The sequence below is a fragment of the Thamnophis elegans genome, chromosome 10 (assembly GCF_009769535.1).
Source record: "Thamnophis elegans isolate rThaEle1 chromosome 10, rThaEle1.pri, whole genome shotgun sequence".
Lineage (NCBI taxonomy): Eukaryota > Metazoa > Chordata > Lepidosauria > Squamata > Colubridae > Thamnophis > Thamnophis elegans.
Genome location: NC_045550.1, coordinates 345,771 through 410,256, shown reverse-complemented (window position 1 = coordinate 410,256; position 64,486 = coordinate 345,771). Strand labels below are relative to the sequence as shown.

At 40.8% G+C, this 64,486-nt stretch overlaps 1 protein-coding gene across 1 annotated transcript; it reads right to left on the bottom strand.

Annotated features, from left to right (window-relative positions):
- Positions 1-14,660: 14,660 nt before the first annotated feature.
- Positions 14,661-44,898, bottom strand: STK32C (serine/threonine kinase 32C). The gene is made up of 10 exons (XM_032225799.1): positions 44,765-44,898; positions 41,508-41,681; positions 36,092-36,129; positions 28,398-28,487; positions 26,178-26,281; positions 24,787-24,903; positions 20,928-21,053; positions 20,580-20,711; positions 15,897-15,964; positions 14,661-14,890 (listed from the first exon to the last, which is right to left on the bottom strand). The coding sequence occupies exons 1-10, from the start codon at positions 44,881-44,883 to the stop codon at positions 14,752-14,754; spliced, it is 1,107 nt and encodes a 368-aa protein (XP_032081690.1). The 5' UTR covers positions 44,884-44,898; the 3' UTR covers positions 14,661-14,751.
- Between the last annotated feature and the right edge of the window lie 19,588 nt (positions 44,899-64,486).

Genomic DNA, 64,486 nt, shown 5'->3' with positions numbered 1-64,486 from the left:
GAAATATGAAAATGATTTGCCTTGTAACTCAGGATAAAATTTCCCATGTTTTCTTTTCTAAGTCAAAACAATAAATATACCCTTTCCTAATGTATAGATTTCATTACACATAGTAAATGCATTCCCAGAATGCCCCTAAATTTTCATTAATATGCCTGCAATTGTACAGATTTCTAATGAAAAACTTTCTGACATGCTAGCTGTAGATTAGGTTATATCCAAGAAATATCTGAATACGTGTTTTTTTTTAATTTTCTACCAATAATTTCTGCCTTTTGTCTGGGAATGACACTTGTACTATTTTGATACAAACAACTTGTTTCTATTCCCCCCTTTTTTACTGAAAAAAACCTACGCACACAAGGCCAAATGCTTACCTGTCTTGTTCCTCTGTGCGCATAATGGTAAGCCTTAAATTGTTTCCTTTTACCATGGTGAAGTGTTACACCTGATTACCTAAAGAAGTAGAGTACATGATTTTTTTCAGAATGACATGTCAGGGACCACAGCCCCCCAAAATTGTGATGCTATGGCAAACACTATAACTGATTTAATTTCATTTGCACTTACATTTAATTGATTATAATTGCAGACATTATGATTGCTGGTAACTGATAAATTCTCCGATAACTGCCCTAAAACACATTTGTGGAGTGTTGTATCAATGGAAGCCATAGACATTTTCTGGGGAAGGAGGCAAGTGGTGAAACATGCATCCAATGTTGCAGTACAATTGCAAAAGTGCAGACTTTGTGTTGTGACGTCATGCTGCACACATTGTCATTGACATTGCATGTGGGTGTGGAAACTATGTGTAGGCTGAACGTCCGACCTAGATCATGGCTATTGATTGACGTCAAATTGAGGATAGCATAATTGGAAATAGATTTCCAAGCTTAGTTCAAAATTTACTATAAGCAGGTAATAATTTAATCCCAAATAAACCATGAATAAAGCATTCTTCCCCTCCTACCACTCTTGCTTATAATGTGACAGGTAGATTTCATTCAGTTACGTCTCTACTTTCGACTTGGGTGTGCTTAGGACAGCTATGGTTTTGTTATATCTTTGGAATCTTCATCATGATTAAAACAATGAACTATGGCTGGAACTAGCCGTGGTTAGATGTAAGGTCTCAAAATCATTCCCAATATTTTTTTGATCCTGCCAGATGATGAAGAGCTACTTCACCAAATAGATTGTATCAAAATTATTGCCCTAAAGTTGATCCTTGCAACTGACCGTTGCAAGCGTTTATCAAGCCAGAAGGGGCTTATGATTTAGTATATCTATAACAGTAGGAGATTCTTGAACATATTGTTAGGAAACATTGTCCCTCAGTATTGTGACAGCATGGATATATTAAATACAAGTGTGCTCTGAATATTGATGGAAGTAGGTGTCATAGTGTCACTTTAGAGCTGGTATACAAATGCATCTAGTCTTTAAAGATAGCAGAATTTTTTTAACAGAATTGTGGAGGTGCCAGTGTGTTTTTAGTTTTGGTTAGTCTTGAATTTTTAAAGCAAATTATTTATATACCTTGTTTTGCCAAGTATCAAGTGTAGACCTTATAAACAAATGAAAAAACCGTGTTTATGGAGATCAGCTGCATACAGTTAACTTTTTATAAGACGTAAAGACAGGTTTATTATATTTAAAACACTATAGCAAATATGATCTTATATATTCCATATTATCCCATAAAATGATGGCCGTGACTCATTTTGCCTCTGTTATTTACATTCAATAAAATTCTTGAAAATTAGCAAAATTTCAAAGTCAATTCTTGTTCTCTGTTTTAACATGTGTGACACCAATTTGATGGTTACTGTTTACAAAGAGTTTGGCTATGCTGTATTTTATTCTCTGAAATGTATTTAAGACAAAAAAGCAGTGGATTAAGCAACCATTACCTCTGAGGCACCCCGTATCCATTCTGCCTATGCCCCCAAAACACAATATTAGACAGTGAACACAATGAAAGAGAAATGCCTGTGAGGGGTCATTCGAATAAATCTGATGGGCGTTATAGGCCAATGGCAGCCCCAAAGCTTTCCTCTTCCGCCTGTCCAGTGCTTGCAAGGCTGAATAAAAAGAGAGGCAAGACTATTTTGGTGCTTTTTATTCCCGATGGGCCTCCATTCACAGAACGTGGCCCATGTGGCAAGCGATGGCATTGTAAAAAGTATCATCGATTTTATTACGGTCACACACCAGCAAATAAAAGCATTAAAACAATAATAGTGAAAGATAAAAAAACGAAAGACAGCAATATATTGCAATTGGTGGTGGATTAACAGTGGGCAGTTAAAGTTTGCCTAATTTTACATACAGCATAGCAGAATTTGGCCACATTCGGAGAAACTACAGGTTGTTCTTGTCTTAATAACAGCAGTGAAAAGCCGTGACTTCTGCACTAGGTTCTTGGTCTACAAATAGCTATGAGAAGAAGGGAACAAAGATAAAATGAGAAGAAAATGAAACATTTCCTCAGACTTCTATCGCTGCACATGAATAATTTAGCTGTGCAAGGTTGAAAGCTGGAGGGTTCAGATCAGGACTTCTGATTGGCTTGGGGAGGGATTTACTTCAGCTCTATTGGCCCATGAGAAATGGGGTACATTTCTGCTCTTTATAAAGAGAAATCGATTAATATAAGTTTGGGAATCCTAGTTCTATTCCTGTCTCCTTTGGGAGTTTATAGGTCATTCTCTCAAATGGATTTTCTTCCATCTAATGGTGAGAGATGCTATACTCCAGCAAAATAGCAGAATACCGATGTTAAGCCTTTTATTGATTCAAGGGTACATTAAATATGTATGTAATTGAATTATTTTCCATTCTTTTACTCAAACATGTGACCCGTCTAGATAGCAAAAATGCAAATGCCAGAAAGAGTTCAAATGAACTATAAACAGTTAAAGAATTAAATTAAAAATGCTACTAGCATTAATTAAATAAAAGAAGGGATGTCTCATACAGCTTTTTGAAATATGAAAAGCATGGAACATAACTTCTGAGGAAATAAATCCCACTGCTTGGGAATGACCTAAATATGAAAAGTTTTATGCAAATACAATATAAATGTGACATGAGAACAAAGAAACTTGTCTTCTAAACTTTCCTGAAGCACAAAGCCAGCTGGATGACCAGGGCCAGCTGCTTTCCCAGCCCCAGGAAGGATGCGATGGAAAACCACTTCTGGAAAACTGGCCAAGAAAACTGCAGGGATCACCCAGGCAATAACATGGATAAAATTTTACTTCAGCACAAGAAAACCCACAATAGCTGTGTGAAAAACTACTACTGCTACAATAATTATTATTGTCAAAAATAATCTCCAACCATTTGGTCCTTGGAATGTTGTTTGCTAAGCACTTATATTAAGAGATGCCAGATAAAAATAAATTTAGTTTTTGTTTTGTTCTGTATGTTTATGGTGAGCCACCCAGAATCAATTTGGAGTCAGGTAACACCTACATTTTTTTTTAAAAGCCATTTATAGCTCTTTCGGAACAGCAGTTAATATAATAAAAGGTTATCCAAAAGTGCCTTTTCCAAAACGCAACTGGACTTTCTTGATTTTTTCACATTTCACTTCTCATCCAAGAAGCTCCTTCGATTCATCCTTTTGGAAAAAGCACTTTTGGGACAACCATGATCCATATGATTGAGATATCCATAGACAATTAAAAGTTATCACTAACAAAATTAATGCTGCTGGTAGAATCCATTTTTCATCTCCCAATGGTTCCCTTGCATTCTTCCAACTCTGAATTGGGAAATGGTAAGATCTAGATCTGGGGTTTACTTTTGGGAAACATGGTGAGGACCCAGGTGGAAGGTCTGTGACTAATGCATCTCTGTGATACTAGATCAAACTAATTTTTTTCAAAGTTTCCATCTTGATTTGGTTCTATACAATCCTTTGTCTTTCATCCTTAACTGTAAAATCCAACAAATATCTTAATTTGTGAAGATAACTGCTTCAAATAGTACGATCTTTGGCCCAGGATATACATACCACAGAGCTATTTCCAGCATATATAAGCATGTGCTGTATTTATAAAGACTGCAGCAATCACTTTTAAATGAATTGCCCCAATTAACTGCAGAATTTGAATAAATTGGAAGTTAATTAATCCAACCATCTCATCACGTAGAAAAATAACACCAAAAGGCTAGCAAATAATAAAATAGAAATTAGGTCATCTTTACCATCTGAGGAAGCTGATATGGAGAATTAATTTCACTCATAGTCAGTACTCAAAGGAACATTCTGATTCTGCTTTTGTGTGTGTGGCATTTACTGACTTGTTCATATAGTACATGTAGGATCCCAAAAATATTCAGGTAAAAAAATTACATTAAAAGAAATGCACAGAGCTCTAGCATTAATGTTCAAAGACAAGACTACTTCCTCTCCACCCTCCAAGTACTTCTGTTTTGATACATATTTCAATCTTGATTCTTTATACAATGATCTTGACAGATTAATAGTCCATGTGATTTAGATTTCCTGCACCAGCTATATATTCAGCCTACAAATGGCCTCAGTGCCAAATAATATGAAGTAATTCTTGTGTTTAAAAAAATGAGAAAATGTTTTTTATTCTCACCACTTGTATCATCTAATATTGTAAATCGCATAATAGTAGAGCATGAATTAATACTCTAAAGACTATCAATAATGAATAATATAAGATGGAATTTTGTAAGGCTGCAAATGCTGCCAATTATTTGCGCATTCTCTCAACCTGTGGTTCCATCACTACATCTCACCATTGCTATAATTCAGAGCAAGTTGCTACTTAAATGAGACAGAAGTGTGGCTCGTAGGCATTCTCTCAAAACAGATTCATTTTCTGATTGTTAAAAGAATTTGAAATGGCATCTAGAACTGAAGTCTAAAAATAGGTCAAATGATGCACGCATGAGGGTTTCCTGTTTGTACAGTCTGATTCAAAAGAGAGATTAACAGCAACAGCAACCAGCCTCCACCTGTTCTCACGTGTTTTCGAAGGCTAATAATTTACAGATGGAAGCAGCTAAAGTCCTCCGTGACTAAAACATTACAGGCTCTGGATGAGTGAACCCTGTTGTGTTTCACTGTTATCACTTCAGAGAATAAAGAGTTACTTTATTCCTGGTTGTATAATAAATCAAATGTTAATTTTTAAAATGTTATTATTTTTAATGATGAACATCATAATGATGGTAATCAAAGATGAGCACCATTCATAGCTGGTACTCAAAAGGAACATTCTAATTCTACATTGTGTGTTTGTCTGTGATTCACCTACATAGTTTGTCAAGTTGTCTACAATTTTTGGTGTCATGAAATACTTGAAGACTGTTTCATAACAACAGGTAACTTTACTGCATCTAGAAATAAGGCTCCTGCGCTGGGCCTGCTTGTCATATATGCGAGAAAAAGGCGTTGATTGATTTTGACACACATTTTTGAATGTTTATGGCAATACATACTTTGACTTGTAGACTATACGGCAAACTTGAACTTCACAAGCAGAAATACTGCTTTGCATTTCAATGTTTGCATATCCCTTGAGACTGAAAGTGATTTGTTGTTCCCATTTCAAAACAAGCCCAACTCGAGATACTTCGTTAGCCTTAGGCGAATTTTTTTTTAAAAGCTTTCCCCATTTTTTTTTCTTGATGCTAAACAACATGACACTGATACGGAAACATAATAATTTTCTTCCATTTTTAATATTCTAGTGCAGCTCTTACTGTCTCCATGATTCCTTATTGTAGTAGAAACCTAATCACCATAATCACTTATGACCACCAAAAGGACTGGAAAATTCATTGTTAAGTGGTGTGGTCATCGTGCGAGATCACGTGACTGCACCCAATTTCATGGCCTTTTCGCCGCATCCGTTAATCAAACCACCCGTGAGTGTTAAGTGAGGCAGGGTGTGACTGTGACTGGGACCTTGGTTTCCCCATTAACTTTGCTTTTTATAAGCCAGCTGGGACGTTGCAAAGGGTGATAAGGTCCCCACAGGGATGCTACAATAGTCATAAGTGGGAAGATCAGCCATAAGCCACTTTTTTTCAATACCATCTCATACCTTTTCTGCTAAACAAATGCTTGTTAAGTAAGGGCTACTACCTGTGGTACTGTTTGCTACTACATGGAATCATAGAATGTAAGGGCTGGAAAGGATCTTGGGGTTCATCTAGTCCAACCTTCCACTCAGTGCTGGAATCCATTGCTACACCATCCCCAACAAATGCCACCCAGGCTTTGATTGAACATATCCAACAGAGTCCCAGTTTCCAAGGAAATCTTTTTGTTGAACCATTTTTACCATTAGGAAACTCTTCTTGAGGTCCAATTGAAACCTGATTTCTTGCAATTTAAGCCCATTCTTCCTTGTCCTAAGCTCTGGAACAACTCAACACCTCTGTTCCCTCTTCTTCAGGACAACCCTTCAGAATATTTGGAAGACAATCCACACGCAGTCGAGACTTTTCTCCAGACTAAACATACTGAAACCGTCCAGCCATACTCTGAGACATGTTTTTTTCCATGCCCTTCACCTGGGTGGCATTTGTTGGGGACGTCTATGGAGATTCTTAGTCATCCAGGTCATGGTTGTCCCAAAGGTGCTTTTTCAAGAGACAACTGGGCTTTCCGGTTTTTCTTTGAAGAGGTTTCGCTTCTCATCCAAGAAGCTTCTTCAGCTCTGGCTGGAGGATGGTGGGGAATAGAAGGATTTACATTCCTTGCAGACAGCTGGTCACTCGCATCTTTTTAGTGAGTTGTTGAGGCCAAAAGAAGGCAAATGACCAGCCATCTGCAAGGAGTATAAATCCTTCCATTCCCCACCTTCCATCAGAGCTGAAGAAGCTTCTTGGATGAGAAGCAAAAAAATCTTCAAAGAAAAAGTCCAGTTGCCTCTTGAAAAAGCACCTTCGGGACTTCCTACAGTGTGGGATCCAAAACTGGACGCAATATGAGGAAACAATGACTCCTTGCTCTGCCATTTAGGGATGCATTTGTATGTCTAGTATCCTACTGAAGAATTCCTAACCCTCTTTAGCTTTAACTTATGCCCACCTCCCAGGTACATTTCTAAATTTGTTGAATCTGGACATTCTGTAATCAAGTACGCCTGCAGCCCAGATTGTCTTTTGGTAGCACCTTGAACTGCAAAATGGCACGGTCGGTTTCTCCCAGTGCTTTAATGTCTTCATCCACATCTTCCCTATTGGTTAGGGTCCAATCAGGAGGACCCTGGCAACCTTACGGAAAATTAAAATCAGCGAAACTGCTAAGGAATTTTGGGGTCTATGCAGAGTGAATTAATTTTTCAGTAGATATCTAGATGGTTATTACAATGACTTTCCTCCCTGAAAATAATATGGCCCAAAAGAGCAATGTCCATTTTGCTTGACTTAATGATTTATAGTCTATACAACCCAAAAGAATATCTCTGTTGCTTCCCTTATTGGACTCCTACATTCAGATTCATTTCTTAATTCAGAAAATGAATGTAAACATCTCACGGTCTTCTTAACACCCTGTAGTTTCTTTTCCTGCTTCAAATTCTCATCAAGGCTGGAGAGGAACATTTCCCTCCTTCCCTTCCACAATAGCAGCATGAACTCAGCAGAGAGTTGGATCTGTTTGCCTCTCATTAATAGAATTGCTCATCGCTAACTTTGAAGCCAGGCACCAAAGTAGAATATTAGAAAAGCAATATATTATTTACCTTGGGTACTGCAGCTTTTCAGCAGGAAAGAAGAAATCATTCACAAAATTAAGGTGCTTTTTCACCACCTGACTTAGTATTTGTTGCAATATAAAATTTATAGTGTTAGTAACTAAGATAAGAATATGAAGGTTTTGGAATCCTGGCCAAGATGGTTGTGCTTTTCTCTTTGAAACCACCTAACAAAGCTCTTTATTTTTTAGCATCTGCCTTCATTTGTCAACCATATCTTTATTTTCTGATGTGCATCTGCCGTGCCTTTGGCTCCTATGCCAGTTCCCCCTCCGGTCCCTTTCTCCCACTCCACAAAGGGATCCCACTCCATAATCTTCAGCAGCCATCGCAGCCCAGCCCATTTTCCAGCCAGCCAGCTTCACTGCCTTCTAAACATCCCTCCTCCTTTTTTTCACTGGAACTGTATCACAAATAGAATTAAAATAAACCATTTTTAACTTTTGAAAATGATATAAATCTCATAAACCTGCCAAAGCTCCGGGATGAATTGCTGGGGTTTTATAAGCTTTGATAATTTTGCAAGATTCGAGACAGACCATCGCATCGGGTTGCATGGCTGCTGACTGCGGTAGCTTAAGAGCCAGAAACATTTGTCTTTCCAAGGTGACAGACGGAGGCTTTCCGGCACTAACAATTGATAGCCTAAGCCATTGTTGTAGGAATATATCACTGTGTTGCAGGCAAGTTGTATATATCATCATGAGGATGGCAGGGTGATGGTCATAGTGGGAAAAAATAATCTCAAAAACTACCAGTCCCAGAGTTCCTTGTGTCTAGGCAAGAGGACCAGGGATAGCTGCTAGGAACAAAACATTATAAGTAAAGATGTAACAGTGAGAAAACATGCTGGTGGTGAGGTTTAAGCTCTACAATATATTGGGCAATCATCTAGCCGGTGTTTTCCAGCAGAGAATCAATCCAGAATCTTTGCATAGGGAAGCAAGGTCCAACACACCCACACACCCACACACACACACACACGGCCCAAGTGCAAACTGCCAGTCTGAGAAGATTCCTGTGGAATAGGCATGAGCAATAAAGTAGCTAATTGACCTCTTCATGTGTGTATACTGTATAGTTGTTCATGTATGACACATAGTTCTTGGCTAACTCATTTGGGTAGAATCTCAACTTGCAGCAGACGCCATGGTGCATTGATCCTGTTTATGCATACATCCTAGCAGTGGAATTGAATTTTTTTTACTACCGGTTCTGTGGGCGTGGCTTGGTGGGCGTGGCGAGGGAAGGATACTGCAAAGTCTCCATTCCCATCCCACTCGGGGGCCAGTCCAAATTACTCAGAATTTCTGCTTTTGGTTCTCCAGACCCTGTCAGAACCTGCTGGATTTCGCCCCTGATACACTCCTCTTTGGAACATTGCAGAGCGTCCCAAATAATTTGGGAGGAGCTCTACCCTATGTACTCTGTTTAGGTGCAGCTTTCACTAGTTTATTTTAGTTTCTAAGGCAGAAGAAATCAGAAGAAACAATGAAATCATCTTAGATCCAACAAGAAAGGTGAACAATATACCGCATCCGTATTCACAGATTTTGCCGATATCTAGAAATTCCTGGTGATATCTTGATTTCAACCATCCCACTGAATAAGAGGGTCGTCCAGATCCCAAAGTAATCTATTTTAAATGTCCCTTTCCAAGATCAGGTTTAATGCCTGAAAAGAACATGAGGATTGGACAGTATTAATTGGAGAGCATATACTGGCAGAAAATTTTAAGGATTTCTTGGATTTACACCTATGCCCCTTTCATATGCATGATTCTGGGCAGCTCTGGGAATTCTCAAATTTGCCAGGGTTGGACACCCCTGCGAGGTTTCAGATTGGGCTGGGCTAAATACACAAACTTTATGAGTCATCATCACACAGGCTTCTTTGAAGAACGCATAGAAAGGAGATTAAAATACATTTGCATGAATTTGCCGTACTCAGCCCTTCTGGTACAACTTCACATAACAAGTGGACCACCCCAGTTTAACTCCTGGAGACCAGACCAAGTGGGCAGAAACAGCATAGACCAAGTAGGTGATACAAGATATAATTTATCGCTAGGCATATAAATGTGATAGAAGATGTGAATGATAATTGGGGCAAGAGCTGCCGATGGAATTGCTGGGGGACATAAAGGACACTTCTGGGATTAGTTTTCCATGAAAAACGTTGTAAATTCTCAAATAATTCCCTCCACCCACCAGAGCAAGTCAGATGGAAGCAAGTAAAAATGAGGGACTCTTTCTCTGGTGACCCAGTTTTTCTCTGTTTGATATCTCCTTGTCCTCAGAAACAGCAACATTAATTGTGATTGTCATTATGTATTAGTATCCCTATCTTAGAATTTGCTTGGGCCTGCACAGATGCCCAGTCTTACATCAGGCTGATGTTTTTAATCTTTAAATTCTTGATCTGTGGAATCTGAAAGCCAGCTTGTCCTACTGATATGAAATACTTCGTTCAGACGGTTGGTCTGCCTTCTGATGTTAACTTGAAAACCTTGGTATTACTGTACTATTCAAATTCTGGAACTGACTTTGTAAAATAATTATGTTTTACTAATGCCTTCACTGCTTTTAGATATTAGACTAAGCCCATCATGTTCACTTTGACTTAACTTTATCAGGTCTTACATTTAAATTACTTAAAAGGTTGGTTTTTAAGCCTCCACCCCCCCCCCCAACTCCCCCAGTTTGTTATTCTTCTTCTCTTGGCGTTTTGTCTTTATTGTGCTGTGGCCGTAGATTTTCGTTTTGTTGGCTTTTGGGAGACGCCTTGAGACAGCACCAAAATGATAGGATATAAATCTCTAAAAATGTCATCCATGATTGAGAATTTCTCTTGCAATACATCCTAATACACCAAGGATACCGTAGTTCTCAAATGAAATAATGTTAGCAACTGCAGTGCCCTAGAAAGCTACATTTCTTCATCTTTTTTATGGCAACGTTGTGTTCCTCCTAAAGCTCAAAATCTTCTGGATACATTGATCCAAGAATCCACAGCCGGCACAGTATTAAGTTAGAAGGCAGGTGGCCCTATTCGAAGCAGGCACACTTGAACTGACCTGAAGGTTACATACTGGCTATGTGCGTCCCATCTTCTTTTGCTTATTAGGAAATGTTGTGGCATCGTTTCATTTTAAGCTGTTGAATTTGAGTAGCCCAATTGCTGATAAAAGAAGAGCAGAAATTGACGGTAATTATCAGTTGTGCTTTTCAAACATGTTTCATCTTTCAAACTCTACAGCAAACATGGCATCTGGCTCCCTCTAGTGGGGAAAGAGTTTAGAACAGATTGAAATCCTGCCTTTTTCACGTGCAATGCAGGTAATTCCCCGAGTTCCCCTTAGGGAACGCTCGAAGTTAGACATTAAGCGCCCCCAATAAGTGTTTATGAAGCCCTGAAACTATGAGTCTTGCAGCACTACGGCAGCTGTTCGTCCTTATGAACAACCGCAGAGGCTCTGCAATGTCTGTCCTGAATATTGCCAGTCGAAATGCAGCTTCTGAGGGGCGGATCCATCCCTCTGACCCTCCATCCGGGACAACTTGGCAGAAGACTGACGGCACGTCATTTGTGCTCAATGTAAGTATTTATTCTAGAATTGTGGCTTAGAAACCATACAGCTCTCAGATTATTTCCCACAAATTTCATACATTGAAGTGAAATTAAAATACAAATTTTATTATATGTAATGTATAAAGCAGATGCTTTAAATAGAAGTAAATTGTCAAAATCGTGTCTCTTAAATCCTTCAATATCTCTGTGCTAATAAACAGCAGTAGTGCAATCCTTGAAAAATAGATATGAAGGGGAGGCGATATTTTGCATATAACTGAAATGCCCCAGGCACTAGTCCAGTTATCACCTAATCCACTCTTCCCCCCCCCAATTTTGGCCACTTGAAAAGGTGTGTGGACTGCAATTCCCAATATACCCAAACCAGAAGTATAATGTTATGTTTGCCTGGTTTCTGAAGAGAAAGAAAGGGAGAGGCAGAGGCTTCTTCCCCCTCTTACGCGACCAGCCGGTCACACGGGGCGCGCGCGCACACACTGCCCAGCGAAGGGGCCTTTCCCAGCGGCGCGGAGCACAGCAGAGGAGAGGTGAGGAACAAACGAAGCTCTGAAAGTAATCCTTTGTTGCTGAAGTAAACGCTGCCAAGAAATCCTTGTAAGAAAAGCTCCTAAGTCTACGAAGAGAAGGGAGAGCCAGAGTGACGGTCCTTTCAGGCCGGAGACTGAGGTTAATCTGGGGAAGTCAGAGGAGGACCATAGGTGTGGCCTCTAAAGACTACCCCAGTCTCCTAGGCAACAGGGCTGCGTTAATACCACCCATTGGTTACTCCTCCCACGGCTTCTCTTCGGAAACAAATAAGGGACAGTTTTGAGTATAATTCAGCCGAGTTTAACCATTGATCGGTCTTATTGGTCTCCTTACACAGAAGCACAACTCCTCATAACAAATCAATGCAACGAATTTTGCTGGCTCTGCATTTTATTAAACCGTGATTGTAAATCTTTATTTTGTATCTTAAAAAAACAACAATGGACTTCCCATGAATTCATTAGCCAATAACCACACTTACTGGCTTATATCAATGCAAACATTTTAACAAGAAAGCCATTTCTTCTTAGATTTACATAGAACATTCAACACAAGGCTAATTAGACTAAACACTTTCTAAACAAACTAGTTAGAGGCAAGTATTTGTTTTAAAAATGCAACATTTTAAGTCTATGATTGATTACTAGAACATGCACACGTCACCCACACTTAGGTCTTGAATTCAATTTGGAGTTTTAACTCTGTAGAATCTATTGTGCTGTGATGCAACTGAAGAGGCTCCAGTTGGCGAACCATATTGGCACTTTAGCTTTCTTGAGGCATTAGGAAAAACGATGTGTGGATGGTCTGAAAAAAGACTGGATCCAGGCTTATCTGAACATGGTTATAATCCTGTATGAATTTATAATCCTCAGTGTTAGGATTCCATATCCCATGGGGACAATAACTACATTGGGCTGAATGTGGTTCTGTACTCACTATAGACCTTACTCATGAGTGCAGGGAAGTGGTGGTGGTGTTCTTGTTCCCAACACCTAAAAGGCTTTTGACTTTGAACATCCCCTTGGGATGCTTGCAGCTCTGCTTGTAACCTCAGAGGTTGTGACTCTATGATAAAACAGCTGGTGGAATAGCCTAATCTAAATATCTGGACTATAAACCTCTTTGAGAGTTTCTGCCTTTGAAATCAAGTGAAGTTTTAATCATAGTACTAACACAATAACATTTACCATTCAACTGTAAATTGGATGTGCCATTTACCTGGCTATAAACTACAAACAGTGGCACTGAGAATAAAGCTTTGGTTTCTTTGTATATCTACACCAGCAAACTTCATTTTTCTTCCCTCTCTAATGATTCTTAGGAATGTCGGTTGTGGACAATCTTTGTTTCTTACGAACTTCCACATAAAACTGTGGAAAATTAAGCATGTGTTCACTGAAGTCCATATATAAAAGGGATTCTACCTCTGTTGTGTCCTTTATTGAATTGACTGGATATTCATCCTAATGGCAGAGAAATTTTAAAAAAAACCTTGTTGGCGAGAAGATTGTAGCTTCAGAAGTAAGGCTGTAAGGATTCCTGTTTCCAAAAGACTCTCGTCCAATGCTAGCAAATCACTTTCAGTAAGACAAGGCAGGTGGGTGGGAAATGTATCAACATTAAAAGCATGCAAAGTTCACTTTCTTTCAAGAAAACACAACTGAGATACGAACAGGACAATCTATTTGAGCCTTGAACAAAACTGGAGTGAAAAGAGTTACAAGATTTATGTACAACATATACCCCAATGTCAAGGATTCCTAGAGTTTTAAGAATAAAGCCACAATATAGTAAGAAAAAGCCTCAAGGCAATCCTACTATTTTTATCTGGGGTAAATCCACTACATTCAGTGGATGTTATTCCCGATAAATAGGTGTAAGATAGCAGCCTTGGTATAAGAAAGAGGGAGAAGTGACTTTTGGAACAGTGAAAAAGGCAGCATCCACAGCTGGAACCAGCATCAAAATTTTTCCAGTTTGTGTAAGAAGTTAAGACGGTTGCCAATGATTGGTATATTTAAATCACGCTTTGAGCAGCATAAAGAAGTGCGTTAAATGTTACTTCCTGCATCATTAGGGCATCTCAATCAAACCACAGTAATATCCTGCTCCTTTACAGGAGTCAAGAAAATGTGAACGTCAGTTCAGGTGCTTGTAAGCATACAACATCCCTTGAAAGTCAAGGATGGCTTGGTGAAAAGATGCAGCGGTTTGACAAAAATAACATTACCTTCCACTGCACTGTTTTAAGAAAACCAGCTGTAAAATCAGGGTAGTTGGCCCTAGTTGGGTGGATTCCAAAGCACTTCTTACACCAGAGATGAAATGTATTAAAAACCACATGAAGCCAAGGGCATCTGTTGAGCCCGGGCCCAGCGGGGTAACTGTAACCGCTCTGCTCCGTAAGAATCCTCAAATGCTCTGGAAATCTCAAGGGACAATTTTGCAGCTCTGGCTGTAGGGACAATAGTGATGGAGCCTTTTCAATTGCCTTGGCCATCTCTTCTAGCCCTGCCACCTTGCCCGCTTTCATTCTGCATGTTCTTGGATATGTGTTACATTCTTCTCCCTGGAATATGCTTCGGATTGCAGTCTGTCACCTATCAAAAGAAACGGACAAAGAAAGAAATGGAACAGTTGTGTGGAGGTCTTGCATAGTAGCAAAGTCTCTGGTCTCTTTTTTCAGTCCATGAGTTCTGTGAGAACTATTTGCTTTTTCTGTGGCTCTACAGTGTTGCTTTGTGTGACTCTTCTTCTTCTTCTTCTTCTTTTTCCCCCCATCCACAAAAGTGCCCGCTGTACTGATGTCTGCAACCTGAGAATGTTTTACGTGAGAGGCACAGCAGCTTCCGGCCCCTTTGCCCCACCGTCCCTAGCTGCTTCCTGTAGAGGAACATACGGAGCTGCACATGTTCACGTTGGAATGTTCAGATTCTGTTTCAGTCTCTGTGTCATCGGTGGTTTCAGGAGGAGAGAGAGGCTCGTTCATCTGATCCGGGTTCTTCTTCAACCTGTACAGAAGGCAAAGCTAGTTATGCATATGGCAAAGTAAGTAAAAACATTGTTCTGGGAAGGAATAGTTGACGGAGTTTAGGATTCAGGTAGGCTTGTAGAACTGTGTCTAAGGGGCCTTGTCACTTCAGTCTCCCTGGATATGCATTTCTGTCAGAATATTCATGAAGTGGCAGAGACATGGCAACAAGGTCAGCCAATGTATAAGCATGGCAGCTGGGTCAGCCAATGGGGACTATTTGGTGACTGAGAGCCATGCCAGACAGTAAGGAGCCTGGGCGTGATGTAGGCTTAGCTTAACTGCCCTGTACAGAGGAGGTTCTCTTTGTCTGCATTAAGCTCTGAACTCTGAAACAATCTCTCCTCTGTACCACGTTGGAAGAATCTGCTATTGGTATTGTACATTTATTCATGTGTTGTTATGTATATAAATACGTTAATGAATCCTGCTGAATCAGTTATCTGTGTCTGCTTTCTGGATTTGGTTTTCCAACAAACTGACAATTTCTGTCCCCTGCATATCCTTCCTTTGAAAGGTTCCCTAGAAGACTGAATCCTCCATATTTACTTGCCTGAGGAGTCCTAATACTAGTCTGAGCAGTCTCATCATAGGGCAAGTGAATGTTAAGAGCAGGAACATCTAAATAATAGCATTCCTGTTATTGTACAAAAACACCTAGGTTCATCTGGTGCCATCTTTATTATTCTTTTGTTGACAACTTATATGTTATCTTCTAATTAATCTATATCTTATATGCAGTATTTTTGGCAGCTTGAAGTCCACATATCTTCTGCTTAAATGTGCCAGATGTCTCAGATTATAACCTACAATCTCCATCACTCGATGATCAGAAGGCTCTCTCCAACTTTAGATATACAGTAGGATTTTGGTGAGATATAAAAGAACTGAAAATAGGAGACTTTTTCTCCAAAAATTGCAATCATAATTATCTAGCCAAACTTACCATCTTTCCACCCTCACCTCCCTTTTAAAAACAGACTCACTTTTCTCTGTTAAAAATGACAAAATCTTGCTGAATTGCTTCAAGGCATTCCTGCAAGTAATCATTTTCCTATAAAAAGAGAAAGATTACATTATACTTTCTTGTATAATTGCCGTGAATTAAAAACAGACCTAAAATCAATAACAATACCCATCTTTATGTCACTCAGAATTGTGACACTGTATGCTTTTCTTTTTCCCTATTAGCCAGTTATTCCGGAACCTTATTTTGCTTAATAAAGTCTGATATGATACAATCATTAACATGTCAGGCAATAAATTAGGAGACGAATTAAAAGCCATGTTCAGTCATAGCTCGTTAGGTAGAAGTAAGCCAGTAGCCATCCATCCACCTACCCTGTTTGTCAGGTGGAAACAACCAGAAAAACTCTGAGATTTTGTCAAATAGGTTTCTTTATTGCTGATCTCCAGTTTACAAAAATCTCACCAAACTGTCCGTTTTCCCTTAAAAACAACAGATACAGACCTACAAGGTTGACCTCAAATGCTTCCTCCCCCAAATGGTCTCTAAGCCAGAATGTCTTTTCACCCCCCCCCCTAAAATTGGGGCTTCCAAGAGGAGATGACCAGCATGAGCCTAAGGGAGGAGCTAAGAATATCCACAAGAGACCAAAGTCCACCTTGAATTACATTGATTCTTATCTACCACCAATTTTCTTTGACTGTTAGTAGTTCAGATTCTTGTAGAGAGTTTTAGCATGCAATAAACCTATTTGAACCCCCACCTGACTTTTGATTTCCTGCATTTGACACTTTCTCTATATCAGCTTGTGGTTTCTATGATTTCTACTCTGAGCTTCATGGATTTAGAATGAGGCCATTCAAATATAATAATGTGCAAAGTTTATATGTCACACATAAAAAAGATGGAGATGCAGATGATCTACAAAGAAGTGACATTTTAGGCGCCATCTCCTTCAAAAGGTGTTTGGCCATCTTGTGAACTCCAACATAGAGAGGATTCTTCATGCACTCCACTCCAAGAGATGGAGGAGTTGAAAAGTAGGCTCAGGCCTTTTTACGAATGGCTCTTCCCCGTCTGAGTTTTGGGCAATCCGCACGTTGTGTTGTTTAAACAAGGTGTCTAAAATAGTATTATTTTGCTGGGCTGCTGGAGCTTTAGTGATGTACATTGCACAATTTCCTTCATTGTTATGGTTGTATGGTTTATTTTATGGTATATTTAACTGTTGTTCTATGGGACTGATTATGAGGGAAGACTGATATGAAAGTTGTCTAACTGTGATTGAACATGAATACTGTAACCAACCAACCGATCCCTGGCAATAAGAGAGAAGCTAAAAACAACAATGAGAGTAGGCCGACTAGGACTGTGTGTGGCATTTCAGATCTACTCTACAAAAGATCTTTCAGAACCCGAAGAAACTGAACTGCACTATCGTTCTACTCTGCCTTGAAGGAACTCCTCAGCCTGTGGCCTGTGGGAACGGAAGGTGGCAAAAACTGGTAGAATCCAGGTGTCAAGACCTGCCCCAGCTGGTCCCTCAAGAAAGTAAGACTCTTGAATTTAATAAGTTGAATCACAAGGACTTTTACTGAGAGAGAGTGATTGAAGGGAAGCAAGGCAAAATCTGATTTCCTTCCGTTTCCCCAAGCCCAACTCCCCTGACCAGCCCACCAGCATCCAATGTGATGTTACAAGGTTGTTTTGAGAACAGTGAGGTGCTAGGCAGATAACAATTCAATCTCAGGCCATGATGGCCTTGAAACCAGGCCGGAATCGGCTGGGAGGGAGTCCACTCGTCTCCAAAGATGATCCCCCCTTCCCTAATTCCCAAGCAGTTATAGCAAAAGCAAAAGCGTGTGAAAATGCCAGGAAGCCCCCCCCCCCCCTTCCAACAGAATGGCAGGACACAATGGTGGGCCTGACACCAGGCAAAAGAAACAAGGATCCCAGGATACATTACAGCTATTTTATGAAGTTGCAAACAGGCTACAAATGTGCTCCTGAACATTATGAAGCACTTTTTGAAATTAAATCCACTGTGCCGCATAGCCTTAGTACTGAATAGGGACATCAGAACCGGTACAGCTATTATCTGCTTTATTTTTTTGCTTCACAAAATGGATTTCCAGTTTAGCTGATTTGAGACTTTTTTTTAATGGAACAGCTGGACATAAATTTGCTAATTTGTTTAGAAATACAGCAGGAGGGATTATTTACTTTCAAAAAGTGAATTATTGCCATGGAAAGAGAAAAAGCTCTACGTTCTTAAAAGCCAGTCAGATTTAACTGAAGCTAGATGGCTGACAATCTAACATCATTTTTGTTTGCTAGCTTTCAGCCCGTAATGAATTTACTGGGATTAAAAGACTGAATACACTCTTGGCAACATCCACGGAAGGTTCTTTTACACCTCTTAATACTAAGAACAGGTGTTTCTGAAAAGCATTTGAAAGTGAGAATTCTGATTAGTTTTGACCTAATTCCAATTAGAATACGCTGCCTGGCAAACCGGATCATTACAACAGGATGCTATCCATATGCCACGGCTTATATACACTCTTCCTTCCTACCAACATCTGCTAGATTTTGTCTACCTCTGACGTCAAAAAAAATAGCATCTCTTTCATTTTATTTAGCATTGTTTCCTCTAATCAACCATCACGAACAAAAAGTGATGGGCAGATCAGTCAGTTTCTAGAAATGGTTGGTCTGCACAGCTGCCCTCATTTCTGCTTTTGATCCGTTTTCATTCTTAAGAAGTACAGATAAAATTTGCACCCATTATTCCAATATTTTCAGTCAGAATGATTGCTTCGTTACATGGCTCTGAGTTCTTTCATTAAATGGTATGCGTGCTGTCGGTGTTCAAGAAAAATAACAAGAAAAGCAACAGTGGTGTCACTTAGGAGCAGCAATTGGTAAGAGCTTGGTCCTTTTCCATAATAAAACTGTGTTAGCTTGACGGACCAACATGATAGAATAAAATAACAGCCCTTCAAAGTAGCCCAGATAAGAAGGATAACAATGAAGATTAGCTCCGTCTTTATCGTAAGGTTACCTTAAGAGAATCTTGCAAGCCTGAAAGCATTTCTCCCCTCCTTTCTGTTAGTCTCCAAAAAACTAGGGAGACTCTCCTTTGAATCAGCGTTTTTCCAGTGAAACGGGCCTATCAGGGCAACCTGGTTTACGCAAATATGGGATGGAGCATACAGCTTCCTTCCTTCCAGTCCCAATCCAGGAGCCTTCGCAGGCAGTCGCTTTCACAACAAACTATTTTTGTGTCCAATTTATATTTACCAACAAAGAAATAAAGGAAGACCCGTATAGATCTATTTCAAGCTATCTAGCTCTCGTCAGCTATCCATATCCTTTCTGGGATTTAAACCCAGGCTACTTGCATATTAGGTAGATGTATTAACCTCTAAGCCATGGGCTCTTCTTGCTTTGTCAGCTATACCAGGGGAAAGATTAAGTGTTTTTCTGGAAGCAATATGCTCCATTACATATTTGGGTAGACCAGGTTGCCCTGATAGAAAGGTTTCACCCAAAAAAACACTTAATTTCTCCCCCTGGTGTAGTTGACAAAGTGAGGAGAGCCCGTGGCTTAGAGGTTAATACATCTACCCAGGGGTGGACTTCAACAATTTTAGCAAGGGGAGAGGGCGGAGCCAATGTCGCGACGGAACATCGTGCAGACTCGACAGTCCGAGTCCGCCGATGACACTTTTGCCCTTGGACGGTCCGGCAGGACCTAAACCATCCCGAAGACACGGTGACTGGGAAGACAAAACCTTGCTGGTCGCAGGGACACCGCAAAGTCCCTGATCGACCCAAGGGTAGCGCTTCTAACTGGCGGCAAACAGGCAGCCCCCAGGCTGACATAGTCGGAGTTGAGATTCTAGCAGCTTCAGCCTCACCTAACTGGAGGAGCATAATGTAGGCGAGTGTGAGGAGGAGGAGGAGGAGGAGACTTAGATTGGTGCTGAAGAGGCAACCTCTTCCTGAGACAACTTTGCTTTAAGGGAGATCCCCCGTGTCTCTTTCTCTGCTGGTTAAGCAGCACTAGAGAAGAACAAAATAAGAAGAGACTTCTGTGCTGGTACAGGTAGTCCTCGACTTACAACAGTTCACTTAGTGACCTTTGAAGTTACAACCTCACTGACCGTTTTCCACACTTATGACCATTGCAGCAGCCTCATGGTCATGTGAGACCAAGATACGGATGCTTGGCAACAGGTTCATATTTATGATGTTTTCAGTGTGTCCCGTGGTCACGTGATCTCCTCCTGACAAGCAAAGGCAATGGGGAAGCCAGACTCACTTCGCAGCTGCAATGATTCACTTAACAACCGTGGCAAGAAAAGCAGTAAAATGGGGCAAAACTCACTTAGCAGATGTCTCACTTAGCAACGTAAACTTAGGGCTCCATTATGGTCATAAATCGAGGACTACCTGTATTGTAGTGACTCCCCCCCCCTGCACTGAGAAGTGAAGGATCCCTGTTGTTGCTTTGTGGAGCAACTCAAGGAAGGAGACTTCAGCAAGGGTTGAAATGATGCCTCCCAATTTGGCCAAGAGCCCAGCAGGGTTACTGCAGAGCCCCATCAGAGGCACTTGAAAGCGAAGCGCCTGCGACCGGAGGACACTCCAAAAGGTCTCCGGGTTCTGTCTGGTGGCTGCCAAAGGGGACACTTACGGACTGCGATCCGTCCTTGCTGTTGTCCCTGGATTTGTTCTTGGCCAGCCTCTTCTTCTTCTTGTGCAGCGGCCGCGACTCCAGAATCATCTCCTCCAGCTCAAAAGTGGGGTCACAGTGCAGGCGGCCTTTCTGTGGAAGACCAGACAGAGAGGAGGAGGCTGCCGTGGGAATAGCAAACGGGAAAGGAAAGCAATGTTCTCGGCCCAAATTCCTTAGCTATGGGTGTCTGTGTGTGTGTGTGTGTGTGTGTGGGATGGAATACAACCCTTGGCTTTATATTACTGCCTCCTTCATGAGTCGCAGAGACCCACAATTCAAACCAACATACTCATCACTTCGACTCACGTTGGGAACGAAGCCAGGCTCTACTTTCTTCTCCCAAATTTCTTCCCAGTCCACGTTAGAGAAGTAGGAGGAAGTCCGGATGTTGGCTAGACTGGAAAAACGATGCTCAGGATTGACTGTCAAAAGCTGAGAATGGAAATCAGAAGGGCAACATTTATTCAGGGCAAAACCGGGCAGCTGCGGGAAACAAAATCGGAGCTGTTTTACAGATACTGTGTCTCCCCGAAAATAAGACAGGGTCTCATTTTCTTTTGACACCCCCCCCCTCAAAATAAGCACTTGGCCTTCTTTTCGGGGAGGTCTTATTATTTTTGAGGTGCAGGAGGCGTCAAGCGTGGTCACCTCGTGGCTGCTGCTGTGTTGCAATATTTTGGGGGGAGGGCTTCTTTCAGCAAAAACCCGATTGGGCTTAATTTCCAGGGAGGTCTTATTTTCAGGATAACGGGGTAGTTCTTGACTTACAACCACTCGTTTTGGGAACATTTGAAGTTACAATAGCACTGAAAAAATGACTTATGAGCATCTTCATGCTTAAGACTGTTGCACCATCTCCACGGCCATATGGGCAGAATTTGGGCACCTGGCAACCAGCAGGCATTTCCCACAATGGTCCCAGTATCCCTGGGGTCACGTGATCACCATTTCTGATCTTCCCTTTGCTCAGCTAAGCAAAATCAATGGGGAAAGATAGATCCACTTAACAACTGCAGTGATTTGCTTACAACCATAAAATAATAAAAAAGGGTGATAAAATCAGGTGCAACTCACTTAACAACCGCCTCGCTTAGTAACATACATTCTGGTTCCAATTGGGGTTGAAGGTTGAAGACTACCTTCTCCACGTAAGCAGTGAAGTGTAGAAAGAGAAATCCTCTTCTTTTTCTCAATAGTTATATCATACGACCTCTCATTTATTTGCTTTTCAATCCACAAAATAGCTAAACCTGATTTAGTTTTATCCCCCATTTTCAAACGAAAGACCCATTCAGTTTTCTGCAGTCTAGCATTAACAAACGTATTTATTTCATTTTAGATGCCCGGGGGTATTATGATGCGAAGGCAGTAGTTGTAGTATTACTACTTGAGTAGTAAAAAGCAGCCCCTCTGACTGAGCTACTACAATCATGGGTCCTACAGTACTTGAGTCTCTATTTGACAAAGAACGTAAGGGAAGCACCAATTCTTCACTGCGGTAGTTGATATCCCTTCCATCAATAGCCATAGCACTTATATACCGCTTTATAGCCCTCTCTAAGCGATTTACAGAGTCAGCCTCTTGCCCCCAACAATTTGATCCCTCATTTTGCTAACCTCGGAAGGATGGGAGGCTGAGTCAACCTTGAGATCTGAAGTGCCAAATTGCAGGCAGCCGGCAGGCAGCAGAAGTAGCCTGCAGTACTGCACTCTCACCACTGCTGGTTAGAGATGGTGAAATGGCTGCGCACAATCAAATGACCTTTCTTAAATCTACATTTGGGGAAAAGGACGAGAAGACAGTCTCCAGCTGCATCAGTTCAGAGGCTCTATTTTTGTCTGTGACTGGGAATAAGATCCCATTCCTTCCGTAGTGATGCTCATCTCACTCAAATATGAACTAAACTTCTCGCCTCCACAATTCCTTCTTCATGTTGGTTTCCCACAAATGCTCATCTTCAGGATGTTTCGTGCCTTCCACTGCTTATTACTTCCCATAGACAATGTTTGCTTGGAGGCTATTTTCCTACATTAATCCAGCAGAGGGAGTATTCTTGTTGAGTAAATTGTCCATAACACAATCCTACTTTAAAACTACACACGCTGCTCATTTGAGACAGATTTATATTAGAACCCTTGATTCTCGTACACTGTTGTACATATGCATTCCCCCCCTCCTTTTTTTAAAAAAGATACTCGTCTTTTAAAAACATTCAACCATCACAGGCATCAATGGCACTTTATATTTTATTCCCCCCCCCCCCTACAGATATTGAAGAGGGCTGGCAAAGAATTTGAAGGAACATTTTGTAATGGATTTGAAGGGTGCTTTGCACAGCACGTTGGCACGAGGGAATCTCTCCTCACTGAAAATGGTCAGGCTGTTGTGTCCTCCAGAAAGCTCATCATAAACATTTTTGGGCCTTCCGAGGCACAAGCATCTTTCCACTGGGCTGTGGGTGAATTGGGGACTCTGCAGGCAGGAAAAATCTGGGAACCCCCCCCCCCAAACCAACTGGAATAGAGATAGGAGCTTTGCTCGGGGCAATATATTCTACAAATCATCCCACTGCCCACATCTAGCATTCAATATCCCACGGCCTCAATATATACGGAGTTCCCAGTGGTCTGAATCTGGATGCGCTGAGTTCTCTTGTTTCTCCCTTCTATCTTTTAAAGATTAGTTGTCCTTTTGTTAGCCTCCCCTCAAGCACGCCGATCGCTTCCTCTTTGCTTCTAAAAAGTCCTATGTTGGAGTCAGTCCTGACAGAAATCACCTAAATTGGCTGTCAGTGGAAATGATAAATGTATCCACACTATCAGGATTCCAGAACTTGACACTTCAGTCTCAAGTGATACCAATCATTAGCACAATTAGCTAATGTTTCATACACAGGAGACACTTGCTTTTATCAAGAAGTCTGGCACTTCCAGTCTGACACACAGACGACCCTCCGTTATTAAACAGTTTGAACTTCCATGGAGGGTTGTTATCACCCAAACACAATTTCAGCCTCCTACAGACATTTCCCTTCGACACGGGGATCGCCAGAGGAAGGAGAAATTGGATTGTGAGACACATCCCAACCGTTTCACACATTTTGTCGTCTTTTGAATGCCTATAGGGGGTATCACAATCTGAAAAATATTAATCAAGCCAGCAGAAAGCCCTATAACTGCATGTAAAGGCATTTACTGGAAATTAAAGATAAAGCCCAGTGATGGTTAACCCTTTTCTAAAGGTCTGCCAAAATTGCGTGTGTGAGACCACCGGCCTGCACATGCGTGAGCAACCCCCCGCCACACATGCACACGTAACCCACCACACGTGTGTGTGGGTGGGGGGTGTTTCACCCTCCCCGGGCTTTCCTGAAGCTTGGAGAGGGCGGAAAACGGCTCAACGGCCCAACTGGAAGTTCAGGAAGGACCTTGGGCTTGTTTTTCACCCTCTGAAGCCTTCATAGGTTTTCCTAAAGTCTGGGGAGGATGAAAACGGCCTCCCCGACCCCTCCGGAAGGCTGAAAATCAGCTGGCCAGTGTGCACATGCACACTGGAGCTGAGAGCTGCCATGCCGGCAAACATGGCTCAACGTGCCATAGGTTCGCAATCACTGGTATAGCCATTGCATAGCTTTATCAATAAAATTACACACTGCGTTACATGTAAAGAAAACATGTTTTCCTCTCTGACGATGCACTTACATCTGCCCAATGAAAATGGCAATAGCGCATAGTCTTACACACCGATTCCCAGTGCTTTAGAGCCCTCTTTAAACGGTTTACGGATATCAGCACGTTGCCTCCAGCAATCTGGGTCCTCATTTTACAGAGCTCAGAATGAGGGAAGGCTGGCAGTTGGCAGAGTTGACCTGCAGCCACCATGGCAGGGACGCACATACAGGGCTGGAAAGCACCTGAAGGAGAGGAGACGGCATCTCTGGTGCCAAACACTCTCCGTCCCCGACTTCGTTGCTTAGGGCTGCAGGCAGGTTTCCCTGGCTCTGTTCTAGGAACAACGAAGTGATGTGCTGAAGGCAACTGTTGCTACACAGACATATGCGGCATGTTGGCAAGTCAGAGGGACCACATATTTTTGGATCAAAGCCTGTATTTGTGCAGTGATACTGAATCATTGCAATCCTTACCAAAGAAACAACGATTTTACCTTTCTTAATAATGCCACCATGTCTTTTGACCAAGCTGTTGTATACTGGACGCTCACGGTGCTGAACAGCTGAACTAGCGATTCCACAGGACTATTGGAATGGATGTCATAAGGCCTCTGGGGGGTGGGGGGGGGAGATGAATAAATGGAAATAGATGAAAACTCCACATTGATTTATCATAACATCAAGCATTTAATTAATACAGTTATTTAGACTGCTGTAATACTATTATTACTCTATTACTATCATCATGATGCTTTGGTCCCCTTGCATTTCAACTCCTACAAGAAGGTATAAGGGGCTCCCTTGAGACCCTTTCGAAGCTGCAGCTGGTTCTGAATGCTGTGGAACAGGCATTGAAGGGCATGCACAGACACATGTGATGGCATCTTTCTTAAGCTCCACTGGCTGCCAGTGGTCTTCTGGATGTGATTCAAGATCCAAAAGACCATCTGTCTCCCATAGCTACTCTCTGTACCGGACAGTTGGACAGAATCCACATGCTCCAGATCCCACTCCTTTAACAATGGAACCTGAACAGACCCACAAAGTTGTCTTGCAGCCATTTGAAGTGCGTAGAACCCCCCACCTTAGCTTTATTTAAAGGAGTCCTTAGGCTCTGGAGGGTGGGGCCCTTTGTGGGATGACTGGTTGGTTATGAGACTCCATCCCTTTTCTCAGATGTTTTGTTTTATTTTGTTCCATATTGTTTTGCCTCAAATTGCTTAATATTGTACCATGAAGGAGTTGAGCAGCAGATAGGTGATAGATAGATAGATAGATAGATAGATAGATAGATAGATAGATGGATGGATGGATGGATGGATGGATGGATGGATGGATGGATGGACGGACAGACGGACGGACGATGGATGGACAATGGGTGGATGGACAATAGAGAGACCGAGAAACAGAGACACACAGATGCAGACTAGTTTAAGAGAGCAAATCCAAGGTGGGCCATTTATGGCAGAGAGAACTTGATGTTAAGGACTGGTACTGCCTCACATAAATTGTTGGTATCTGACAAACAAGAAGTGTGTTTAATTAGAAATATGGATAACTGGTAGAAAAAATGAACTCTGAAATACTAGGGATCAGCTTCAATATGGCTCAATTTAGGAATGTCACTATACGTTAAATGAAATTGTGTGAAGCTTCCAACAGCTGAGAAACATTAAATTCTCTTCTGAATTTACATTCATCTGTAGAAAGTTGGAATTTCCTATTTAGCTGTCTTGTTTCTGTTACATTTTTCTTCAATAAGACTTTTTAACTTCCACTGATTTGTATGTTCATTGTCTTGGAATCAATGAACCTATTCCCCACACTTTAATGGGGAAAAGCAACCTCCAAGTATTTTTTAAAAAATAAAAGATATGCCAGGCACCCATCCACGCAGAAGCTCATATGCGATCACTCCTAGAGACCACCAATCAACTTCAAAGGAGTAGCCTGATCCTCCATTCAGAAAGGAATGAAAGATCTCCGGAGCTGAAAAGAAAAACAAGGACATCATTTAATACCTCCATCATTGTTAGTTTCAGTCAAACTGCTGTTGCGGTTTTTGCATATTCCCATAGTTATAAAACCAGATATTCTAACAAATTTAGTGGGGTTTAATCACAGGTCAATGAGACACAAGAACTTCTAAGTTGTAACTGGGCATCCTGGCTAAAAGAGAATCACAAGTTGACTTCATATGTAGGACCAAATATTTGGGAAGATAAGCCAGCTGAAAGCAGAGGTTCAGACCTCAAGACTCCAGATTGGTAATAGTACTTGTAAAGTTATATAAAGTGAAAATTAAGAAATTGTTGCTAATATGACACACACACCCCTCCATAGCTTGCATTTTTCTAGAATTAAGTGAGACTGTTTACAGCTCTGAAAGGTAGATGGATCATATGCTTAATCTTGGAGATGTAATCTACGTATAGCTGCCTTCTGATACCCTGTTTCCCTGAGAATAAGATCTCCACGGATAATAAGCCCAATCGGGCTTTTGAGCGCATGCGCTAAAATAAAACTCTCTCCTGAAAATATTGCAACACAGCAGCAGCCATGAGCTAACCATGTTCGCTGCCTCCTGCACCTCAAAAATAATAAGACCTCCCCGAAAATAAGGCCAAGTGCTTATTTTGGGGTTCAAAAGAAAATAGGACCCTGTCTTATTTTCAGGGAAGCACAGGATAAATAGCCAATATCAATGAAGGACCGAGACACAAAAGGGTTCAATTAATGAAATATAAAATGAAAGCATTCCTAAGCCTAATTAATCTCTTTAAGAGAAGGAAATATAAATAGATTTAAATTAGATGATTATTTTATGCCTGGGGCAAAATAAACAAATGGTGGGAGGATTACTATAAGCTAAATATTATTATTTTTTAATATAAACAATGCTGCGCTTCAATGTTTAGATGGCCTAGACATTGGTATTTGAATTTACATCTTTTTAACATTTATATTTTATTGTGTTTTACTAATCTAGGTGAAAGGGTAATATATATTGCTGGTCCATGCATGATCTGCCATATGCTAAATACATTTTGTTTCCTTTTCTCCCATTCAGTTGTGTCTGATTCTTAGAGACTCTCTGGACAAGTTCCTGCAATTCTTTAGTCAAAAGGTTGATCAGAAATGCTTTTCTAGGGCTAAGAAAGAGCGACAAGCCCAAAGTCACCCAGTTGGCTTTGTGCCTAAGGCTGGACTAGAATTCACAGTTTCCTAGTTTCTAGCCTGGCATCCTAACCATTATACCCAAATGACTCTAATATATCATATTATACATGCTCAAATATGGTACAGAACACATACATGCACACAAACACAACAAAGTAAATGTCACAGAATCTCAAAAGATGAACCAGTTTAGTAGGAAAATGTATATTTCATTTGGACTGAGTGGACAAATACAATTTTGGATCTAAGATAGGAAAAGGTGACGTTTTCAAGGATGTACATTTTGGTACAATGTGTATCAAAACTAAATGATTTTTTCCTATTAAAAATAATGTAATAAGTCACAAGGAAACTGACACTGATAAGTTTTAGCTTCTGTGTTGAGTACCAAACAAACGATGAGTACCAGACAAAATTTCCATGTCAAAATGTGTTGAGTACCAAAATCAATGAGTTTCAAACCAGTTGAGTACCAAGATACCACTGTATTAGGAGATTGGGGAGGGGGGGGGGAGGAGAGGTTACTATTAAAGATGCTTCCACATAGTGGGCTCTTAGTATTATGAAAGGAAATCAAAGTCTGTCCATTGTCTTTTTGACTCCTTTACATTAAGGAGTCTGTGTAGAAAAAAAGCATCAGAAACAGTAGAGGATTACAAATGAAAGATGAGATTTCACAACAAAAACCTTCTCTGGCTCTGCCCCTAAAATAATTAATATCATTTTAATTAATTTGTTACAGGAACAGGAGGTTTTTATTTCTTTCCGTCTGACAGTGAGTTTTAAATCACTTGTATTGTGACAGTCATAGTTTTCCAAGGAAAACCCTAATGCCACTGATTGCCTGAAGAACATGGTCCATCTCAGCCCATTATGAATATGCAGGCAAAGCACATCGTTAAGTAACGGAAATGTCTCCACTCACCCATGTAAGGCTTCGTCCCAGCTAGAGCAGTGGCTCTTTCTCCATCTCTGACGATGGTTGCAATGTTAAAATCGGTGAGGTGGGCATGGCCTTAAACAGAACACAAAACATGACATTCAGGTAGAACCACCCTGCTGATTCATTCTGACAAATATGACCTGATAATAATACGATTGAGATAATATGATAGTAAGGGTTCTTACGAATTGGCATAAAAATCAAATCAATCCTAATCAATGGGAACCATGAGGCATCCGAACTGTTAAGAGAACAGTTAATAGTATTAAAGGTAGATACAAAGGAAGTTGTGTATCATTATCTTTTAAATATAAAATTATACAAATATCTCTTATCTGATACTAATTTTGAAATTAGTCTCTTTTACTGTATTGCTTTTAAAAATTATGACAGAAAAAGAAAAAAAAATACACGCATTGTCAAAAAAAGGGGGGGGGAACACATGAAAATTGTTTTTTTTAAAGCAAACAAATACAAAAAAACAAAAATGAAGTTGTATCAATTTGATTGTAGTTATAATTCTACACACAGTTATCTAACACCATTATTCAAATACATATATTTCTAATACATTTATACGGTTTAACTACATCAACTATATATTTCAACCTCTGTATTTTGTATAAATGAGTCAGGTATTTCAATATATTTGTTCATATATAGTCTAATGTCTATAGGCAATCTCATCAGTGGTAGCATTCAAACATTTTTACTACCGGTTCTCTGTGTGTGGCTTGTTGGGCGTGGCAGGGGAAAGATACTGCAAAATCCCCATTCCTTCCCGATCAGCTGGGACTCGGGAGGCAGAGAATGGATGGGGGCAGAGCCAGTCAGAGGTGGCATTTACCGGTTCTCTGAACTACTCAAAATTTCCACTGCCGGATCTCCAGAAGTGGTCAGAACCTGCAGAATTCCACCTCTGAAACTCATAGGTGATAAGCGCAATCAGAGTTTCAATCCACTGAATGAAATATCATATTCAAACCATGGATTTTTTTTTAGAAAGCACCCAATTAACTTTTTACATTTTGGTTAAATGACATTTTGGTTTAACTACACCATCAGGAAAACTAATATATCCACAAAGCAACCCATTTATCTCTCTCTTTATGGAGAAGCCACTTTCAGTTTCAGTTAAGAGTTCTATGTTGCTTATGGACATGATTTTCAGAAGAATCGTAATCCTAAAGAAGGTGCTATTGTAAAATGCAATTGTATCATAATAATATAATTTTGTTAGAATGAGCTAACTTCTCAGTTTAGATTTTAATTACTTACACTTTAGCTTGTAGGTCAGAGACCTTTTCCCCACATTATCACATTTGTGATTATGAAAGGGCAAAGTGGCAGTGACTTACCTGTTACTCAGAATGGGGGTGGGGGGGATATTGCATGATAGGAAATAACGGAAGTCATTTGAAACTCCTTCTGATCGATGGACTAACGGCTGGGCTGTGACACTTTAAATATAACTTGGATTACACATGAATACATAAAAGCTGCTCCAGCCAACTAACATTTCGTTTTCCTGTTGTGTGGAAAGCTATTTGATAAGCTTTTTAAAGGGGAAATCATTGGGGAATATGCTATTGTCAGGGTTGGAACAAAGCGAATGCATCAGGAGAGGCATAGAGGGATCTTCTGGCAATTGATTGCAAAACCATTAAAATTCCACCTTGTGGATATCACAATGTTCTCTACACGGAGCTGCCCTTGAAAAGTATCTGGAAGCTTTAATTGGTTCAAAATGCGGCAGCCCTCGTAGTTTTGTGCAAGCCTAAATTTGTGCATGTGTCGCCTCTCTTGCAGGAGCTGCATTGATTGCTAATTTGCTTCTGAGTCCAATTCAAAGTGCCGCCTGTCCCTTTCAAAGCCCTCCATGGCTTGGGACCAGGTTATTTGAAAGGCCGTCTCTTCCCAGCCACACCCACCCAACTCACCAGAGTGGAGAAGCAGGGAATCCTATGGGCCCCTTTTAGCACTAGCAATGGCACTTAGGCTTATACCCAGCTTCATAGTATTTCAGAGCCCTCTCTAAGCAGCTTTCAGAGTCAGTGTATTGCCCCCATTTTACCAGGAGCCTCATTTTACCAAAATGATGGTGGAAGGATGGAAGGCTGAGTCAACCTTGATCTGGTCAGAATCGAACTCCTGGCAGTGAGCCAACCTGCAGTACTACATTCTAGCCACTGTGCCACCATGACTCATGGAGGTCCATCCTGTGGGACCAAGAAAAAGGCCACTCTCTGTAGTTGCTCTCCCCCTGTGGAACATCATCTCTGCAGAGACTGCCTCCCACTCTTGGAAGGCTTGAAGACACAGTCTACCAACAGACCCGGAGACCCCAGAATGATGTGGAGTCCGTCAAGTGGGTGGTTTCTCCCTAAGCGGATGGAAGGTTACTGGTTTTTATACTTGGGTTTTATCCTTGTAAACTGCCCAGAGTGACCGAGTGAGTTCTTAATAGCAAATAAATAAATGAGTATTTTCCATTCAAAAGTTCCCTCTGGCATGAAATGGGCCTCTCGGTTGAGTTATAAAGGAAAATGAATTTCAACACGGATATACATTACACGGATACCAATCCGTCAAATCTCAACGTAGAACTGCAGGAGGCTGAATTAGAGCTAGCAGATACAGACTGACATCATAGCAATGACCACTAGACGGCAGCCGGAATAAAAGGTTTCTGGAGCTCAGAGCTGCCTTCTAAGGCTCCCTGGAGTTTTGCAGCTTAGCTGTGAGGCAGTTGAACCTTCTCCAACGTGCCAGGCGCATTGTGTAACACACGAATGAAGAGGGCTGCATCTGAGCTAGAGAGGGGTCTGCTTTGGTGGGGCTGGAATCTGCACTCCAGGACAGGAGAGCAATGTATGTATATATCTTTAAGGATTTTAAAGCAAACGCTCTGATTTAAATATAGGACCTTACGAGGGGAAGTCGTTTTCAAACTATACTATTCTAGAGGTGATTGATATCAGCTTGTGCGTATTAAGAACCACATCTCGCTTATGCCACAATTAGGTATGCGACATCACCTCTCCTAAGCTTCCTGAAGCAGATCAGCCGCTTCTAATGCTTTCGTGCCAAGATAAAAATGCTAGTCTGGAATCAATCTCTGTCTCTCATTTTTATTCCACCAGCGTGTGGATTTCTAGCATTTAGAATTCATGAGCCAAGGCTCGATGAAACAAACAGAGAGATTAACTCATGATGTCCTTTGCCTGGGTTTATTTCTACTCCAGCTGGATACCCGAGCTTTGAAACCAAACTATGTGATCAGGCTACGCAGGAGAAATTCAGTTCAGAATCCATTGGCTTAGTGGTGGTCAGTGACTGAAACACAAAAGGGAATATCGCTCCCACCGCCTTGAGTCCGGAAGCAATTCCATAGGTGGAAGGCACAGACATTTTGGTGAGACCGACGTTTGGTACTGTAAGGAGCCCCAGAACGCTCCTGAATGAAGGAGTGGAACATCTGCCAGTTTGAACTGTGGTAATGGAATGTGAGGCAACTGGCAGTCGGAACAGAGTTCTTTTCAGGTGGGGAGGGGGAGTAGAACTCCTTAGCATCAGAGCATGTATAAGAAATACTAATGACCTGGTGGTCATTTTGAAAAATCCTTTTTTAGCAAGCACCTAGAAGCCAAGAGGAACATACGTGCCAATTTTCAAGTTTGTAGGTTTTATGGTTCTGGAGATTTTGTGATGAGTGAGTGGTACTTGGGTTTGATAGACAGATAGATGATAGATGAGAGATAGATGAGAGATAGATAGATAGATAGATGATAGATGATAGATAGATGATAGATGATAGATAGATATATAGATAGATAGATAGATAGACAGACAGACAGACAGACAGACAGACAGACAGACAGACACATCGTTGGTATGGCTGGTTAAAGATTATGGGGCTGCTTTGCAGGACAGCCTTGGTGGGTCTAGTTTCTCAGTATTTCTCACTTGCTCCTCTCTTCCTTTGGGGATGTTGTTCCCATTGCCAATCAAAGGGAAGACAGCAGATATGTGGAGACAACCGTTCCTTCCTTTTACACCTCTACTTTGCTGCTTGCTTTCTGTTCTTTTACCTTGAAATAGAAGGGCATAAACCTCAGCGGGTGTCTGATGAAACTGCTAGATCTTGAGCTCTCTCTCCTTGGCAGAATGCCACCGGAGCACTGCAGGCACATTGGAGACATGGCATCTAGACGCCTGGCCTGGCCTGCAGCAAAGAGCAGCTATTTGGCTGTGGAAGTGCATGAAAATGCAATTCCAAGCTCTACTTGAACCGTCCGATCCAGAGGGAGGAAAGGAAGGTTCAGGAGGCTGCACCTTTCAACTTTCCATAACTAGTTTTCAGTGATGAGGTTGAGAAGACTGATGACACCCAGGCAATTCCACCGAGGGAAGAAACATATTTCTATTGCTGGGGGTCAAATGAGGAAACCGAGGCTCCCGTGCGTTTCATCTTTGCCTCACTGGGAGTGACGTACCACCAGCCAGGAAATGAATGCAGTGAGTCATTTTCTATGCTAATCCAACATCAAGTCTCTCCAGAATGTCAGAATAGAAGATTTTCCCTGGTCTGGTTTGGAGAATGCCAGTTACCAGAGCTGTGCTCCCTTCTTCACTCTGGAGCAGGGGTGTCAAATTCAATTTCACTGAGGGCGCCTCAGGGTTATGTTTGATCTTGGAGGGCTGGGGGCGTGCCCAGGGCGGGTGTAACTACATTCAGCCTCCTGCAGCTCTCTGAAAGCCAAAACAGGGCACGGGGGGTTAATTACAAAATGTGGACTCGGCTTTATGACATCCAGATCCAGTACGCAAGGGGTGTGACCTGCACAGAAAATACACTTTTCTTTGGTTACGAAGAAATATCTCTAAAGTCAGATGTAGACTAAATGTAGACTGACTTTTGGTTACATACCTTCCCAGCAAACAGTAAATCTCCAGGATGAGTAGTTGGATGTTCCCAAAGGAATGCTGGGAAAGTCTGTATTTTAAAGAACATTTGAGGAGGGGTTGCAGAATAGCCCTTCTTCGCCTGAGACTGTAGAGACCCATCACCAATCAAAACACTTTTTGTGAAGCAACTAATCAACACTGACAGGCTAAGCTACTAGTATATGAAAATAAGAGCAAACTCCACTCCCTTCTAGTAACTGATGCTGTTACCTAGTTTGGTAATGAAACATCTGCAAGAAAGCCATCAAGCTCAGAGAGCACCAAGGACCCCACAGGCGAATCCTGAGCTACAAATATTCCCTTCTATCGATAAACACTTTTTGGTTAGAGAGACTCAGAGCCAGCCTTATATGAGATGGCTCCCGGTGGATTTCATTCCAAATTTTGATATGATTTCTGTAAATAAGGAATGTAGAATTATAATAGCTGAGTCTTTGATCCTTCACACATCAAAAAAATACAAAGCTAAGGGATAAACAAATAAAAAACAGATTTGAAAAAATAAAAGGCTCAGGAAAGAAAAAGAGTGAAAGTGTAAGAAAAAAAGAGGAAAGAAGGAAAACCGAAAAAAGAATGACTTTCAACTTTCTTTGCTACAAATATAAGTAAAAAAATATATCAAAGTAAGATTAACATTTGTCTACATGATTTCCATAATTCCATATCTAATCATCAAAGCCCCAGATCAACTTTTAATTTCAGTTTCTCACAAAAAGTCCAGTAATCGCTTTAATCACAATTTGTTAAGGAAACCACAACTGATTTATTTAATTGCACCAAACTCTAAATAAAACAGGGATGGAAAATCCTAAACTCTAGTGTAGGCCCATGCTTCTCAACTTTGGCAACTTTAGGGTGCATGGACTTCAGTTCCCAGAATTCCCCAGACAACATGAGGTTCGCCCATCTTAAACTTGCAAAGACTGAAAAACAGTCTTTGATCTACAGATAGGGATTTTTCCATTCCTCTTTTATTGGTTCTTACTTATGAGCAATCACAATGCAAAATCCTCACTCCCACCACATCCCAAAGCAACCAGATTCCCTCACTAACCTGCTCTCCAGCTCCAGTCTCCTGCATGAAGCAACAAAGGAAGACCACGTGGACTACCAGTTTTTAAAAAAATGTAATTAGCTCTTCCAACTTCTCGGGGTGGGGGGTGGGGGGGTCTCATGAAGTTAGAAAGTCTGACTGAACCTTTTATTTTTTCCTGTTAGTCACGTGGTCTTTTGTTGCCCTGCATGCCGGAGAACAGAGCTGGAAAGAGAGCTAGGGAGGGAATTGTGTTGGGGGGGGGGATTTTGCAGGAGGCTCAAGAACAGCCCACAGTGGGTGGGGGTGGGGAGACAGACGCGCACCCCATTTTCACTAGCAGAGGCACCGTGGGCCAGTCCTTTGCTATTCCCAGGCCGGCCATACAGGCCAGATCTAAGCACCTGGTGGGCTAGATCTGGCCCGCGGCACAGGCCTTGAGTTCGATACCCCTGCTCTAGAGTGGCCCTTCTCAACCTAGGGAACTTTTAAGATGTGTGGACTTCAACTCGCAGAATTGCCCAGACAGCATGGGATTCCGAGAGTGGAGCTCCATAAATCTCAAAGTTCCCACGGTTGAGAAACACTGCTCTAAAGCACATGACACCCTTGGACAGTATAATCCTTCCTGTATCTGAAGCAGATTTTGGGTATCCATCTTCAAACCCAGCCTTTGTCTTGATTCTGCCGTTTTAGGCCTGAAAACAGATTAAAAGGCACCTACAGTAGTAAAAGACAATGAATACCCTAAAAGGATGGGACCTGCAGCCTGCGAGTAGTCTTCTGCTACGATTTTGGAGGCCAACAGAATGAGAGGGAGCTCTGCCTGCTTTTCCTTGCAGTGCAGCTGTCAGCCTGGTAGGGAATAGCTTACTGATTTCAGCCGCTACTGGGAATAGGAACCCATCATTTTTGAGAAAAGACTTAGGAAGGGAGAGAGAAGCCTCATTGGTTTAATGATCCGTATTCTGGTTGCTAGACTTCATAAATCATAACTGTGTGTGTGTGAGAGAGAGAGGAGGGGGATACACACACACACACACACACACGTATATAGTGAATGATAATGCGTGAATGTAGTAGAGTATATACTGTCCATATGATTGTATTGAATGGTAAGAAAGAAAATAGATGAGAGAAGGAAGGAGGGAGGGAGGGAAGATTTAAGGTTTTTTAGTGGCTTTTGCATAAAGTTGTTCTGGCCAGAATTAGAATTATAGTAGCTACTAATAATGTCTCTTTTCCACCAGTTATTTCGTCATTTGTTTGGTTCAATGTATACGCTGCCTCCACTGTCAAAGCAAATCTTCATTATATGCAAGTTATTAAAGCAATAAAACAAGAACACCAAACGGTAATCAAAACAAAAATGTAATATACATTCCTATTATCAGGGAAGGAAACACCATAAATTCTGAGTCATAATATCCTGATATAAATCCAGGGGCCACGAATGGCTGTGCCCCGGGGCTTGCTGAGAAAGCCATGAGCTGAACAACTCATTTCAAATCCCGTAAGCTTGTGTGCCTGTCACTGCTGCAGAGACTGGAGCCTAGTATTCCAATACTGAAATAAATGCACATGCTACAAAGGGCAAAAAACATCCCCCCCCCCATTTCCATTTCCATTCAGACACCAAGAGAGCAGAAATAAAAACTATACAATTTTTCCTTACCTTGTTCATCAAGGAGAATGTTGTCTGGTTTCACATCTCTGAAAAGCAAAATAAATGCGTGTGTGTGTGTGCATATATATATATCTACGTATATAAAACTTAATCTTGACAGGAAAAAGCCAACTACTCCTGATATTTTTTCTCATATCAAGCAAATTGCCTTGAGAAGCCATTAAACCTACTGAGTTTTTGTTATTGTTTCCAGATTGTAAAAACATCATCTATTATCAGCTACACAAAAACAGGGTTGTGAAATATCCATGATCTTTGCAAAGAAATTTCATTTGAATGTAGCGAGTGTATAGAAATTTTCTCAGTAAACAAAGGCAGGTCAGGGTTTGAAAACAATTCCTGCCAGTTGGAATTGTCTTATGATGAAGATCCTTCCATCTTCAAACCGTATTAAATAAGCAGCTGCCATGGATTTCTAGATGAGAATCAAATTGGGCTGCCAGAATAGGAGAGTATAATTTTTCCACTGGCATCTCCCTGAGAATGCATTTCTCCACGTGAGGATCTATTCTTTTTTTCCCCATAAAGTTTTTTATTTTTCATTTTCATAACATATAATCACATGTATACTATTACATAGCCAACATCGTATTATTAAATGTTTACATCAATTCATCTTACCAACAATTCCTCAAAAGAAAAAAAAAGTTATTGGCTCTTCTGTTCTCCATACACTACATTTGTGTGTTCACTTTCTTCTGCCTCTCTCATCCCCCTCCCTACTTCCTTTCTTCTCTCTGTCCTCCTTTCCTTCTCTACTTCCCCTTCCTCTCTCCTACTCCTCTCTCCCCTTTCCACTCCTCATTTCTTTCCTCCTCTTCCCCCCCCTCTCTCCTGTCCGTCTCTCCTTCCCTTACCGCTCTCCTCTTCTTCCCACTCTTCATCTCATTTGCTTGGTGTATTTCAGCTTCTGAGCAAGATCCCTTTTATGTTGATGGTATTTATAGTTCCTTTTCTATATACATATTCAATTTTAAATACCGTATATACTCGAGTATAAGCCGACCCGAATATAAGCCGAGGCACCTAATTTTACCCCAAAAAGCTGGAAAAGTTATTGACTCGAGTATAAGCCTAGGGTGGGAAATGCAGCAGCTATGGTAAATTTCAAAAATAAAAAATCGGTGTTATTTGAAACTCAAAGTTATGTTTATTCAAGGGACCCGCTTAATTAAAGTGTTCTATAATATCAGTATGACTTATAATACTGCAAGTCTGCAATATTAAAATACTTGTATAGGGGATCCCCGGGATCCCCCGAAGAGATCAAATCACAACCAGTATGCCACCTTCTTGGTATATTGTTTTTATTTTCACTGAGTTTTTAAAAATGAGCATTATTTCATCCTTTTTTTCTTTATGTTTGATTGGTATCTGCAATTTGTGTTAATTCTTTTCATACATATAATATAAATGAAAAACCCAGCTCTCTTAAAAAATATTTTAAGTTCTTTCTGGTGCTCCCTTTTAGAATTGGCCAACTAATATTTCTGTTCACCCAACTAATGTCAGGCAGAGTTAACTGAAAAAGTAATTTTTCATGAAAGGACATTTTCCTAGGATTTTAATTGTTCTTACTGTCAGATTTCTCGTTATTTCCAGCTTGAGTCTCCTTCTGACAAGTTTCCATTGCTTCTTGTCCTGTCCTCAGGTGCTATTGCTGCCTCCTCCTCCTCCTCCTCCAACAGCACCAGCACATTTGCTGCCCAGCGCTGCGGCTGAGGTGAAGCCGCCAAAGCTCCCGCTGGCGCCCCCGCAGCGTTGGGCGGATATCCGGCAGTGCTGTTGGAGGAGGAGGAGGCGAACCAGCCTGCCATCGCCGGCCACCGCTAGCCCCGCCGCTCTTCCCACCCCCTTCCAAGCCCCACAGTCCAGCGGATGGAGCAGAAGCAGCTCGGGGGCTTCGCTGCTGCTCCCCGCATTTGCTGCACGGGGATCCCTTGGAGAGGGGATTCCAGCCTGCCATCGCCAGCCACCGCTAGCCCCGCCGCTCTTCCCACCCCCTTCCAAGCCCCACAGTCCAGCGGATGGCCTGGCGATGGCAGGCTGGTTCGCCTCCTCCTCCTCCAACAGGCAACAGCACTGCCGGATCCAGTTGTAGACTCGAGTATAAGCCGAGGCGGCTTTTTTCAGCCCAAAAAGTGGGCTGAAAAACTCGGCTTATACTCGAGTATATACGGTATATATTCTCCTTAAAAAAGAAAAGAAAAATAGAACAAAAAAAATATACATATATAGTCATTGTACTTTTAAACCCCCAGCCTAATTTTGGTCGAGGTGTAGACCTGGTTACAATTCCCAGCTATTCTCATCGTTATCTTTATATAATTATACATCCTTACGCGCCCCCAATTTGTGATTCTGCCTTTAAGTCTCAATAGTTTCCCATTATAAGTGTATTTAATGTTCCTGCTCTAATTTTTCCATGTCTTGGATTAGATTAGCTTTAGTTGTCTATGAATGGCAAACCTCGCTGTTCAATATTCCTTTCAATTCCCTTAATCTATTGTCTAGAATAACAAACAGTAAAGATCTCGCTTTATTTCATCATCTTAAAAGTTCTGTGTATATCCATGTTTCCTATATTTTAACCCATGCTTAATTGTCCTTCTGTTGCCATTTCCAGTCAATTTGCCACTCAGATTAATTATCATGTAAAAAAGTGAATGGCAAACCTCTGCTTTACAACCTCCCCATGTCATTTTCATATTTATCCACATTCCATATATTTCGGCCGTTGTTTAGTTGTCTTTCCATTATTATATTCAACCAGTTAGCAACCTCATTTTATTGTCATGTTCGTCACACCTCCCCACATCAATATCAATATCATATTTATCCATATTCCATATATTTCAACCTTTGCTTAATTATTTCCATTATTACCTTCAATCAATTAGCAACTCCATTTTATTGTCATATTTAGAAATAAAACCCTTATCTTAGTTTTATATTCTCCCCCATAAAAATTTCTGGTTGTCTGATTTTTTCCTAATAAGTCTTTTGTCCCACTTCTCTGCTCCTGCCCTCTCCCTTCTCTTTGCTTCGGCACATCCACTCTCCCCAACTTTCCCCCGGTCACCACCAAAAATATGTTTTTTATTTCTCTTTGTTGGGGTAAAACCTCCCCCTTCAATTTCCCTTATGCCACCAACAGCCTCAACCTCTTTTATCTGCCTTTTGTTTCCCTCCTTTTCTACTCCTTCATTATCTTGCCCCCCCTTCTTCTTCTTTGAATTCTTCTTAAGCTATCTGCTTCTATGGGTTCAGAATTCTATTTAGGCTTGATTTTAATGATTTATGCATATTTTTTATAATTTCATGTAGTTCTTCAAATTCCCAGCTTTCCATGATGTCCAGTTCCAAAGTTAGAATTAGCTATACAGTTATTTCAAAGTTCTGGTCCACCTTAAGTTTGTCCACTTCCACTGCTGTAGGGGAGAATGATGGGAGCCATCTTGATCTTTTGTTCTTCCTTAATATCCAGTTCCAAGATTAGTTATACAAAGTCTTATTTTGAGGCTCTGGTCCACCTTAAGTTTTAGCTATTTTGGGACCAGAAGTGAAGCTTGGGCCATCTTAATCTTTTGCAGCAAAATAAAAAGACGGAGGGGAGAAAAAAAAGAAAAGAAAAAAAACCCCTAGCATTTTCCAGTTCTTATCTCTGTAATAATTCACCTTCCATCTCTGATCAGCCACAGCTGCTTAAAACATATCAATTAGAACAAAGTTATAAAGAGCTAGATTCGGGTACGTGTCTCTTTTGCCTCCTGCTCTTGCAACTTCTGATTTATGGTAGTTGGTTAGTTAAAACTTCCCACACAGTCAAGGTTAGGTTATCCGTTATCAGAGAAAAAGAGATCAAAATATTTGGTTTCTATTTGATATCCAAGACCAAATTAGAGTTTATATTGAGTGGGTTCAGAAGAAGATGCGCTTTTTTCTTGATTATTTTAGCTGGAAGGAATTCAAACAAAGTAAAAATATTGGTTTCCGTTTAAGATCGGAACCCAAATGTAACATTTATAATTATGTGGGTTTGTAGCTGCTCTGCTTTCTGTTCTTCTGTTCGAAAGCACAGACAAAGAATTTCCGGGGTGGCTGATGTTACAACCCTCCATCTTCTTTTCTTCCTTTTCTTTTAGGAAAGAAAAGACCTGATCTGACCATCAGTATTATTTATGTTCTCGGAATTTCTTTGCCTTTTCCAGGTTTAATTTATAGTTGTGGGTTAGATAAATTATCTTACCAGGTCTTTTATCTCTCCCGGTCTCCGCCTGTTCCAAACTTATTTTGACAAAAAGGCCAGCATCTTGTCAGCCATGAAGGCTGCTGCCCTGACTCCGATTCATAGGCAAATCTCTAACCCACGAGAGATCTGTTGCTTCCCTCAGGGTCTGATGAGACATGGCCCTTCTTCGCCCCCACCTCTAGTGGGGGTTCTGATTCAAAAGATTCTTCGGAGAGGGTTTGTCAGACAGGGTTCATGTGAGACTCTTAGGAGCCCACATCTCCCACATCTGTCCAGGTGGAGAACTTCCTGTCCAAGCCCACATGAGGATTTACTCTATTGCAATTAAAATATGGGACTAAAGTTCAGGAACATCTAGTTCCAAACTTCATTCAGTACGAAATTCACTGGGCCAGTAACTCACTGGTTGATGTAAGCACTTAGGAGAGGAATAAAATCATGCATATGGTAGGTAAAAAGGAAATTACTCTTCCAGAGTGCCATGGTTCTCATCTCAGTCCATAATCTCTGTGACTCCTATTAGGAGGAGAAGGAAGAGGAGGCCACTAATGACCTGGAAATGAGATTAATTTAATGTTACCCAACCGGATGGCCTTTAGATGTGTTGGGACTTCAGTTCCTAGAATTTCCAGAAAAATTGTTATTCCAGAAAATTTCACCGAAAATTAAGAAACCCGTCTAACAAGCACCATAACGGTAAAAGCTGGATAGGCTGTTTCTGTACTGAAAGATTCTTGACTCATGGTAACTTCCAGACTTTTGACAAATTTAAAAAAAAACTGAGAAAGATTTCGATACAGCAGCCACTAGTCTGAAATATAATCCTATGGAAAGAAATCAATTATACAGAAGTGCATCAAAGATTGCGATGACATGATCACGAAGTTACCCACTTGTTCAAAATTCTATGTAAATAGAAGATCAAGATTAAAGGATTAGAAAGTTAGGTTTTGATTATTTCCTATGATAAACAGTCCTTCCATTTCACGGTAGAACTAGAGATTAAGTATTTACTGAAGAAAATTTACTCCAACTATAAAATCAATTTCAGAGTTGAGATTCCACGGAGCTGCTCCCAATGGGCTAGAATGAGATGAGTTTATAGAATTAGACCTGATCCTCACAGCTGCCAACCACAAATTATAAGATCACCTGTGTATAATACGCTGACTGCGCAAATAGTCCAAAGCTGATGCCATTTCACAGATGTATAGTTTAACTGTTTCTTCTGTAAACTGCACATTCTGTTGAAGATGATAACGTAAGTCACCACCCAAGAGCAGATCCACCACCATGAACATGTCTTCTTCATCTTGGAAGGAGTACCTATAGAAAAGTGAGGGAACGGGGAATTCCATTACATTTGCACAGACAACATTACTATGCCTTAGGATAGTAATCCATGCCATATAATGATCTAGAAATGAGACGTCCTTAATATGTTATATTACCTAACCTGGTGACCTCTGGATACATTGGGACTTCAGCTCTTAGATTTTCTAGAAGAATTGGCTGGAATGTGCTTGAATAATAACAATGCTTCTACATATCTAAATAGATATCCTTCAATTACTTTCATTTGTCCCAGTTCTTTTGAACCACTGATATTTATATATTTGGGGTGTCATTTTGTTTTAATGCTTATTACTGTTAGCTGTCCCCTATTCTGTATCTAGTAGGGAGCAGCTGTCATAGTTAATTTTAACTTGTTCATGTAATCCTGTTTCTATATCTGGCTGGATCACATGGCTTCTATGATCATTACACAGTAATTTTTCCAGGCATAATCAATAATGTACTGGAATACCAAGCAGCCTGTCTCATTTCATTATCAAAGGATAACCAGTGCCATCAGGGTGAATGACTCATTGGCAAGATTTTGTTAGTCTGAGCTGCCTGGAATCTTTTTAATACAGAATTTCTGGGATGTCATTAGCTGGACATTTTTGCTCTATTTGCCAAAGCTGAATAAAAAAAATGTGAAAGGGGTGATCAAATAGGTCAGAGAATTATTTTCTTCTAAGAATATCTGGATGATAGAATTGGCTTAGAAATACGAGTTAGAAACATCCACTTATCTTTATCACCCTCAATAAATGGAGTGTATATTTTACCTGGATCTTTAGAAAAAGCACATAACATGGTTATTCTTTTACATTTCTACATTCCCCAACAAAGTTTCTAGGACGCCTCCCGCAGCATGTTCTCTTTCAGCCACGACAACTACATGGCCCACGCTTTCCCTCAGGATGAGCTGAACCCCATCCATTGCCGGGGCTGGGGGGGGGGCGACCGAGCCGACCCTTCAAATCTGAATATCAGTGATGTCCTGGGAAACTACTCGCTTACTCTGATTGATGCGTTGGATACCCCAGCAGCAATGGGAAATTCCTCAGAATTTCGGAAAGCAGTGAAGCTTGTGATAGACACAGTCTTTAGATGAGAGTGTTAAGATCTCAGGGATGAAAATACTGAAAAATGCTTATAAGATTTGGTGCCTTTTTATTTATTATTTTATTATTATTATTATTATTTTGTTAAATGCCATTGCATAAGATGACTCAGTAGTACCTATCTCTTGAAAAGAAAAAGAAAGCCAGGATCTGAACTGTCCATTCAGAAAGCTACAGGAAGAATGGGTATTTACTTTTCAAAGTGCTGTAGATAAAAACAAGACAGCCCAGAGGATAAGAAGGCCGGAGCAATTCCCCTGTGAGACACGTGGCTATTCAGTGCTTTTTCAGCTTATGAGTAAAGAGGGGACCGAAAAAGACACACATCATTAGTGTAGAATAGACAGATATCCACGAGTGGCTACATAGAGATTATTCCTTCACATAATAGCAAAACCTTTGGGGGGGGGGGCGTAAAGTCTTCACATATCCCAGTTAACTTCCAGAATTTATTATCACATTAAAAAGTCCCCAATCTGAACAGCTTTGAAAGGAAGTCAGACGACTGAGTAAGAGATAAAGCTAATCAATGCTTAGTACGTAGCATAGGTGTGTCTTGTTTCCAAGACTGGATCTGTGCACATTTCAACAGCAGATTGCTGTAGCCAATGAAACAGAAGAAGCTACTGGATCCATGTTATGTTTGGGATTCCTGGTTGGACATTTGGAAAGAATGTTAAATTAGGCCTCCAACTTTGATCCAGCATGCTTTTTCCTCTTGCAGTCTTAAAACCCCAGGAGTGCGACTTCTAGATTTATTATTATGCTAAACCTTCTCCGGAACTGGAGACAGGCCCCCACCCTGTCTCCTTGCTGTGACACAGTAAATAGTTAGGGTCACAAGGTTAACAAGGTTACCTTAATATTCAAGTTAACCCCAAATGTGAAAGCTGGCTAGCTGACTGTTGGTCAATCACCCCAGATATTTGTTATGGGCGGTGGGGATGGAGAAAAGAGTGCTATCCTTTCAGTCTTGCAACAGGGCAGACCTCACTGAAACTCTAACTGAGTTTCTTAGGCACCAGCATGCAGGCCTTTTCCAGTAGAGCTGTGACTTTTTATACCAATGGGCCGAGAGGTCTGTTCTCCAAATTACAACCTTATGGACATCAGTTTAGGATTATTTTTTCTGTAGCCCTGTTGCTCACATGAGCTAGTTGTTGGTTTGAAAACTATTAAGGATGACAGTAGAAAGAGAACTGCTAGATACTGGAGCAAAATAATTCAATGTAATTCCTTTTTTGGAGAATAGTAATAACTTTAAATGAAAAAGTAAATATGCCAAATCAAGAGGAATTCTCCTAAAATTATGGTAGCCAACTTTCCTATAAAATCCTTCCCTAAATGAATAAAAGACAGATTATCTCAAAATCCCATTGTTCAATTGTATCAAATCAAAAAATCCCAATTAATGTGAGCTCCACAATTAATCAAGGTAGTTATAGGTTTGTCCTTTCCACTATTCAATATTTACTCTATTAAATGTCATTACATTCTTCATTTGTTCCATTCGTCCTTTTGACATTACACTATTCCAATTGGTTTCTTTTCCCTCAACAGCTCTCTCCAAACTTCTGCCTTCTTAAATTTCAGCTCTAATAATTCCTGACTCAACATGGGCAGCCAGGCAACCAGCCAGCCAAACTAATCTAATAATTATATAATTCTATATTTGTAGCCACATATTAAGAAACTATGTTTTATCATAAAGCCAGCTATGGTTTAACTGGAGTCTCCATTTCTATAGATATTCTGAATACCGGATTTCTATAAGGCTAAGTTTTCTTTGCCATAGATTGTGGACTTTCCCATTTTCTTTTATGTATAATTGAATTTTGAAAATCATACTCTGCCCAAGACTCTCTTCTGAAAAGACTAACATGCTTTCAACTAGATGCACACATTTGGAAAATCGGTGGGATTGATACATTTTTTAAGAGAGAAAAAGAAATTCACCAAAGATTCACCAGGAAGACATGCTCGATTTCTTGCAGAATCTCTAGCTCTCTGAAGACATTCCGAACTTCATCTCTTTCAATGCACTGTTGCTTATTCATGTACTTCATAGCATACATCTTCTCTGTGTCTTTCTTTTGTACAATGCACACCTAGATGTAACACAACAACAAAAAGTTGAATTAATATGTATTTTTGTACTTTTTAATTTAATATTGTAATCGGTAAACAACAGTGAGATATTGTGATGAGCTCCCCAAAAATCATTTAAGATTTTATTTTATATTATTTTCATATTATCTCCTGCACAAGTTCATTCAGGAAATTACGAAGGAAAAGGCAAGTCTACTTTTTGTTAAAAACACTTTTCTTTAAAAGTGTCAGCATTTGGTAATGTCATTTTAGCAAAATATCTAAAGACAATGCAGTCAATCAAATGTGTTGAATTTCCTCTCTTATAATAAGTAACCGCTATGTCTGAAGGCTGTTCTGGCTGAGAAGAATATGAGACTTGACATCCATGCCAGCATGCAGGAGAAAGCTTACACAGGGACTCTTATGGGTAGATTATATAGAAGCTAGCTTGATTCCATTATAATTCTCAGCCTGTGATGAGAAGGTAGGTTTAAGCACTGTAAAGCGGTATATAAGTGCTATTGCTATTGCTATTAAGACAACAGTTTGTCAGAGAAAAAGCCTTTCCCGGACTCTTTATATTTTAGATATATGTCCTTCACCTCCCAAAATTTCCTAGCCAGCAGAACAATTGCTGAAAATTCCATCAAATGAATTATGTTTCTGGGCTCAACTCAAAATATGATCTGCCCTTAAATCCTTAATAATTTGGGACTGGAATATACTAAAGCAGGAGTGTCAAACTCAAGGCAGAGGGGCCGGATCTGACCTGCAGGGTGCTTAGATCTGGCCCATGGGGCTGCGCTGGCCCGCAGTTTCTCTGCCAGAAAAAAATGGAGCTTGGGAAGCCACGTGCTTCTTGGGCAGCCCTCCCAAGCTCCATTTTTGTGGCAGAGGGTTGCAGGAGGCCATCGCAGTAAAAATGGAGTTCACGGCCCTGTTTTCACTGACAGAGCACTTGGGCCACCACAGGCGCCCCTGACACAAGTGACGTCAAGCTGGCCATGCCCACCCTGGCTCCCCAAGGTCAAACACAATCCCGATGCATCCCTCAATGAAATTGAGTCCCACACCCCTGTACTAAAGAGCTTCTTGTCTGTAGATACGCTTGTCTATATGACAATTCCTCAGACAGAGACATTTATTTGGGTATCCCTTGATGAGCTACAAGGAAAGTTTTTTTCTTCTTGGTGAGGGCACTCGGTGATGGTGTGGGGGGGCCATTCCTCAAGACACTTTACTTCTCCATTTTATGCATGTAGTTGATCTATCAAGATAATTATTGTACTACTGGTTCTTGAAAATTTAGAATATAAAGAAATACTATGTGGATGCCTTTATGACTGTATTGGTATATTTATCTGATAATGTTGGGAACTGGATAGCTGTTGGCAACAACTGTTCAGATCTTGCTGTGTGGTATAGTTTAATGAGGACCACTGAGACGTCTCCCCATGAGCCCTCCACTAACTTATAAGTCCTCCCTGAAGGAAATTTCCAGGAAGATCTTCAGCACAAGTACTATTTCTAGCTAGTTTTATGGAGATCTCTCTGAGATAATAGGAATGTGAAAAGAAAATATGTTACTCAGACTTACAAGGGAAGCAATTTGAAGGCAGTCAGTTTGCAGAATAAGCATGGGCATTATCAATATTTCATTCCATCTACATTGTATACTGCCTTTAGAGTCTTCCCTGGATAATTTAGAATATGCCCATTAAGAAGAGTTCTCATATCATTCAGGTCTAACATTTTATTTGCAATAGTTATTGTAAGTTTACAATTAAGCTACTCAAAGGTTCACAGCATATGACCCAACATAGTCACTGCTCAGAGTCACTCCCCAGCAATAACCTCTGAATATACAAGTTTTACATAGCAGTTCAAAGAATTACTACATACAAGTTACTTATATGGGAAATAATAATATAGCATATTTTGTGCTGCATCTGATCTTTTTTCTTTGATTAAATTATGTCATAAAGATCTGGAACCAAGTTTACTCAGGCAAGATGGACAATTTCTCTCATCTATAATCATATTTATGGGACTTCTGGGAAATTTTATATCGGTCTGAGGTTTTGTTTTCCAAAACAAATAACAACCTCGTTATTTCAGTTACAGTACTTTTATTAAGGAAGGAATAAGTGCTTAAGACACTTAAAAACCATGCTGATGTTTTAAATAAAAAAGATAATTGTATATCAAGCTAGTTCCGTAGGGCTTCTGTTCAGAGAGTTTTAAATGAGCGCACTCCTAAAGTTGTATACCGTGAGCTCCTATTCAGAAAAAGAGTGCGCAGAAGGGAACTCAACCACGATCATAGTGTGTAGGATGATACAGCAACACAAGCACACATTTTAACACTGAGATTTATGGGTCTGCTAGTGAGATAAGCTGGGGGAAAAAAGAGAAAATCTTAATTATAAATGTTTTCTCTAAAATGAATGATGGAGTTATAGGTTATCTCAAAGTTTGAAAATTAAATTTTTTTATTGCATCCTTCTAAGAAAAACAGGCATGGTATAGTATTCTCCAAGGGTGAAAGAGTATATAGTCATTCTGTTCTCTGTATAACTCATTTCTACAGAACTGTGATGGCGAACCAATGGCACGCCTGCCACGGGTGCCACACGGGGGCCTCTCTGCCGGCATGCCAGCCCCAGCTGGGCTCCACCAAGCATGCACTGCCAGCTGGTTGATTTTGGGATCTCTGCAAAACATTAGACAAGCCATCGATATGGAAGAGCCTCACAGGAGCAGATAGAGGTAAATACTAGAGAGGCAGGAAATGCATGACTGAAAAAATGGAGATGAATGCTAGAGAGGATAAAGCTGCATACAAGGCTGACCTACCTCCTTAAGCAGCACAGGCATGCACAGAGGGGGGCGAGGGGAGGGATCCCCCCACACCTCATTTTTGGTCCCAAGAGGCTATGCCCACAATGGGGCGTGCAGGGGGTGTGTGTGTGCACGCATGCACATGGGGGATCACATTGCATTATAGCTGTGGGCATGTGCGCATGCGCTGTTGTGTGTAAGCGCTTTCGGCAAGCAAGGACAAAAACGTTGGCCATCCCTGGCATAGAGAGTGCATGTGTGAGATTGTGTTGTTCAGAGGTTTTGGTTTAATTGTGTATTTTATCCTACAATAAAGCTAGGAAACAGGTACCGTTGCAAAACTATCATCCCCTACATTCTTCAGCGTTGGCCTTGCTGGCTCTCACATTACCAGGAGTGGAAGTTAAGTAACAATTCTGGAGACTCAAGAATTCCTCATGCCAGCATCTGAACTCACATGTGTATAATGTAAAAATAAATTCCGTGGGTTGCTACATTTTAGAAATAGAAACAGTTCTGTAGAACTATTTCTAAACAGACTATTTGTAGATAGCTGTGGAAATTTGCCTGGAGGCACAAATTTTCAAGAATCAAAGCGGTTACGATTAGTATTCTTTCCTCCAGACAGCCCCCAACATTTAAAATAACACCCCGCAAATTATAACGCCCCTCAAATTAAAACGAGAGAAACAAAATGGGGTACATTTGAAAGGAAGGGGAAAAAAATCACAGCAGCTGGCATGATAATGAAGCTATTGTCACTGAAATTATCTCATTATTTTTTAAACTTTTTTTTTTGCCAACAAGAGATTTGGCATGTAGAATTTAAATCAGCAGATCCTCAACGGGTTGTTGAGAAACAGGGTAATAATTGCTAATGCCATGAAACAACGAACAGTCAAGTCTTCTCCAATTATAGGTTCAAAATATGAAAATAAGTCTCTAGTAAGAACAAGATCAGCAGTTTAGTTAACTAAAGTCTTCCCTACTTCTGAATCAGTAACCATTGATTCCATAACATATACTGCTTGTTTCTTTTACAATGAAACTAATTTCTTATTGCAAAGTAAAATTGTTATAACTTAAAACCACAATTGAGCCCAAAATGTATGTTGCTCAGTGAGAAATTTGTTAAGTGAGTTTTGCCCCATTTTACAACTTTTCCTGCCACATTTCTTAAGTGAATCACTGCGGTTGTTAATTTAATAACACGGTTGCTAAGAGATCCGATTTCCCCATGGACCTGGCTTCTCAGAAGGTCGTAAGAAAGTGATCACATGACCCCAGGATACTGCAACTGTCATAAAGGTGAGTCAGTTGTTAAGTATCTGAATATAAATCACACGACCATGGAGATTCTGCAACAGTCATAAGTGTGAACAATGGTCATAAGTCATTTTTTCTTCAGTGCTGTCGTAACTTCAAATGGTCACTAAGTGAACTGTTGTAAGTTGAGCACTACCTGTACTATTTCCCAATACAGAGATTCTCAAATTTTGTGATTCCGAGACCACCTAAATCAATACATGCGCTTCTATGTCTCCCCTTTCCCCAAATTAAACTAAAGGTTTCAGTAGAGTAGAACTAAATGTACAACTTACTTTTAATAATTACATTTTAGCTGACACGGCAGTTGAAACCATGACACTTGCAGCCATACAAAATAATTCTATTGAATATAAGCTATAACTAAAATTAGATGTAAAGTCATAATTTAATAGGGAGGAGGACAGAGGTGGGCTTCACATAATTTAACCACCAGTTCGCTGCACATCGAAAATGTGAGCATCTTCCACGCATGTGCTTTGCCCGCGTGTGCGACTTAGAAAATGGCTAAATAGGACGACATAGTGCCGGGTGGGTGGGTGGGCAGGCCCACCCGCAAATCACCACTACTGATTCGCCCAAAGCAGTCCGAACCGGCTGAATACCACCACTGGAGGAGGAGTTTCCTTCCTTCTGTATAATTCCTGAAATCCATATTTCATTTTTGAGCCAACCAATCTTATTCATCAAGGAAAAAGAAAGACACTTTCCGTGCTTTAAATCAGTTTCTCAAGTGTTTCCCTTTGCAAAAGAGTGGCAGGCTCAGCTGCTTTGGGAGCCCCTTCCCAATGCAGCAACAGTAACAGCCCAACTTCTCTTTCTCTGCAGCCCTAATGCTTATTTGGTACGTGCCTCCCCTTCTGTGCCCTTTGTGGATAATTGTTTTAAAAACATAGCAAACCTTCAGGCTTTATACAGAAAATATCTGCCTGGTTTTATGCTGAGCCTTCTTTATCAAGTCTGCTTAGAAGGAACCTACAAGAAAGGACATTTTGGCTCCCTCCATCCATATTGCCTTGCAATCCTCTCTGATGGAGAACAAATCATTCTCTTCCCCTTTTTTAAAAATTACTGATGGGGACCATGCTTTCCACATTGACGTCTTCAGCTGACCTAGGCTTGCCGGCCAAAGGACGAGACTGCGGACTGCAGAGCTAGTTGAGGAAGAGGTAAAAGTTATTAATAAAACTGCCAAAGAGCAGAAACTTAGTAATTCATCTTGCATTTCTGTACTCCATTTCTACACCTTCACTGTCTTCAACGTCCATAGATTTTTCACTGGTTTAAATAGAATGGAAAATTGAATGGAGAGTCACCTGAGTCAGGATTCTGTGCCCCTAATCTCTGGATTATCAATTCCTCGCTGTTCTGCATAGATGGACACATAATGGAGCTCACAGACTGTGAAGTTCAGTGTTATTCAACCACAGAATCGTTAACCATATTCAGATATATCAACCTCATTAGGAAGAGCTCCAGGAAGAGGGTCTTTTGGGACCCTCTCCCTGTCTTTTCCTGCTCGCTGCTCTCCAGGCAGGCTGTACTAAAAGTCCTAGAATTTCCAGACAAAACAACTTTCTCTCTTGAAAACATGATTATTGGAGGATTCTTGAGATGCAATTTGCTCCTTTAAGAACATTCCATTTCAGGCTATTTAATGATACTTGAGTATTGAGATTATAATGAAATGAGCTATGAACCTTGCTGAGATTAAAAGTCCTCTAATAACATATCCAGAGCTATCTCATGCCAGCTATACGAGCAGAGCACAGAATTGAAAAGCAACTACTTTGTATTCTGAGCAATATGCATGAGCAGTAGCAAATACTGGAAAATAGCTGCTTGAGCTATGTTAAGCCGGGATGTCTTCTCTGCCTCTTTCCTTCTTTCTCTCTTTTTTGGCGGCGGAGGGGATTTTAACTTGAAATGCCATATACAATCTTTGGCTCTATCTGTTGCCTATGAAGAGGGAAATATTGAAGGAATCTCCATTCTACCAATGTAGCTTCTCTCATTGCACAGCAATGATGCCAAAAAAATAAAAGGTTTGTAATGCAAATAAAATAAAATAAAAATTAAACAGTGCAGTTTCTAGATATATATTTATTTATCTTTATATCCAAGTAACAGACCCTTCGATTTTCATTCTGATTCCCCTAACTTAGTCTTCCTTTCTTTTATTTTCATTAGAAGTTCCAAACATTAATCTGGAGCTGAAGGACAACAAAGACCCAGCTTCTTAATCCACCTATTTCTCCTAGAATTCTGCTTCAATATGTCTCTTGCTATATATACCAAAGGGAACATTTGTCACCTAAAGAACTGGATTTAAAATTGTAAACATCTGACCCAGTTGTTCTGGGAAAGATTTTAAGTGTTAATATGGTGAATGTAGGGTTTCACATAATAACTATAATATATTTAAAGCAAGTATCTTTTCAGTGGTAATGTTTGGGTGCGAAATATTAAGACAGACTTAAATTATGCATTTGGAGATAGTTATTGAGACACAAAATGAGAAAACAAATCCAGACAATCAGGTAACGAGTAGAGGACAGAGGAGCCTCTTAAAGAAGAAGTTACAGGTCTGTGAGAACCAGAAATCTTGCTTGTTTCTAGGTGACCAAATATTTATTTTCCACCATAATTTGCAAAAAAAAAATTTCCAAATCAGACAATGGGATTGCCTGGATTTGTTTTCTCATTTTGTGTCTCATAGTTGAGGTCTACCTATGATGTCAATTACAAGCCTCTCTCATCTTTTTAAGTGGGAGAACTTGCACAATTGGTGGCTGACTAAATACTTTTTTGCCCCAGTATATGTGTGTGTGTGTGTGTGTGTGTGTGTGTGTGTATATATATATATGTAGGTCTCTAGTTGTTCGGGTTTTCTCCCGCGTAGAATTGGAGATGTCTTGGCGACGTTTCGACGAAGTCTCATTCGTCATCTTCAGGCTGCTTCAGACTACTTCAGGTTTGGTGTTTCCAGGAGTAGTGTGAGCTCTCGGCTGTTTGTTCCTTTTAACTGCCAGTAGGGGATTAAATTTTAACTGCCAGTAGGGGATTAAACTGATTGGGTGGGGGCTTGGCTGTGTCTTGATTAGGTGGAGGTGTGTCCTTATTTGGTGGAGGTGTGTTCTGTTCTGATTGTTTGGGGGGTTGTGTTTCATGTGAGGGTAGGAGGGGTTTTAAAGAGGCTGATTGTGCCGATTAAAACCCCTCCTACCCTCACATGAAACACAACCCCCCAAACAATCAGAACAGAACATTTCTAATCCCCTCTGGCAGTTAAAAGGAACAAACCGCCGAGATCTCACACTACTCCTGGAAACACCAAACCTGAAGTAGTTTGAAGCAGCCTGAAGATGACGAATGAGACTTCGTCGAAACGTCACCAAGACATCTCCAATTCTACGCGGGAGAAAACCCGAACAACTAGAGACCTACATACTAACACCCGCGAAAACCTCAGAAAATATATATATATATATATATATATATATATATATATAGATAGATATATATATATATATATATATAGAGAGAGAGAGAGAGAGAGAGAGAGAGAGAGAGAGAGAGAGAGAGAGAGATAGATAGATAGATAGATAGATAGATAGATAGATAGATAGATAGATAGATAGATAGATAGATACAACCCCCGGTATGCCCAAATATGGGAGGAAGTTCACTACTTCCATTCCCAGTAAGGGTATGGCTAGCTGATGAAAGCTAAATAGCTTGAAATAGATCTATACTAGTCTCCCTTTATTTATTTGTCAGCACAAATACAACATATATATATATATATATGTGTGTGTGTGTGTGTGTGTGTGCGCGCGCGTGCATACAAACATACATACATACATACATATTCGTAGATTTTGATGGGCGTATGTATGTATGCTGGTCTTGTTTATTCGGGTCTTTTCCCGTGTCAGATTGAGATTGTCTTGGCAACGTTTCGTGTTGTAGTGGCCTTAATTTTGAAGGAATCAGGTTAATCTCCAAAACAGAACACTTCAACAAGAGAATTATTATGGAAGCTATTGAAATAGAGAAACCTCCCGCCCCAACATGAATAAACGTGACGATACCTCCCGCCTACCAGACATCTGGAAACCAGCCCTAGTCAACAAATGAGCCCCACCCACCTCCCAGGCCGTTACAACACAAAACAACAACGGACACACAGCCAGCACCAATCCACCAATCATGATACAACCACACAACCAATCATTCCACTTACTGAAACAAAGCCAGCACTCCACACACACACACACCACCAAGATTTATGCACATACACACACACAAAGACACACACACACACAGTATATTTCTATGTTTGTGTGTGTTTGTTATGCTGGGCAAGGCTGAAGGAACTGGAAGGGTTCTGCCATGGCTTAGATGAATAGGACCAAAGAGATTACAGGAATGTCCATGAAAAAGCTATAAGTTATATAAGTTATTGTTATAGACTGGTCAAAGTAGCGAACACTTGTCCATAAAATCACTAGGTGTCAAACCCAATTTGATGGAACCATAATTAAAATCTTCAATTAAAGATTTTAAAAATATTATGTTTCATGGAGGATTAATACTCCTTTTTATAAAAAATATAGTTCAATGATTCCTTACTGCCTGTTTTTATCAGCTTTATGTATTTTGATGTAGGCCTCCCTGGACAAACCAAATCTACCACTAATTACCTAATTAAATAACTTATTTATGTAACACTACTGATCTTATACAGCAAAAATATCACTCTAAAACTAAGTATAAAAATATACTTAGACAGCCAATATAAAATAAAATTAGACTTTTCTTCCTACACTAACAACCTACTTATATGCTAATTTTGCTAGAAAAACAGAATAAAGCTATATCTCTGCATATTTAGCCAAGTTTTAAAATCATGTGAAGTGATAATTTCACCTCACTCCATACTAATTTATTTTTATTTGTATACTGGATCCAATTCCAAACGCCACACTTTTTAAACAATTTGAAAAATATCAGCCGGCGTGGTGTCACAGGATGAGTGCCACAAAGGTACCATATTTTTCAGAGTATAAGATGCACCGGAATATAAGACGCACCAAGGTTTTGAAGAGGCAATTTTTTTTAAAAAAAAGTAGGTAGGTAGATAGAGGGATAGAGAGGTAGAGAAAGAGAGAGAAATACAGTAGGTAGAGAGGGAGGGGGAGAGAGTGTGTAGTTAGGTAGGTAGGTAGATAAAGGGGTAGAGAGAGAGAAATACAGTAGGTAGGTAGGGAGAAAAAGAGAGAGTGTAGGTAGGTAGGTAGGTAGAGAGATAGAGAGAGAGAAATAGAAGGAGATAGAGAAATACAGTAGATAGGTAGGAAGAGAGAGAAAGTAGTAGGTGGGTAGATAGAGGGATATATAGAGATAAATACAATAGGGAGGGAGGGAGGGAGAGAGTAGGCAGGTAGGTAGATGTTTCCAGGTGTATTTATCCATGTGCTGGAGAAGGAAATCGCTGACAATCTGCAGCACCTAAGACTTTGTTCCTGCTGGCACAGCACTTGATCAATGTAATTCCCATCAATCAGTTAAAGAGCTTTCTAAAAGGGGGGAAAAAGTTTTTGCACTATGCAAACCTCCCAAAAACGGCCCACTTTTCATGAAAAACGGGCCCATTTTTTGTTAAAGAAATTCCCTGCATAGCCTTATGGAGGCTTATAGAGCGCTGCTGGGGGCTGGGGGGGGGCAAAAACGATGTCCCTGAGGTGCCAAGGCACATGGCACTAGCTCCCGCGGCTTGGCACATTCGTGATACCCCCTAGGTCAGTGCATGGAGCTCTGCCCGGCTGGAGAAGCGGGTTGCGCAAGCGCCTGTTCCGCCCCTGCTGCGCTCTGAGCACAACTTCTTCTCCGGCTTCCAAACTCCAAAACTCGGCTGTCGAGTCTTCCAGCAGCGGCCGCTCTAGGAGTGCGCTCTGTGGTTGTGGATTGGCTTCTGGAAGACTCTCTGTCCGGAAGACTCTCTGTCCGGCAACCGGCCCACAACCACAGAGCGCACTCCTAGAGCGCCCGCTGCTGGAAGACTCGACAGCCGAGTTTTGGAGTTTGGAAGCCGGAGAAGAAGTTATGCTCAGAGCGCGGCGGGGGCGGAACAGGCGCTTGCGCAACCCGCTTCTCCAGCCGGGCAGAGCTCCATGCACTGACCTAGGGGGTATCACGAATGTGCCAAGCCACGGGAGCTAGTGCCATGTGCCTTGGCACCTTAGGGACACCCCCTAGGTCAGTGAATGGTGCTCTGCCCGGCTGGAGAGGGGGTTTGCCGGGCGGCTGCTCATGAGCGTGGTCACCTCATGGCTGCTTCGCCCCTGAGGCTGTGCCCGGCTCTTTGGGAGCCAGTTCGCAAGGGAGCAGCTGCCCGGCAACTTCCCCCTTCGGCCAGGCAGAACACCACTCCCCAACCTAGCGGTATCCCAAAGGCGCCAAGCAATGTGAGCGCCTCCCCCCTGGCTCTCACGGCTTGGCACCTTTGGGATACCTCTAGGTCAGTGAGCAGTGCCCTGCCTGGCTGGAGGGGGCGTGTCCAGGGGGCTTATTTTGAGGGATGGGCTTATATTTTTGCCCACGTTAAAAATGTGGCACGGCGTTAGTTTCGGGACAGGTTGTATTTTCGGGGAAACAGGGTATCTCTCAAACCCAATCGTTGAATGGGAAATTTGACAAATCTACTGTATTACTGAAATCCTGTATTCCTGCAACCCAGAGATTCCCACAGTTGAAATCTTTATATAAAGAGTAAACAACAGGGAAAAAACCTCTCTGAATAATCTGTTCCAAAGTTCAAATTTAAGACTATATTTTGTACTTAATTTGGTATCAAATTCAGTAGAAAGATGGTTGTTTCATCGTGAAATAGGCTTATTGTCTTTGGTCCTATTTATCCCTACGAAAGGAAGGAATATCTCCTGTTATTGTAATCGTAAGTAGATTTAGAATTCCAAACAGTTTCACAAAGTCCTAGCTATTTGGATCACGCAACTCATTCAATCCTGCTTTTGTTCCACGAATAGTTTGACAACAACTGTTATTCCCAAGTATTGTCTTCATCAACTAGAAAATCATTGAAATGAATTGGACATCTGTGGCAATGAATTGAGTGGTGATCTGCATAATGATATCTCTACTTAGTGAAGCAAGATATTGGCGGAAAATAATTCCTATTCTTGTATCATTAATAAAGAATTGTGTGATTCACTTGTGATTGTTTTAAAATTGCAAAGAACATTAAGTTACACTATTAGTATCGCCACAGCTTTGAAAAGCGAAGATCTATCTTGCAGCCTTCAAACATCAGAGGAAACGCCTGTAATTATAATGGCTTTGGGTTGTTGTTTTTTTAACAAAATGACTAAAATCTAATCTCATGTCTAGGGAAATTCATATGACTTCAAACTGAAAAGAAGGAGAGAAGATGGGATATATGGAAATCTGCTTTTTCAGTCAGTCATGAAACCAATCTCTCCCTTGAGGGAAAACAATGGGAAAGACCCAACAGCAAAGTGGAGTCAATTCAAATGCAACATTTCAAATGCTACAGTGGAGCCTCAAGTGAACAAGGCTTCTACGCTCCCAGCTCCCTTTTTTCATAATAGTTTCCACATTTGAACATGTATTAGGGGCCACCAATGTTTTTTTTTATTTTGTTCAGACCAGGAAGCTTTAGTTTTGCACTTGCATGTAAACCAACACACAATTCAAACGATGATCTGATTTTTAAGTCAAAATGATAAAATGTGGTTTACTGCAAAGTAAGAGGCAAAAAAAAGGTTATTGTTCTGCAGAAGAAGAGAACGTGAAATCCCAATCTTGTCAAGGCTCTTTCATATAAGGCTGAACACAACATGGGATAGATGAGTGTGACCAAACCAAAGTTTAATCCCCACCCAAAAAGACTTGTGTATTCAAAGTGTAATTTTGAGTCTATCTATAAAGAAAAGAAGCTTTAAGGAACAAACATGTTTGCCAATGAAACTGGCTGTGATCCTTTCTGGATGAAATGCAACTTACCTTAATTATTTATATTCCGGGAACATCCAGTCCAATATATCACATGTAAGGCTGCCTTTCAGACAGTTCAGAAGCATCAACCAGTAGAGAATTCAATGGTCTGGCTGCTGTTGGTCAAGGTGCTTAGAAGGTGTAAGAGTCTTCTATTATAGATAAAGTATGTGAGTCTCTTAAGACATGAATATGTGCTTGTGTATTATTGAATTTATTATTGAATTATTCATCAAATGGATATAGTCACCTGGGCAGAATACAGTACAACAATTAGGCCTGTGTCATATTCCAGAAGGAGTAATTTGGAGCATACCTAGATATGTACCAGGGAGGGGTTCCTGCCGGTTCTAACTGGCTCGCTAGAAGAGGTTCCACAAATCTAGCCTGCTGTTTAGAACCAGTTCCACCGGTGGAACACCCCCTCGCTCGCTCCCCCCAGGCCCCGCCCATCCAGTCGCCGCTCGTCCGCTCGTTCCCCCCGCCCATCCGCACCACGCCTCTAAGAGCCCTATAGAGAGCCCTTAGCTCTCCATTGCTGCCTGCCGAGGAGGTACGTAAGCTCTTTGCTGGCGCAGTGGCTTTTGAGGCTAATGGGGCTTGGTTTCCATCCCGACAGCCCCCGCCACTTCTGAACGTCTATTGCAGTCGCGAGGAGCCGAGGAGAGTGCGGAGAAGAGCGCAAAAGTTCTCGGCACTCCATTGAAGCTGCAAAAGCGGCTGGTTTAGCCTCCCTGGACGTCGCAACAGCAGCCCCAAGGGCGCCGATCTTGGCGTTTTTCACATCAGGGCTTGCTGCAAGAGGGAGGGAGTGAAGACCTTTTCCGGATTGCTGGTGGTGGAGGTGGGGGCCCGTCACCCCGTGCTCAGCAAGTCTGGGGAAGTCCTTTGCACCGGCCGGAAAAGGCCTTCACTCTCTCTCTCTCTTGCAGCACACCCCGAAGCGAAAAACGCTATGATGTCCCGCAGTTATCTACACATTAATAATGATCAAGTACTAATAATATTTCCTTATACATTTTAGTCACCTTTCCTTACGTAATTGGAGTTTTCTTTCATATATTCCTGTTTTCTGAACTGAAGAATAAATTTCAGAAAAAGAAATCTCTATTGCTCTGTGAATCTATCTATGACATTCATTCTTGATCTAACTTCTTAGATGAAAAACTATATCTTTCCTTTTTTGGAGGGGACATCCTTCCTGAAAAGACTGTACATTGTTGGGTGAAAACAGAGGTCCCTTCTGTTACCTGTAGTGTAGTCCTCAGCTTACAACCACAATCGAGTCCAATATTGTTTTATTTCTTCTGCAGTTAGTATTATTTAACAGGATGAAGAGGCAATAGAGTATGACCGCTAGGACAGTCATCCTTCCTCTGTTAAGTAGCTGTCTTTATTGTTTTGTGTGCTGGTTTCATCCTAATGCAGTGCCTGCAATGGAAGAGTTCATTTCTGCGTCTCTTCTTTCTGTAGGCCATTCATTGGAATCAGTGATACTGAAGACTGGCAAGGACAGTCATCTTCCTTCTGTAAGTAGCTCTTTTATTGTTTTGTGTACTTATTTTAATCTTATTTAAGTAGTAAGTGCACAAAATAATAAATTTCCTTTCTTATATCTTCTTTTTGTAGATCATCCATTGGGGCAAAGAATTCAATGACATCGTCTTGGCCATTCCCACCAGGTCACATGACTGCCAAGCCCATCCAGTCACGTGACTGCCAAGCCACTCCCCATCCGGTCATATGGCTGGCAAGCCACTCCCCATCTCATCATATCGCCGACAAGCCACTCCCACAAAGCAGACCACACCTACAGAAGAGGTTCCAAAATTTTTTGAAACCCACTACTGATACGTACCATGAATATACAGGCATTCCCTTAAAATGGGTGTCAAATGTGATTTCATTAAGCCCGCATCAGGGCTGTGTTTGGCCTCTGAGGGCCAGGCTGGCCATCACCATGGTGGGCATGGCCAGCTCAACATCACTTGTGTCCGGGGCGCCCGTGGTGGCCCAAACACTTTGCCAGTGAAAACGGGCTCCCGAGCTCCATTTTCAGCTGCAGATGGCCTTCTGCAACCCTCTGCCAGCAAAAAGGGAGCTTGAGAGTGCCGGACGTGGCCCTTGCAAGTTCCATTTTCGGCGACATCCTCTTGCAACCCTCTGCCAGTGAAAAGGGAGCTCGGGCGGGCTGCATGGGCCACTCCTTCACTGTTTCTAGCCAGATCTAAGCACCCTGAGGGCCGGATCCAACCCCCGGGCCTTGAGTTTGACACTCCTGCTTTAAAACAAATGCAGTCTACTTGCTGCCATGGCAGCAAAGGAAAAGACACAACTTCTTCTTTAAGGAGTTGCTGACAGATGGAACGTGTGTCCCCAGCTGCACTCCAAATCTGCAGGTTTTCCCTGCAGAACCCAGTTAACTCCACTGTCCCAGCTGATTATCAGGGAGTGAAGGCGGGAGTCATAACTAACCTAAAAGATCCTTCCATTGAGAGGCCTTGCTTATCAAAAGAAGATGCGTGTTATTTAATTATTCAGACATTTCTCATTGTTCATGGACATAATTTCACCAAGATTGTATGTCAGTTCCTGAATTCTTGAAAACTCATATTTGTATGATAGGAACAGTATCTCGCCATCTGATCTTCTGCTGTCAATGAGCTTAACTTGAAAAAAATGAAACAATGACATTTCATCATAGTTACTTTTTAGTACATGTTGCTTATAGTTGTCTATAGGTTTTAAGTAATAAATCCATTGTGTCTCACTTATTTCATTCCAGTCAGCTCCCCCATTCCAAATTTTCTGCATAATAGCTTATGGCAAACAGCAGATTCAATCACTTTAAATTAGGTTTTGCCAAAGTTAAGAAAATGGTTTAGGGGAAGAAAAACCTAATTTAAAACGATTGAATCGGCTGTTTGTCACAGGCTATTATGCAGGAAATTATAAAATATTATCTGTTTGGCCAAGTTATCTGAAGAGTCTCTCATAACCTGCCAGAACTCTTCCCTGTTGTCCCTTGTTTCTTATTGCCAATCCTTAAATTGGCAAATAAAGATGATAAAACATGTAGCGAAGTGCTTCTCTTTTCAAGAAATTAATTCCACAGGATATCACGTTCATTTTCTTGCCAGTTGTTATATTTTGTTATGATGATTTTCCTTTTAGTGTTAAGAGAGGTTTCAGTATTTCCTGCAATCTTTTGGTTTCTCATTTATCTGACAGATGTGCTTTAATGTCTTAAATGATGAGTTTTAATTTTGTTAAATGTGTTTTGTTTCACATTTTGCTTCATTATGTAAACTAATATGGAATTGTTTAGTTTGGGGTAGGGTTTGAAAAGCAACAAAATACAAGGAAAACATAAAATTAAAATAATTTTGTGTTGTCTGATGAACGCTAACTTCTAACTATGCTTTAGGGCATTCAAATTTTAATATCATTGACCTAGATTGCAGTGTGATTCATCTGAGTATTGTTTATCTAACAATATGATTAAGAGTATTGGTAGTCTGATAATTAAAGCAGCTGACCCATTTATCTTTTGTCTAGACTGCAAACTTTCAAAACAAAGAAAGTGTTGTTTTCAATGTATTATGTTTTGCATTTATCGCTGATGGCAGATATTGAAATCAGTATTTACTGAGACCATCAGAACTTTTAATACAGAGTTGTATGTTGGCATAATTTACAATTCTCTTTTGCTTTTGCTTTGCTTTTAAATGTTTCATTGGAAATATGTCCACTGTAACTTTTTAAGCAAACTATATTACAATCTAGATTTGAATGTTGCAATCCATATTTTTTTCCTATTTTAATACTTAAATACTTATACAGACACAAAGAATTTCTGCTATCAAGACAGAGCTGTAAATATGCTATGCTTTGCCTGACATGTATTAACAAAGTTTGGCTTCTTAATGTGCTGTGCAACTATTACAGGAATGTCTGGTGTGTCAGAGGGACTAAACCTATCCACGAGATCCCAATGGGGATTTATGAGAATGAAATATGCGTAGTGGGAGACAGATTCAATTCCCCTAGCACAATGTTGCGGTAATGTCATTGTGGATGTGAAGTGCTCACCGGTTAGTTTAATGAATTGTGAGTAATGCTACCCATCAGCCAGAAAGGGGAAAACCTGCCTTTCAACATCTGCTATTTAACTGTCTTTCAAAAAAAAAAAAAAAAAAACCCTAAACATGGCGGAGGGGGTGAAAAGGCTGAATGGCAGGAATGGCAGATTTGCAGATTCTCTGCAGTTGCCCGGCTGCCTCGCTTCTCCTCTCCCCTCCAGCTAACAATGAATCAACCTTTTTCTTTCTTAGGAAAAGCCACAGCTTAGCAGTTGTACAGGTAGTCCTTGACTTACAACAGTTCATTTAGTGACCATTCAAAGTTACAACGGCACTGAAAAATGACCGTTTTTCACATGGACTTAGTAGCGTGGTTGGAGTGCAGGCTGCTTCTGCTGATCACCAGTTTGGCAGATCGAATCTCATCAGGCTCAAGGTTGACTAGCCTTCCATCCTTCCGAGGAAAGTATAATGAAGACCCAGACTGTTGTTGGGGACAAGAGGCTGACTCTGTAAACCGCTTAGAGAGGGCTGTAAAGCACTGTGAAGCAGTGTCCATAAGGCTAAGTGCTATTGCTATCATGTCATCAAAATTCAGATGCTTGGCAACTGGTTCCCACTGATGACCACTGCTGGGTCCCAAAGTCACATGGTCCCCTTTTGCAAATTTCTGACAAGCAAAGCAGAGGTGGGTTGCTGCCAGTTCAGCCGAACCGGTGGTGGAATTCAGGCCTGGGTCACAGAACCGGCAGTGACCGGGGCCTGCCATGCCCCTGAACAGGCTCCCTCGCTTCCACTTGGCCACCGCCATTTTGGATTTTATTGACTGCACGTGTGTAGTTCACTGTAAATGGTTCTGTGCATGCGCACAGAGCAATTTACATTGAACAGTGCACACACCCGCATATTGCGTGTGAGTTGCAAACCCATCCCTGAAGCAAAGTCAATGGGGAAGCCAGATTCACTTAACAACCATCTTACTAATGTATCAATTCACTTAACTATTGTGGCAGGAAAGGTCATAAAATGGGACGAAACTCACTTAACAAATGTCTCACTTGATAATAGAAATGTTGGGCTCAATTGTGGCCGTACATTTAGCACCACCTATACTGAAGAATGAGTTATTTTAAATGTGAAAAATGGAGACAAGACAAGATCATCCACCATGGTTGGAGGTGCTCCCGCCTATCTGCCCATCCCAAAAAAGATTGCTTGCACAAGAGAATATATTCCTATAAATCTTGCCCTCTTTACATAAAGTAATTCTCTTGACCCAGGCAAGCAATTTTCTACGTTGCGTGCAAAAGCCCCTGATAAAGAGATTGATCTGCTCTAGATAAATTTGAAATCGAAAGACTGAGATGGCTGTTTCTTTGGAGACCTGTCTCTTCCCAGAGCTCCCAAGACCATCAGGGCTGAATCCCCCTATAATCCGTGGGCGCTCAAAACAGAATCAAAAGCTTCCCAATTGCTAGTTATGGCTTTGTCAGAAAAGGTGGGAAAACATGAGCTCAGAATTCGTTCAGGCTCGGTGCATCTGAAGCATCCAATTATTTTCTGCAAGCTGAAAAGAAAAGGCACCTGAAAACCACAGATTTTTCACCCACTCATTGGTTTTCAGTTCATGCATCCAGTCAACGCTTATAAGTATAAGCAAGGGAAAGTATTGGTTGATTCTGGCCCTTCTTCCTACACGCACTACGTAGGGAATTGGAATAGCAATCGCAGTGTGAATGTTCAAACATCCGTCTCATCTTAGGAAGCCTCCATACCTTCACCCTTGTCAGAGAAGCACCTAGATCTCTTTTTTCCCTCGGTTACATTTCATGTCTGATTTTATTTTAATCTAGAGTTGTATCATCTGCTTTAATAAGTCTTATCAGTATAAATGTTTCCCTTGACAGATAAAGATTTTTTTTTTTTAACTCCCTCACCTATTTTCAATAATTGCCCATTAGCATTACCAGACTGCTCTCTATCCTCCAGTGAAATAACATTCAGGATATACCTGTTACCTTCTGGTTCTCTTATACCTGAGAATGTATGTATTGCTAAACATGGGAAAGACAATGAAGGCCGTCTTTTTTTTTTACAGGTGGTCCTCGACTTACAACAGTTCATTTAGTGACTGTTCAAAGTTACAACATGACTGAAAAAAGTGATTTATGACCATTTTTCAGTTGCAACCTTTGAAGCTTTTCCGTGATCACATGATCAAAATTCTGATGCTTGGCAACTGGTTCATACTTGTGACCATTGCTGTGTTTCAAGGTCATGTGATCACCTTTTGCGACCTTCTGACAAGCAAAGTCGGTGGGGAAGCCAGATTCACTTAACAACCGGGTTACTAACTCATCAACTGCAGAGATTCATTTACATTTGTTTAAATCTACAAACAAATCTCTAAAACCCCATCGTTCAAACTTCAAAATGGAGAAAAATTCCATTAAGAGCTACTAGAAACAACAAATTAAAAGTATTAATCTTTAATGCCATCAAATGATGTCCCACAAATTAATTTTGTACCATTTACTCTTCATCTCTCAATTTTAATACCGTAACTTATCACTTTCTTTAAAAATACAACAAAACGCTCTTCTCACCTTATCTATAAACATATCTTTAAAGCCTCATCATTCAGTCCTAGTCAAGAAAAACTCATTAAAAGTTATTAGGAAAAAAAAAGGATCACAAACAGTTTAATCTTTATCAAATAAAATAATTTTACAACCTTTTAAAAATCTTGATTACTCCTTTTAGGTAAAATCTCCAAAGCTGGCCTCTTTTCTTTTTCTCAAGAATTCCTTAATAAGGATAATGTTTTCTTTTTAAAATTGGAAGTAGAAAAACTGTCTCACTTTTCTAAGTTAAATCCATGTATCCAAGTCCCTTTTTCTGATTTATTATTTGTGCATACTTTTAAATATTAAAACTTCAGCTGGTTTCATTTTTAAGTCCTGTGTAACATCTTGGTCAATATCTTTCTTGTATTCTGTCAGCTTTGAATCCATACTCATAACATCCTGATCTACAGTTATAACCTCTTCTATATAGAGCCGAGGTGGCGCAGTGGTTAGAGTGCAGTAGTACTGCAGGCTACTTCAGCTGACTGTTATCTGCAGTTCGGCTGTTCAAATCTCACCGGCTCAAGGTTGACTCAGCCTTCCATCCTTCCGAGGTGGGTGAAATGAGGACCCAGACTGTGGGGGGCGATATGCTGACTCTGTAAACCACTTAGAGAGGGCTGAAAGCCCTATGAAGCGGTAGATAAGTCTAACTGCTATAACTGCTATTGCTA

Bases quoted from the DNA above. Each gene is read 5' to 3' on its own strand.
- STK32C (XM_032225799.1), bottom strand. From the start codon at position 44,883: ATGTATGCTATGAAGTACATGAATAAGCAACAGTGCATTGAAAGAGAT. The intron at 15,965-20,579 runs GTAAGTGTCCCC...CTCTTTTTATAG, and splicing joins GCAAGGACGGATCGCAGTCC to GAAAATGATTACTTGCAGGA. The intron at 14,891-15,896 runs GTGAGTCTGTTT...CCTTCTGTACAG, and splicing joins GTCATTTTTAACAGAGAAAA to GTTGAAGAAGAACCCGGATC.